Below are 72,089 nucleotides of genomic sequence, written 5' to 3' on the forward strand. Positions count from 1 at the left end.
AATTCTAGAGTGCAGCACAGGGCTGTTTATAGGCCTGCATATAAGAGCAGCCTGAGAAACCATCCCTTCGCTCCACTTTCTGGTGTATTTGCACCCAGAGACACTGCATCAGTCTGGGTGCAGACACACAGAGCTGATTTTTGCAAAGAAATGCATAAGCATTAATTTTTAAACCAAAATTCTCTCTGTGGGGTCATTTATCAACACTGGGCAAATTTGCCCATGGGCAGTAAACCATGGCTAATAACTGATTGGTTGCTATAGGTAACTGCCCAAATTTGCCCAGTGTTGATAAATGAGCCCCACAGGGGCTGCACCTAGCACATCGCAGTGTCTCTAGAGCGGAGCGGAGTGGAGGGGCTGTTTCTTGATTTGGAGTCAAATTCCATGGCCAAAGACAAAAATCCACCCTGTGTGTTCAGCGAATTACAATGTTGACCATGCCACATAATATTTCTATATTATGTGGCATGGACAAACATTGTAATTCACTGAACACACAGGGTGGATTTTTGTCTCTTGAACATGAACAGTTTCTTTGCCAGTCATTTTGCACTGGCAGAGTAGCAGCTGATTGACTCCTGTCACTGCTTCTCTGCCAGTGCAAAATGACTGGCAAAGAAACTGTTCATGTGAAATTAGCCTTAGCTTACCCAAACAAAAAAGTCACCCTCTGCCTATGAAGATCCGCACTCTCAGGTCTTATAAAATCGTAAGTTTGTTTATTTATTAAAAGAGGACCAATGTTTCGGCCTGCTCCAAGGCCTTTCTCAAGGTGCCAAGTTTACAATGAAAATGCCATAAATACACTGTTTGAACAGAGATGACGACTCCTCATCGTCACCACTAAGTGACCACTCCCCTCCAGGCATTATACATTGAGTCCATCGAAGCATACACTGCCCTCATCACATATATACATGTTACGCTAATAAATAACAAACTTGCAAAAAATAGTGGGAGCACTTACCAGGTACTAGGATTCACCTGTGCATGTCACAAAACCGAAGATCCCAACGGTTGCTTCCAAAGAAAGAGTGAGTTTGTAGGTGCAGCACCAAGGAATCCAGGAGGTAGAAAAATTAAAAATATAAACCTTTATTCAAGCATTTTAAAATGGTAGTAGGAAAAAGCATGCCCCACACTAAACAATGGGCTGTTCACTCAACGCGTTTCATGGCTCTCGCCACTTCCTCAGGATCCTGATCTAAACATTTCATCTAAACAACTGATAAGAACCAGATACGATGTAGCCTTATTTTCACTTAGTTACCATTCCTTATTTTATCTATAGCCACTATTCACTATTTTACAAACTTGCTACAGTATCGAAGGGCTTGAGCTTTAAGTACAAATCGCCCTGGAGATTTATCCCTCACGGTCATTGTGTTGTATTAATCGATTCAATGATCACGTTCACCCTTAATATATATCATAGGGACCTTTCAGATGTACAGTAAATAAGCTACTACCTCCACGTGAAGCCTCTGCATCTATTTGCACTCATTACTGTCACTCATTACTATTTATCTCTCATAAATAATCTTCTATTTATTTAGTCCTCCATTTGAAAATCAATTGCCATTTTAAGAAGAAAAAACACCCTAGTTAATTGCCACATCCCTACTACCTCTATGCTACCTCTATGCTACCTCACACGCAACTTACTATCAGTGTGTTTCAGTTGATCATCCCCCCAATTACGTTCTACAGTTAAGCACCTGGACTTGTACTGCCTATAGTAAAATTAATTAAGCACCACCGTGTCAATAATGTGAATACTTGTCAAAATATAAATAAATAAATCCTTTTAGCAAATCCCCGATTAAACCCAGCAATCATGTATGCACAGTTTGCCTCAAGTGAACCACATATTTAAACTTAATTCTAAAAGTTTCATATAGATGCCCAGTAAAAAGTGTTGACACGCTAGGTATTAGCATTAACGTATTAAAGTATTACTAATATCTAGTTACAACCCTTAATTTTAACATTAACGTGTTGATGGTAAACCAAAATACCTCCCTATAAGAACATCATTTTAGTGAAAAGGAAAACCTAAAGAAAAAAAAGGAATGAAAAAGAAAAATAGAAGCGCAGAAGCATTGATGCATTCGCTGCTCGACTGTATCTACATCTATGTCCGGATGGAGGAACCTACTCTGCAAGTGTGGGGAGCTTTGGGCCTGCACCTACCCGTAAGGGGTATTTGCAAACCCCATGCTCAACTATTGCTGCCTGCGAGCACTTAGCACTAAATGAGACTGTGGTACATGTGCGTCTATGTTTGAATGAGATCCTTAAATTGTGGATGTGAAGTACCCCTAATACCTCATTGGGAAGTGTGGCTAGGCGAGACATTGTCAACCAGACACGTGTGTCTCTATTCTCCATTGAGATTTATTATATTTATGTGTGGGAAGTTGGGAACCCTCCTCCCACACTCATCCGTTATTATTTCCTGACTGGGATCGACTTACTTTGACGTGTAAGGAACCCCCATTCAGCTGTGACTTTTTCCTTCACTGAGATTTAATAACTTTGATGCAGAAAACCCTCTTTTTTTTGGAATTATCAACGCGTCTGGGGTTAGACAATATATCACCATTTACTTTGAACTAAGTGAGACATTGGGATTGTTCCTTTTGGTATACACACACATAATTCCTTTTTTTTTTTTCTTTAGGTTTTCGTTTTCACTAAAATGATGTTCATAGTAACATAGTAACATAGTAAGTAAGGTTGAAAAAAGACACACGTCCATCAAGTTCAACCTTTTTTTTTTTATTATATCTGCCTTACTGCCAGAGGAAGGCAAAAAACCCATCTGAAGCCTCACCAATTTGCCTCAGAGGGGGAAAAAATTCCTTCCTGACTCCAAAATGGCAATCGGGCTAGTCCCTGGATCAACTTGTACTATGAGCTATCTCCCATAACCTTGTATTCCCTCACTTGCTAAAAAGCCATCCAAACCCTTCTTAAAGCTATCTAATGTATCAGCCTGTACAACTGATTCAGGGAGAGAATTCAACATCTTTACAGCTCTCACTGTAAAAAAACCCTTGCGGATATTTAGGCGGAACCTCTTTTCTTCTAATCGGAATGGGTGACCTTGTGTCAGCTGGAAAGACCTACTGGTAAATAAAGCATTAGAGAGATTATGATATGATCCCCTTAAATATTTATACATAGTTATCACATCACCCCTTAATATACAGGGAATAGTATTTTGGTATACCATCAACACGTTAAAAATGAAGAGTGGTAACTAGGTATTAGCATTAAAGTATTAAAGTATTACTAATATCTAGAGTATAAACACTTTTCACTGGGCATTTATTTATATTTTGACAAGTATTCACATTATTGACACTGAGGTGCTTAATTAATTTTACTATGGGCAGTACAAGTCCAGGTGCTTAACTGTAGAATGTAATGGGGGGGGGATGATCAAGTGAGACACACTTATTGTAAGTTACATGTGAGGTAGCATAGGGGTAGTAGGGATGTGGCAATAACAGGTGTCTGATTAACTTGGGTGTTTTTTTCTTAAAATGGCAATTGATTTTCAAATGGAGGACTAAATAAAGGCCTCTCTTTGCAAGAGCGCCTTATTGTTATCACCCCCTCTTGCTCTGGCAGGTATCTGCTCGATCGGCATGCATCTAAACGCTGCTGGGCTATGCTTTGCCTCTGCCCAGTTTCTGCTGGGCAATGTCTTGTTTTTTACCTCTTGCTTTGTCTTCCCTCTCTGGGTCTAGTGCAGCCCTGATGCTTGCTCTATGCATGCCTATTCACAGCTAGTGGCCCCACACTGGGCAGAGGCAAAGCATAGAGCAAGAGGGGGTGATAACAATAAGGTGCTCTTGGATACACGAGCTGGGCTGTGTGACACCTAAAGGCCTTAATGGACAATTAGTACTCAGTTGTTTTCTTACCTTAGTAGGCCTCTCCCGTTACCAGAGTTCCAGAGCTTGGAGCCTAAAATCCTTTGGGGGAAAGAAAGAGGAAAGGACTGGCAGAGGCTGTGAAGCCCAAATACTTCAAAGTGCAAGAGGGTGAGTTTCCCTTGATGGTGAGCGACCAGAGGGGGGAAACCCTGAATGTTTTGCAGTGTATTTGCTGAACTGTACCCTGCATGTTCTACAGTGAAGTTGAACTGTAACCTGAACAATTTTATGTTGCCTTTTTGTTGGGAATGTCCAGTGCTTAATAAAACTGTGTTTTGTCCTAAACCTTGGTGTCCCTGTCTCTAAGCTCCAAAATCCTACACTACCTGCCTACCAAACGCTAATTCCCCCAAAAAGTGCATGTGCAGGCCAGTGGCATGTCACATATTGGTGCTCAGATGCGGGCAGAGCTTTAAAGAGACATACACCTGTTTAAAAGCCTGGTAAGCATTACCCTTAAGAACCTGTGCTAATATGGCAACGGGTGCTGTAAATCCCTGTGCTTCAGCTGTTCAGCAGGAGGCTGTGTGTGCTGTGTTAAAGCAACAGGAGCAGAAATATGGTGACGGGTGGAGGCAGTTCCACTGTGACTGGGAGAAAGTCAGAGTGCCAAGAGTAGGAAAAAAGACACATTTTTTCTGCGTACCACAAAGCAAATTTTTCCAGCAGACTTCCTTAAAGGTGCAGCGACCTGTGGGTTTGCAACTGATGGCCAAGGAAGTGAGAGCAACTTAGCGAGTGCCAAAGGAGACCCCTACATCTGGATCCAAGCCAGGAAACCAGTCCCTAGGAGGAGGTGCCCCGAGGTTGGAGCCCGGGCCGGTGGCACTAGTGCCATACCCTGGAGAGAGGCTATGCTGATTTCCAAGTCCAGTCTGGCATATTTGGCCAGAGTTCATCCCCAGCGGTTCCACACCGGATGCCCTACAAGAATGGTGAGACTGTTCTTAAAGGGGTGGTTGAAAGGGAACGGCAGGCTGGGGGGGATAAAAGACTGGGACTGTGGGAGGAAAGGCAAGGTCCTGGGACTTAAAGTGTTAAGTGTGCAGCCAGAATGCACTGGGACTGTTGAAAAGTCTGTGGAGTTTAAAGTGAATGGGATTTCACTGTGGGTCACACTGGACATTAAATCCACGGAGTCGGTGGTGTTACATAATCTGTTACTGTTTGTTCTAGCAGGGCAGGAGGTCCCTGGTATGCAAGAGAACTTTAAACAGACGGTGTATTTAAGTTTTGGAACCACCAAAGGGTCAGTTGTCCACTCACTTGTAGTTGCCAGTGAGGGGGAGGAGGAAATTGTTCTGTGAACAGACTTTCCCATATTTTGGGAGTTGTGGGGAAACAACAAACCACTGAATGTTGGCCAATCAAACCAGGTGGTGAATAATGTCAGTGATATGCAAAATGTTGTGTGTAATTTTGCTTGACAAATGTCCTGATATGAATCTTCCGTGTGACTGTGGGGTGTGAGGTAACACCCATAGTAAAAAGGGGACCCCCAATGTAAATGTTCCCCTACAGAAGATGAATAAGGTAATTCACAGTGGGGGAACACCTGAAAGCAGATCAGGCGTCTCTGCAAGAAAGTGAGTTGAGAGAAAAATGTGTTGGTGCTTTTTTACATGAGGGTTTAAAGCAAAGGGAGAAAATGTATCTGAATGTTGGTAATTCAGCTGGGGAATGTCTTAAAGGTGAGGTGAAGCCGAAGCCCTCCACCATGTATGACTTGACTGAGGGTCTGTACAAATCTGAGGTTGTGAGTAAAACAAAACCTGTAAAATGCACCCATTGTTTGGTCCCAGGTCATACTGCTGACACTTGCACCTTTAAACAGTCTGTGGATATGTTTACCAAAATAATGGAGACATGTAAAGAGTAAAGTGCTGGTGTGTGTTCAAGTTTATACAGGTAGAGACCCCCAGCCCACTAAACCCAACCCCCTCTTTGTTGCCCTGCAGTAACTTATCTCCTGAAGGTGTTAAAGGGGATGAGCCTGCATGTTCCCTGCATGTTCTACAGTGATGTTGAACTGTAACCTGAACATTTTTCTGTTGCCTTTTTGTTGGGAATGTCCAGTGCTTAATAAAGCTGTGTTTTGTCCTAAACCTTGTTGTCTCTAAGCTCCAAAATCCTACGCTACCTGCCTACCAAACTCTAATTCCCCCAAAAAGTGCATGTGCAGGCCAGTGGCATGTCACATATATATATATATATATATATATATATATATATATATATATATATATATATATATATATATATATATATGTGTGTGTGTGTGTGCTGAATAAGCTAAAAAAGACACTTTCAGTTACAAAGTTTGCACAAAGCATGCATAAGCTGATGCACCCCGCCAAGGCAGTGTCCATGCGTCAGTCCTATCCTAAGTGAAAAAAAGAAAGTGTTACCTTTGGGGGAGACAGATCATACCTGCTTTTCTCTTTATTTAGCATGATCTCTTCCAAAGACACCATTAGGCAGCCAGGGTTGGGAGAGCGAGCATTTAAGGAGAGAGCCACCTCCCCAAAAAATATAGTTTTTTAAAACAAAATAGCTGAAATGCCGCTCCTCACCTTTCTTATTGGGTGCACGTGGACAAGGCTTGACCTACATACTAAACAAGCTAGCCCCAGCACTCTCAACATATAACCCCATAAAAAAATATATCAGTCATTTAGACCAATTCGGCATCTTATCTGCCCGTGTATGGGGGCTTCCGACGGGTCTTCCCGATTGATATTTGTCCTCAATATTGATCGGGAAGGTTTGATTTTCCCCCCGACCCATCCGATCGTTTGGCCATAAGGCAGATTTCAAAATTGAATATAAAAAAATCTGTTTGCTCTTTTGAGAAATGGATTTCAGTGCAGAATTCTGCTGGAGCAGCACTATTAACTGATTCGTTTTGAAATTTTTTTTCCCATGACAGTATCCCTTTAAGTGGGAAACATATACTGGCTTTCTGATTGTTGGGATTACCTGTGAGAGGAGTGGGGGATGGTTTAGAGCTCAAGTGATCTCAAGTTACATTTTCAGACAAGCATGGGAGGCGTCTCGGCAATGGAGTTCCTGTCATTTCAAGTACACAGAGGCCCAAACAGCCCACTAAATAATAACTGTCTTTGGGAAATTACAGCAGCCCCTCTGGCATTTGTCAGAACTCATAGATTGCCATTCAAGGCCTGCTAGGTGACATCTGCTGTAGCTCCCACTTACCTGCGCTCCTCATTGTGCAGCTCCGAGTCCCTCTGTGACTGAAGCCTTGGTGCAGTTCTGCTTAGTGGGGTCGCCGGCAGCGGCTACAGGAACAGCCCGGGCAGAACGTTCGGCGGGGTCGGCGGCGCTGCACAATGAGGAGCGCAGGTAAGTGGGAGCTACAGCCAAGGGGAAGCGGGTTAAAGCTTGGCTCCTAGGAGTTAATTCTCAGTGTGAGCGGAGGCAGGGGACGGAGCTCTTTACACATACTGTTCTTTGCCGGTATTGCTCCCATCCCAGCAGCTCCACGTATCTTTCACTGACAGCAACGAGCAGGCAACTTAGCTCAGTCTGGGGACTTTGGCAGCCGGTTTTGTATTTCTCTCTGCGGGGACCCTCAATGCGACTTATTATCCTAGAAGAAGCAGACAATCAAATACACACGCTAGGATTGTTTGCCGTTCTCCGCATTGTATGAAGCGATGGGAAGGATTTCACACGCAGACAAGTATTTTACACTGGACTGTCTGCTTCTTAGAGCTCCGTCCCTGCCTCCGCTCACACCGACTCCTAAATCACTACCCACTCTGTGCCCCGCAGCTGCTGGTGAGGAGAGCGAAGGAGGGAAGTCGATCCATGGGGGAGAAGAGACACAGCTGTTGCTGGACGCCGGGAGGAGGAAGATGCTTGTCAGTGAATATCCAGGAAGGAGAAATCGATTGCTGCAGTGTGGATGGTCGCCTTTTCGCCGTTTCTGAAGAGGACAGGAAGTGGATTTTCTGTAAGTTATTTCTTAATAAAGGCTTTGCTTTTTAAAAGCTTTATTTGTCTTGGTGTTTATTTTTCGTTGTGCACTAACGAATTTTTAAACATTTTTTTTTGATGTTACTGGTCCTTTAACAGATGCAGTGGAGTGTATTAAACATTTTATGATACAGTAGTTGAGGAAAAATGATGGGTGAAATATTTTGCCATGAAAAAATGTTCATATACAGTAAATAAAGTCATGCAGTTTGGGAAAAGTCACGTGCAAGAATGCCCATTGAGCTTCACCCACTGTATTGAGAATTTTCTGTAAAAAAGCTGCCATGTGTCCCTATTGAGGAATTAAACACCAACAGTGACACCCGTAATTATTAAAATGTGAGCACCAGCATTTCCACATACACACTGTAGTTGGCCATGTATTAGCAGCTCGTTAAGTTTCTCTTTGTTGATTCATTTACGTGTGAATTAAGTTTTTCCAGGTATCGTGGTAATTTTCTCCTTCATATGTATTAGATATTTAGTTGATGCTGCAGCTGTTTAGTACATCACAGATGAGGGATAGTAATTAGGGCATAGTAATGGGGAAAATGAAGTTCAGGGGTGGATGGAGGAGGCATTGGGTTTATTTATATATTTTTTTAATTTCTTTCCATCAGTTGATTAAAAAACATTATATTTCCATTCCTCAACACTCTGCAGATCTTCTTTTCCTAGCCATGTACACATATAACCCTGTGTTCACACTTCTATTTAAATGATTTTTCTTAACATATGAAGAGCTCCCCTTTCTCCAGCTTAGATTGAGATTGTGCCACTATCTTTCCCATAGTCACCCATGGCCAGCATTCACCGAATGGGGTTAACATCCCCGTGGGCCAGCGGACAGGACCTCCCTCAATAATAAAAGGCTGCACCTCCCATACTCCATTAGTCCCTCCCTCATTTTTTAGCTTGGTGAATTCCCATTCGGTGAATGCTGGTCATGGGTGACTATGGGAAAACAGGAAATTGTTTATACATAACGTAATTTCTGTTTCTGTTTCTGTTTCCAAGTTGAAACAAAAATCCTGTAGTTGACTTGCGATCTTTTACATCTCCTGCGGTCTGTGTCTACATAACCAGTTAACTTTCCTATGTGTACTGCTGGCAATTTCAACTTCTTATTGATAGTCCCTTTCAGGTATTTTATGATGTGCTTTACCACATTCCAATGACGATGTGATGGAGCTAAAACCTTTCTACAAAGTATGCCTACTGCTGCTGCAATGTCTGGTCTTGTCACTGTCGCTATGAACAACAATTTTCCAATAACCTTTCTAAATTGGTGGTTGTCTGTCAACAAGCAACTGTCGGGCTAATTGTGTGAATATTTAATGAAATTATATAAAATTATTTAAAAGAATTTAAGGCTCCTTATAAGTACTAAACAGGAGGAGTCTTAAATAATATATGCCCAACTCTGAATTCGATATCGAGCTTTCCCAATCAATTGGTACAAAGGGTGAAAAATCAGGACAACTATTTAACAAAATAATTAATTTATTTATATATAATAATAACAAATCAAATTATCACTTCTTTTAAAATCCACCAAATACTTCTTGATATAAACACAAGATAAAATTTATCAACAGATATTAATTGATAAGACCAAAATCATTAATATGGCGAGCATCCACAAGACAATATACACTCTTATTAATAATAAGGTATTGGAATCAAAGGAGGAATATGTGACTGATTCTGATTTGCTAAGGAATTCTGTCCTTAAATTTTCCTATTTCCTCATTAAATCGTTAACTTGGATATCATATATATATATATATATTAATGAAAAATAAAATGGACCCAAATTAAACAGATTATTCCCAGTTTGCAATTCTGGGAAAGTCAATGTTTAGGGTATGACTATAATACACATAGAAATAATAAATATCCAAGCATACAACTTAATCGAGAAAAAGTATAACAAAAATTTATATTTACCAGATGTAGAGTTTTCACTGGCCTGTGATGTCACCCTGATCTCACTTTCTAGATCTTTAAAATCCACTGGTCCTTTTCTTTTTAGTTGAAGAATGAGTCTTCTTATAGTTGAGAGTCTCCAAGTAGTTTTTAGATTTCTTTCCTTCTCTTTCTTTCAGATGTAGAGTTTTTCTTCTTCAGTCAGCCCTCCTTTTCTTATCCTCCTTCCTTTTTTAGTTTCTTCTTTTATTTCCCTAGTATCCCCCAGTGTCTCCTAATTTATCCCTCTTTTCTGTCTAAAACTCAACCCCTGGGATTAATTAACTAACCAATTGGAATTGAAGGGTAGTCTCCAAAAGTTAAACTATCACCATTTAATCTAAATATTGTGTAAAATGTCAATCATTGACCCCTGGGCATGATGTCCTACACTACCTGTAGATGGCACTATTGCCTCAAACATCATGACCTAAAAATATCTAAAAAATACATAATAGCCTTTGAACTCCTTAATCTGGTGTTAAACATTACTGTTGACATTGTCTGAGACTGAAACAATACTTTATGATTCCTTAATACCTTCAGTACACATACAATATACTTGTGAATACACTAGCCATTCAAAATTGGTTTGTCTTTGATTAATTATTACCCTCTCAAACAGGTGTGCTCTATACTGTGGATAGTTTGTAAAATCCTTCAAGGTGTTCTCATCTTATTCACACAGACACCAAGGATTATACAACCTTTGAGATTTGCTTTAAGCATAAAGGTTATACACCTGTGTTAGGAGTCTGATAAAACATCCTTTTCAGAAAAGAAGTTTCTTACCAACTAAACATTAATTTATATAAAACAAAATATAACATGCATTACTCAACACTATATGATTAATCAAATATGCATAATATCAATCATGAATATGTATTCTATTGAGTAAAATAATCATACGTTATCATTAATAAACCTGAATATTCCTATAGTTAATAATCATCTTATTTGAAAATCCGACAAATCCCCCTCGTTTTTCTGAAATGTTTCCTATAATATGAACATTTCAGGAAAACTACTAAGGGTTTTCAAACTCTTCCTTCATCATACTCATTATGTAAACTTGATCGGCGAGATTTAAGCCATAGTTTGTCTAGAGTCTTTTTGATGATCTTCATCCAACGAATTGCCAAGATGGTGATTACAGTTAACCACCCTACTATAATTATGATCAAGATACTCCATATGTAGTTTTCCACCCATGACCAAACAGAAGGAAACAGTATTTCGTCATCGGTTGATGAAAATTGTGGAGTATCCATGGTAATATTATGTTTTTTTTATAACCATACGGATGGTATGGCTGGGCTTATTGTCCAACAAAAATTTTAAATCTGGACTTATGGCAATCTCCTGATTTTGGAATGCATCAATGCTTTCCACCTCTCCTTCAATATTTTAAGGGAGGTGGAATTGGCGATTCTTACTCCGGTTGCAAATACAGTTACAACTATCTCAAAGATTATAGCAGCAACAATGGCAGAAATTAACCGCTTTGGTCTTTGGTTTTGAAGGAAAAAAAATATAACTCTCTGGTTAAAGTTTTCCGGGTTTGCTCCAGGATTTGAATAATCCGCTTTTGTGAATATTCAATATGCAGCTGGTACCAGGTTTGAATCTCCGGTGATCGGATATTGGATACGTTGATTTGTCTTTCGATGATACAATGTGGATCTAGGCTCATATAAATCTTTTGGGATAAGATCCTCTTGTTGGTCATGATGAATCCTGCCGTATCCTGTAGCATGATCCCGGATGATGGACCTGGCATCACAATCCGCTCAGCGTGTAATTCTTTCCCTAAGATCAGGACTGCATATAAGATAGCGATCATCTGGGATGCCATCTTTGCGCCTATAGAAAATCAAAAGAAATCATTAGTTTCGGCTGTCATATATAGCATGTTTCGACCTCATCATAAATTCTTAGGATTGGTATGAGTTTCCTATAACAGAGCAAGTTTCAGTTCACAGGTAAGATAAAGGATAGTTGGAAAGTAGAGAGAGCAGACATAGGCATATCATGATATAATTATCTATATACAATATTAATCTCTACTTCCATCTTTATCCGGAATTTCCAGATTCCTTACTACTTAGCTCTCGACTTGCTCTATTTTCCGAAGTTGTGAGCTAGGATGACAAACACGTAATTGGTTAATGTGCATCCATTTTTCAACAAAATCATCCCCCTTAGGAATTTTAACTTTATAAACCACAGGAGATAATTTATCAGTGATTATATATGGACCTTTCCAGGAAGGTAGGAATTTCCTTTCCTTTACTTGATCCCTGGCAAAGTTATAAAGATAAACTTTGTCATCCACCTGATATTCCCTTTGAGTAGTTTTTAGATCATAGTACGTTTTCGTACTTACTGCAGCTTTCTCAATATTTCTTTGAGCAAATGCAAAAGCATGCTGTAGATGCTTGTGTAAATTTTCTATATATTGATGTGCAGTCATTGTATTCATCAAATTGTGATCTGTGGTCCTGTAAAGTAGATGTTGAGGTAACACCATTTTTCTACCCGTAATCATCTCAAATGGAGAAAGTTTTGTTGCTGCACTTGGAGTGGCTCTAATAGCCATGAGAACCAGTGGCAACATGACATCCCAGTCTTTACCAGATTCCTTGACAAACTTTTTCAAAATGTTTACTATGGACTGATTGTAACGCTCTACTCCACCACTAGAAGCTGGTCTGTAAGCTATGTGTAGCTTCCTTTTGACTCCTAGAATTTCCCACATCTTGGTCATCACTTCACTGGTGAAGTGACTTCCACGGTCGGATTCAATACGCTGGGGAAGACCAAATCTGGAAAATATATGGTTAATGAGCAGTGATGCGCATACACTAGAACTGCATGTTTTACATGGCAGACATTCTATCCATTTTGTAAACAAACAAGTTACAGTCAGCATGTATCGGTTTCCTTTTGAGGAAGACAGATAAAATGCATCTTGCCATCACATTTGGACTCTGGTCATCTTTATCCAGGTCATAAACCCATTCCTGTGAGAAGGAAAATTTAATCATCTGAGGATCTGTAATCTGCTTTAGAAGTCCTAGACTTATGTAGCTGGTCTCAGATTTGAGATCCAACTTGGCATATTACACCCGGGCAATATTATTTACCTGTACGGGAACCAGCATAGAATCGTTGGTCTTTTCAATTTTAACCAGTGATTGTGTATGTCTGGTTATGCCTGCAACTTCCTTATTTCCCCCTTTTAGAGAAATTGTTAACACATCATCCTCCAGGATTATCTTTTCTATTTTGTCCTTTTGGATATTAATGATGTGGAAGGAAGTATTAACACTTTCTTCAGGTTTACCGTTTTTCAGGATTGATATATTTGGTATTTGACTGTTCCGGAAATGGATTTCAACAGAATTAGGCCTTTCTTCAATCATGTGGCAACTATGTTGTGGCGTGCATTGTGGGAGTGCTCAAAAGCAATTGGGGTTTTTACCTGAGTCCATATTGCTTCATTAATAAAGTCAATTATGGATCTTAATCTTTTGAGCAGATCAATTCCAATGATCAGCCGATCATATGGAAGATCTACAATTAATGTTGGATGTCTAAGGATCTTTTTGCCAATCTTGTATGTCAGCCAGGATGTGCCTTTCACCTGTAAACTGTCACCGCCCACACTTATCAAAGAGCCATCAAATGCCGTTAATCTCAGTTTCTTTTTTTGATGACCCCAAGATCTGTTGGAAGTGGCTAAAAGATAAGATAGTGACCTGAGACCCGGTATCCAATAAACCTTGGATTGGTCCGACACATCCATCTTGGAGACAGGTATCTATAAAGTATCGGCCGTCTAACTGTAAGAGATTACAGAGAAAATTGGAGTGATTTGCCATCTGTTGTTTTAAAGAATGATCCTTCTGCAGCGTCAGGATATTTGGATTTATCTCCTCCTGGTTCCGCCTGCAGGTCATCTGGGTTCCCATGGATTCCACCACTGGGACGAACTGAACAGAGGGTATTTCACACACGGGCTGTAGTGATATTGGATCACGAGAATTGACCTTATTTGGCTGCAAGATAAATGAAACATTAGACTTCCCTTTGACCCCGATTGGGTCGGTGTAATGCAAAATATGATTGTTGTCCATATTTGGTATTGCCGTATCCATTTCTGTACAGGGACCTGACCCTGTTTCTTTTAATTGGCGGAACTGGGTCCCGCCTTCACATCTAAAAAATCCTCAGACTGTTTTGGTGCAGAAACTTGAGACAATTTACTTACAATGTCAGTTAACTTGGAAACCTGGTCTGCAAGTTGATCAAATCTGCTAGGTTTACGTGGGTTTTGATTCTGGGGACCATTTTGGTTCCCTGTGGGTGATTTACCCCTGGGTGAATTTGGTGATTCCTGCCCTTTTACCCATTATTGCCTGGGCCTATTGTCCCAACGTCTATACCCCTGGGGACGCCTATACTCTTGGTAACCCCTATAATTCTGTCTACCCTGGTACCCTCGGTAATCCCAGTTGAAACGAGGACGATAGTCCTGGCTTCCAGAACCTGAGCTGTTCCCGTCTGATCCCTTAGGATTTTGAGGTTTGTTTTGTATGGGATTTGGCTGTCTTCGGTTCTGCTGATTAGACCCATTGGCTGAAGGTACTTTCTTTGGCTGTGACTCAAAATCAGGTTTTACTTTAGATTCATTGACATCGTGTTCTGGGAATCTTTTAGTTTTCCTTTCATTTACATTTGGGCCCTCACTGATGTTAAACAGTAAGGTTGCTGATGTTACCAGCTTTTCTAGGGGACTTTCAATATCCAGATCATGGGCAAGACTTAATTTGATCTGGGCTGGTAAAGCGTCATAAAACAACTGTTTAAAATCTATAGATTCCCAATCAGGGTCTCTGTAGGCCAGACCATAGGCATTTTTGAGCACAGAGAGAAAGTCTCGGGGGCTTTGGTTAGGCCGACATGTAATTCTATAAATTTCTCTCTTTGCGGCAGTGGTATTTCGGTATGGCCCAAATTCTAATTTAACTTCATGTAAGACTGACTGCCATTTAGTGATTCCTCTCTCTCTAAAGGAGGAAAAGTAATGACGGTATCTGTCATCAAAGGCCCATGGAAGAAACCTTATTCTGTCTGCTTCAGACAAATCCAAAGAGTCCATAGTAGACTCATACATTTCTAAATGGGTCGCTATTTGGGCAGAACCTTTCTTAGAAAATTTTGGCACAGCAGTATTCAGGAATTTAATTATGCTGGCAGAATTTTGTTTTTCACCTGGATATTGGGGATTTTTACCTTTTGAACCCCTTTTATGGGTGTTTTTCCCCCTTCTTGGGACAGGACTGGAATCCCGCTTCCTCTCATCACTCTCAGACCCACTTGTATTAAGATTGGAAGCATAATTTTTATAGAATACATTGGACACAAGGGACTTAGGCGCTCATTCCTCTCTGGGGATGAGTCTTGACAGGAGTCTATAGGGGTCCTGGTTCTGTGATTGCCCAATAAGGTGGTCACAGCTTGGCAAGCTTCAGCCAACCGGCCCAAAACACCTTGTGCCTCTGAATCAAAATTATCAATTGGTTTGGCACTAGGAACATATGGTGCCCAATTTTTATATTGGGGAGTGATTACTGGAGGATCAGGAAATCTCTCCACACCATATACAGGGTACACCTGACTGTTGAATTTTAAACAACTGTTGCCGTAATTCTTCAAAATCCTCTCTGAGCTTACGGTATGCTATGCGACTATGTTCAGCATCAGTTTCTAAGTCCCTAATAAAGGCTTCCTTGTTAGAGATATCTATCTCTAATTGGTTTCTGTCAGATTCCATATGTTGGATATTTGATTCTATCTCATGTAATTGAGACCTCAATTTTTCTATATCTTCTTTTCTAGCTTTTGATAGAGTATCTACTTCCATTAATGCATATAAAACGGTTGGTAGGGCACACATTAATTTTTTCTCTTTGTCTGAACTGCTAGAGGCTAAGTTCATACATGTTAAATATCGTTCAACCATGCTGTCTGTTGCCCAGATATCATTAAGGTCTGCCCTAGCATTTCTCTTCAAATCATTAATCCAACTATCCATCCCTTGATCAAATTTTAACCGTGTATATATGAATTGAACAACATTGTGGATCATTTGCTCTGGGGTGTTTCCACTCTCACTGCTTGCAACACTCATGGTCTCAATCAATTAATAAAAAAAAATAACTACCTTGACAGAAGTATTGGAATGGTTTTTCACTGTTTGTACCAATATGAGAAAATAATCTCTATCTCAGCAGTGCCTCCAAATTATGTCGGGCTAATTGTGCGAATATTTAATGAAATTATATAAAATTATTTAAAAGAATTTAAGGCTCCTTATAAGTACTAAACAGGAGGAGTCTTAAATAATATATGCCCAACTCTGAATTCGATATCGAGCTTTCCCAATCAATTGGTACAAAGGGTGAAAAATCAGGACAACTATTTAACAAAATAATTAATTTATTTATATATAATAATAACAAATCAAATTATCACTTCTTTTAAAATCCACCAAATACTTCTTGATATAAACACAAGATAAAATTTATCAACAGATATTAATTGATAAGACCAAAATCATTAATATGGCGAGCATCCACAAGACAATATACACTCTTATTAATAATAAGGTATTGGAATCAAAGGAGGAATATGTGACTGATTCTGATTTGCTAAGGAATTCTGTCCTTAAATTTTCCTATTTCCTCATTAAATCGTTAACTTGGATATCATATATATATATATATTAATGAAAAATAAAATGGACCCAAATTAAACAGATTATTCCCAGTTTGCAATTCTGGGAAAGTCAATGTTTAGGGTATGACTATAATACACATTTCCTCATTAAATCGTTAACTTGGATATCATATATATATATATATATTAATGAAAAATAAAATGGACCCAAATTAAACAGATTATTCCCAGTTTGCAATTCTGGGAAAGTCAATGTTTAGGGTATGACTATAATACACATAGAAATAATAAATATCCAAGCATACAACTTAATCGAGAAAAAGTATAACAAAAATTTATATTTACCAGATGTAGAGTTTTCACTGGCCTGTGATGTCACCCTGATCTCACTTTCTAGATCTTTAAAATCCACTGGTCCTTTTCTTTTTAGTTGAAGAATGAGTCTTCTTATAGTTGAGAGTCTCCAAGTAGTTTTTAGATTTCTTTCCTTCTCTTTCTTTCAGATGTAGAGTTTTTCTTCTTCAGTCAGCCCTCCTTTTCTTATCCTCCTTCCTTTTTTAGTTTCTTCTTTTATTTCCCTAGTATCCCCCAGTGTCTCCTAATTTATCCCTCTTTTCTGTCTAAAACTCAACCCCTGGGATTAATTAACTAACCAATTGGAATTGAAGGGTAGTCTCCAAAAGTTAAACTATCACCATTTAATCTAAATATTGTGTAAAATGTCAATCATTGACCCCTGGGCATGATGTCCTACACTACCTGTAGATGGCACTATTGCCTAAAAACATCATGACCTAAAAATATCTAAAAAATACATAATAGCCTTTGAACTCCTTAATCTGGTGTTAAACATTACTGTTGACATTGTCTGAGACTGAAACAATACTTTATGATTCCTTAATACCTTCAGTACACATACAATATACTTGTGAATACACTAGCCATTCAAAATTGGTTTGTCTTTGATTAATTATTACCCTCTCAAACAGGTGTGCTCTATACTGTGGATAGTTTGTAAAATCCTTCAAGGTGTTCTCATTTTATTCACACAGACACCAAGGATTATACAACCTTTGAGATTTGCTTTAAGCATAAAGGTTATACACCTGTGTTAGGAGTCTGATAAAACATCCTTTTCAGAACAGAAGTTTCTTACCAACTAAACATTAATTTATATAAAACAAAATATAACATTCATTACTCAACACTATATGATTAATCAAATATGCATAATATCAATCATGAATATGTATTCTATTGAGTAAAATAATCATACATTATCATTAATAAACCTGAATATTCCTATAGTTAATAATCATCTTATTTGAAAATCCGACAAATCCCCCTCGTTTTTCTGAAATGTTTCCTATAATATGAACATTTCAGGAAAACTACTAAGGGTTTTCAAACTCTTCCTTCATCATACTTATTATGTAAACTTGATCGGCGAGATTTAAGCCATAGTTTGTCTAGAGTCTTTTTGATGATCTTCATCCAACAAATTGCCAAGATGGTGATTACAGTTAACCACCCTACTATAATTATGATCAAGATACTCCATATGTAGTTTTCCACCCATGACCAAACAGAAGGAAACAGTATTTCGTCATCGGTTGATGAAAATTGTGGAGTATCCATGGTAATATTATGTTTTTTTTATAACCATATGGATGGTATGGCTGGGCTTATTGTCCAACAAAAATTTTAAATCTGGACTTATGGCAATCTTCTGATTTTGGAATGCATCAATGCTTTCCACCTCTCCTTCAATATTTTAAGGGAGGTGGAATTGGCGATTCTTACTCCGGTTGCAAATACAGTTACAACTATCTCAAAGATTATAGCAGCAACAATGGCAGAAATTAACCGCTTTGGTCTTTGGTTTTGAAGGAAAAAAAATATAACTCTCTGGTTAAAGTTTTCCGGGTTTGCTCCAGGATTTGAGTAATCCGCTTTTGTGAATATTCAATATGCAGCTGGTACCAGGTTTGAATCTCCGGTGATCGGATATTGGATACGTTGATTTGTCTTTCGATGATACAATGTGGATCTAGGCTCATATAAATCTTTTGGGATAAGATCCTCTTGTTGGTCATGATGAATCCTGCCGTATCCTGTAGCATGATCCCGGATGATGGACCTGTCATCACAATCCGCTCAGCGTGTAATTCTTTCCCTAAGATCAGGACTGCATATAAGATAGCGATCATCTGGGATGGCATCTTTGCGCCTATAGAAAATCAAAAGAAATCATTAGTTTCGGCTGTCATATATAGCATGTTTCGACCTCATCATAAATTCTTAGGATTGGTATGAGTTTCCTATAACAGAGCAAGTTTCAGTTCACAGGTAAGATAAAGGATAGTTGGAAAGTAGAGAGAGCAGACATAGGCATATCATGATATAATTATCTATATACAATATTAATCTCTACTTCCATCTTTATCCGGAATTTCCAGATTCCTTACTACTTAGCTCTCGACTTGCTCTATTTTCCGAAGTTGTGAGCTAGGATGACAAACACGTAATTGGTTAATGTGCATCCATTTTTCAACAAAATCATCCCCCTTAGGAATTTTAACTTTATAAACCACAGGAGATAATTTATCAGTGATTATATATGGACCTTTCCAGGAAGGTAGGAATTTCCTTTCCTTTACTTGATCCCTGGCAAAGTTATAAAGATAAACTTTGTCATCCACCTGATATTCCCTTTGAGTAGTTTTTAGATCATAGTACGTTTTCGTACTTACTGCAGCTTTCTCAATATTTCTTTGAGCAAATGCAAAAGCATGCTGTAGATGCTTGTGTAAATTTTCTATATATTGATGTGCAGTCATTGTATTCATCAAATTGTGATCTGTGGTCCTGTAAAGTAGATGTTGAGGTAACACCATTTTTCTACCCGTAATCATCTCAAATGGAGAAAGTTTTGTTGCTGCACTTGGAGTGGCTCTAATAGCCATGAGAACCAGTGGCAACATGACATCCCAGTCTTTACCAGATTCCTTGACAAACTTTTTCAAAATGTTTACTATGGACTGATTGTAACGCTCTACTCCACCACTAGAAGCTGGTCTGTAAGCTATGTGTAGCTTCCTTTTGACTCCTAGAATTTCCCACATCTTGGTCATCACTTCACTGGTGAAGTGACTTCCACGGTCGGATTCAATACGCTGGGGAAGACCAAATCTGGAAAATATATGGTTAATGAGCAGTGATGCGCATACACTAGAACTGCATGTTTTACATGGCAGACATTCTATCCATTTTGTAAACAAACAAGTTACAGTCAGCATGTATCGGTTTCCTTTTGAGGAAGACAGATAAAATGCATCTTGCCATCACATTTGGACTCTGGTCATCTTTATCCAGGTCATAAACCCATTCCTGTGAGAAGGAAAATTTAATCATCTGAGGATCTGTAATCTGCTTTAGAAGTCCTAGACTTATGTAGCTGGTCTCAGATTTGAGATCCAACTTGGCATATTACACCCGGGCAATATTATTTACCTGTACGGGAACCAGCATAGAATCGTTGGTCTTTTCAATTTTAACCAGTGATTGTGTATGTCTGGTTATGCCTGCAACTTCCTTATTTCCCCCTTTTAGAGAAATTGTTAACACATCATCCTCCAGGATTATCTTTTCTATTTTGTCCTTTTGGATATTAATGATGTGGAAGGAAGTATTAACACTTTCTTCAGGTTTACCGTTTTTCAGGATTGATATATTTGGTATTTGACTGTTCCGGAAATGGATTTCAACAGAATTAGGCCTTTCTTCAATCATGTGGCAACTATGTTGTGGCGTGCATTGTGGGAGTGCTCAAAAGCAATTGGGGTTTTTACCTGAGTCCATATTGCTTCATTAATAAAGTCAATTATGGATCTTAATCTTTTGAGCAGATCAATTCCAATGATCAGCCGATCATATGGAAGATCTACAATTAATGTTGGATGTCTAAGGATCTTTTTGCCAATCTTGTATGTCAGCCAGGATGTGCCTTTCACCTGTAAACTGTCACCGCCCACACTTATCAAAGAGCCATCAAATGCCGTTAATCTCAGTTTCTTTTTTTTATGACCCCAAGATCTGTTGGAAGTGGCTAAAAGATAAGATAGTGACCTGAGACCCGGTATCCAATAAACCTTGGATTGGTCCGACACATCCATCTTGGAGACAGGTATCTATAAAGTATCGGCCGTCTAACTTTAAGAGATTACAGAGAAAATTGGAGTGATTTGCCATCTGTTGTTTTAAAGAATGATCCTTCTGCAGCGTCAGGATATTTGGATTTATCTCCTCCTGGTTCCGCCTGCAGGTCATCTGGGTTCCCATGGATTCCACCACTGGGACGAACTGAACAGAGGGTATTTCACACACGGGCTGTAGTGATATTGGATCACGAGAATTGACCTTATTTGGCTGCAAGATAAATGAAACATTAGACTTCCCTTTGACCCCGATTGGGTCGGTGTAATGCAAAATATGATTGTTGTCCATATTTGGTATTGCCGTATTCATTTCTGTACAGGGACCTGACCCTGTTTCTTTTAATTGGCGGAACTGGGTCCCGCCTTCACATCTAAAAAATCCTCAGACTGTTTTGGTGCAGAAACTTGAGACAATTTACTTACAATGTCAGTTAACTTGGAAACCTGGTCTGCAAGTTGATCAAATCTGCTAGGTTTACGTGGGTTTTGATTCTGGGGACCATTTTGGTTCCCTGTGGGTGATTTACCCCTGGGTGAATTTGGTGATTCCTGCCCTTTTACCCATTATTGCCTGGGCCTATTGTCCCAACGTCTATACCCCTGGGGACGCCTATACTCTTGGTAACCCCTATAATTCTGTCTACCCTGGTACCCTCGGTAATCCCGGTTGAAACGAGGACGATAGTCCTGGCTTCCAGAACCTGAGCTGTTCCCGTCTGATCCCTTAGGATTTTGAGGTTTGTTTTGTATGGGATTTGGCTGTCTTCGGTTCTGCTGATTAGACCCATTGGCTGAAGGTACTTTCTTTGGCTGTGACTCAAAATCAGGTTTTACTTTAGATTCATTGACATCGTGTTCTGGGAATCTTTTAGTTTTCCTTTCATTTACATTTGGGCCCTCACTGATGTTAAACAGTAAGGTTGCTGATGTTACCAGCTTTTCTAGGGGACTTTCAATATCCAGATCATGGGCAAGACTTAATTTGATCTGGGCTGGTAAAGCGTCATAAAACAACTGTTTAAAATCTATAGATTCCCAATCAGGGTCTCTGTAGGCCAGACCATAGGCATTTTTGAGCACAGAGAGAAAGTCTCGGGGCTTTGGTTAGGCCGACATGTAATTCTATAAATTTCTCTCTTTGCGGCAGTGGTATTTCGGTATGGCCCAAATTCTAATTTAACTTCATGTAAGACTGACTGCCATTTAGTGATTCCTCTCTCTCTAAAGGAGGAAAAGTAATGACGGTATCTGTCATCAAAGGCCCATGGAAGAAACCTTATTCTGTCTGCTTCAGACAAATCCAAAGAGTCCATAGTAGACTCATACATTTCTAAATGGGTCGCTATTTGGGCAGAACCTTTCTTAGAAAATTTTGGCACAGCAGTATTCAGGAATTTAATTATGCTGGCAGAATTTTGTTTTTCACCTGGATATTGGGGATATTTACCTTTTGAACCCCTTTTATGGGTGTTTTTCCCCCTTCTTGGGACAGGACTGGAATCCCGCTTCCTCTCATCACTCTCAGACCCACTTGTATTAAGATTGGAAGCATAATTTTTATAGAATACATTGGACACAAGGGACTTACAGCGCTCATTCCTCTCTGGGGATGAGTCTTGACAGGAGTCTATAGGGGTCCTGGTTCTGTGATTGCCCAATAAGGTGGTCACAGCTTGGCAAGCTTCAGCCAACCGGCCCAAAACACCTTGTGCCTCTGAATCAAAATTATCAATTGGTTTGGCTCTAGGAACATATGGTGCCCAATTTTTATATTGGGGAGTGATTACTGGAGGATCAGGAAATCTCTCCACACCATATACAGGGTACACCTGACTGTTGATTTTTAAACAACTGTTGCCGTAATTCTTCAAAATCCTCTCTGAGCTTACGGTATGCTATGCGACTATGTTCAGCATCAGTTTCTAAGTCCCTAATAAAGGCTTCCTTGTTAGAGATATCTATCTCTAATTGGTTTCTGTCAGATTCCATATGTTGGATATTTGATTCTATCTCATGTAATTGAGACCTCAATTTTTCTATATCTTCTTTTCTAGCTTTTGATAGAGTATCTACTTCCATTAATGCATATAAAACGGGCGGTAGGGCACACATTAATTTTTTCTCTTTGTCTGAACTGCTAGAGGCTAAGTTCATACATGTTAAATATCGTTCAACCATGCCGTCTGTTGCCCAGATATCATTAAGGTCTGCCCTAAAATTTCTCTTCAAATCATTAATCCAACTAATCATCCCTTGATCAAATTTTAACCGTTTATATATGAATTGAACAACATTGTGGATCATTTGCTCTGGGGTGTTTCCACTCTCACTGCTTGCAACACTCATGGTCTCAATCAATTAATAAAAAAAAATAACTAGCTTGACAGAAGTATTGGAATGGTTTTTCACTGTTTGTACCAATATGAGAAAATAATCTCGATCTCAGCAGTGCCTCCAAATTATGTCGGGCTAATTGTGCGAATATTTAATGAAATTATATAAAATTATTTAAAAGAATTTAAGGCTCCTTATAAGTACTAAACAGGAGGAGTCTTAAATAATATATGCCCAACTCTGAATTCGATATCGAGCTTTCCCAATCAATTGGTACAAAGGGTGAAAAATCAGGACAACTATTTAACAAAATAATTAATTTATTTATATATAATAATAACAAATCAAATTATCACTTCTTTTAAAATCCACCAAATACTTCTTGATATAAACACAAGATAAAATTTATCAACAGATATTAATTGATAAGACCAAAATCATTAATATGGCGAGCATCCACAAGACAATATACACTCTTATTAATAATAAGGTATTGGAATCAAAGGAAGAATATGTGACTGATTCTGATTTGCTAAGGAATTCTGTCCTTAAATTTTCCTATTTCCTCATTAAATCGTTAACTTGGATATCATATATATATATATATATTAATGAAAAATAAAATGGACCCAAATTAAACAGATTATTCCCAGTTTGCAATTCTGGGAAAGTCAATGTTTAGGGTATGACTATAATACACATAGAAATAATAAATATCCAAGCATACAACTTAATCGAGAAAAAGTATAACAAAAATTTATATTTACCAGATGTAGAGTTTTCACTGGCCTGTGATGTCACCCTGATCTCACTTTCTAGATCTTTAAAATCCACTGGTCCTTTTCTTTTTAGTTGAAGAATGAGTCTTCTTATAGTTGAGAGTCTCCAAGTAGTTTTTAGATTTCTTTCCTTCTCTTTCTTTCAGATGTAGAGTTTTTCTTCTTCAGTCAGCCCTCCTTTTCTTATCCTCCTTCCTTTTTTAGTTTCTTCTTTTATTTCCCTAGTATCCCAGTGTCTCCTAATTTATCCCTCTTTTCTGTCTAAAACTCAACCCCTGGGATTAATTAACTAACCAATTGGAATTGAAGGGTAGTCTCCAAAAATTAAACTATCACCATTTAATCTAAATATTTTGTAAAATGTCAATCATTGACCCCTGGGCATAATGTCCTACACTACCTGTAGATGGCACTATTGCCTCAAACATCATGACCTAAAAATATCTAAAAAATACATAATAGCCTTTGAACTCCTTAATCTGGTGTTAAACATTACTGTTGTCTGAGACTGAAACAATACTTTATGATTCCTTAATACCTTCAGTACACATACAATATACTTGTGAATACACTAGCCATTCAAAATTGGTTTGTCTTTGATTAATTATTACCCTCTCAAACAGGTGTGCTCTATACTGTGGATAGTTTGTAAAATCCTTCAAGGTGTTCTCATCTTATTCACACAGACACCAAGGATTATACAACCTTTGAGATTTGCTTTAAGCATAAAGGTTATACACCTGTGTTAGGAGTCTGATAAAACATCCTTTTCAGAACAGAAGTTTCTTACCAACTAAACATTAATTTATATAAAACAAAATATAACATGCATTACTCAACACTATATGATTAATCAAATATGCATAATATCAATCATGAATATGTATTCTATTGAGTAAAATAATCATACGTTATCATTAATAAACCTGAATATTCCTATAGTTAATAATCATCTTATTTGAAAATCCGACACAACTCTCGCCTTTCAGATATTCAACTTCCATAGGCGTTTATACTTTCTTTGCTTCCTCCATTCCACAAAAGGGTTATCAATTCTTGAATTTTATTTTTCTGAAACTTCCATTCTCATCTCTCTCAATTTGTATTCCAAGGTAATGTGTGACATTTTCCAAATCGTCATTTCAAAGTTTGCCTTTATTCTTTGAACAATATCATTACTGTACCCTTCTTGCTCATAACAGACTAGCACATCATCCACATAGATCGATACATATATCCATCTGTTGGTTTCTTTCTTACTGTAAAAACATGGATCTGCCTTGCTTCTGGCTTCTTGACTTGCCCTGCTCTGACTTGTTTTATGTAGTGGTAACCTTGTTGCCTTTGCTTTGATACAGCAGATGCATTATTACATGATGAGATATCCATATCAGAAGTCATATTTTTGTTTTAACAGTTCATGTATTGCATCTGGATGTCTGTGACCCAGTCTGGGACTGCAAACTATAAAAGTTACAGATTTAGTGGATAAACATGAAGATATCCATAGAATAAGACGTGATTTATTTACTGATGATATGGGCTTGGTTTGCATCTTGGACAGGGTGAGGCATGAAATTAATTAAATGACTGAATCATTTTTCATCCATTATACAAAAGATAGTTAAAGGACCAGTAACATCAAATTTTTTTTACAAAAAACAGAAAAAAAATACTAACAAATTTTTTGAAAAAAAAATTAGATGTTACTGGTCCTTTAATTATACCAGTGTTGAATTAACTGCTCTAACTTGATGAAATGGTGCTAATGAGAGTTTATTTTGCAAAATAAAGGGGCAAATTCCCTAAGCAGCGCAAATTCGCTAGCGACCTGCTAAAAGTGCCCAGGCCCCAGCCAGCAGGACCGACAGGTCTCTTCAGCACAACTGCTCCCTTCTAACATGCACAGTAAGTCCTCTCTGCCCAACCGATCGTTTCTAATGAAGTGACTGACATATCACCCCAGCGCCGCAGCCTACTGCGCATGCATGCCAGCGCAGAAGGCACCAAGTAAGTCACACTCCAGGGTGGGGGAGCGTGTAAAAATAATGAAAAAAAACCCCAATCTTTTTTCCCTAAGAAGTGCACCCCACCCAGTGATTGCGCCCTAGACGGTTGCCTACCCCTTGGCCCGACCCTGATGAGGAAAGAATGGAACTGTGTGCTTCTTCCACACCATGAGTTGTAAAATGGAGTCGTGGCTCCCACAAGGCATTGCACTAGGTCACATGGTGAAAGTACGGTAACCAGATTCATTTGTTGTAACTGGCCTTATGAAGGTGCTGAATATACATGAAATGGCCTTGTGTAATTACAGCAAGCATCCAGCAGAGGGAGCCCATAGTATGTGAGTCGGGAAATCTCATAGCATGGTAGAAGCTTATGCTGGAGACATGACAACTGCACTTCGACTGGTCTGAGGTGGCGAAGGCAAGTCTGGCGCAAGAGGTAACATTCAATAAAATCCCCATTTTAGTGAATTTGCGGAGTTGAAAATTCGCCTGGCGTTAGAGTGCCAAGCAACGCTAGCATCTATCTCCTGCACTAGCAAAGTAACACCTGTGCCCGTTAGGGAATCGGCGTAGTTACAAAATGACATCACGCTGGCGAATTTTCGCTAGCATTAGACATTTTGCCCTTTAGGGAATCTGCCCCAAAATGTTTTTAGATTATTGCTAAGGTCAAAATTATTTATTATTTTATGTGTGTGTTTAGTATTTTATACTATTCTGAAACTGATTAAATGTATCAAGGCTAGTACCACAAATTTGCTGTGAAAATCGCTGGCGAAAATTTGCCGGCGTCACAATTTTCTATATGCCGGCGACGATAAACTGACCCATTTTGCGAATTTTCATCAGTTTTGCGACTTTCACTGGAAATTCACGATATTCATGGCGAAACGAAACAAATTCGTCCATCACTAGTGATTCTCAGAGCAGAAGATAGAGAGAATAGAGCAACACCTTAAAGATGGTGTTTAGAGCTTTAGCAATTCAAGGAATGTGGCACTGTAAGGTGATTTTCACCCTATATAGTGTGCTAACTGATAAGATGCACTCAATAATGATGTATATAGTATTCTAGCTGCTAAAATGTATATACTTCTTATATTCTGTGTGGGGTAAACATATATAAAGCTTCTTTTGGGGGGAGGATCTTTGACTTTTGCCGTCCAGGCTGCTGAGCCATTTTATGGAGGGGTCCCTCAGTAAAGCTGGCCATAGACGCAAAGATCTGATCGTACGAATCGAGGATTCGTACGACTTTCGAACCTTGTGTGGAGAGTCCCGACATTTTTCGTCCGGCGGCGATCAGTCGTTTGGTCGATCGGACAGGTTAGAAAATTTCTGTCAGCTGCCAATAATATCTCTGCGTGTATTGCCGATCGTACAATTTTCAGTGGGAGACTGTCACTAGCTTTGGTTGGAGATAGATATCGTACGATTGCTGTCAGAGGCAGAACATTGCTGATCTGTTCTTTAACTAATCTGACTGGTAAGACTTTGATCTGAATGGTTAGTGGCGGGTCGGGAGATGGGAAAGTCCGATCGTACGATGATTTGTACGATCGGATCTTTGCATCTATGGCCAGCTTAACTGTGCTAAGTATCAATAAATCTCTTATGTTTGTTTTACTTGTGTGTGTGTGTGTGTGTGTGTGTGTGTGTCAGTTTACTCACTCTACAGATGGAACGAGAGTCCTTCGCAATACTATATATATATATATATATATATATATATATATATATATATATATACCAATGTTTTTCAGACCAGCACTCCCTTTTAAAACAAATAATCTTTTATTGTTGGATAATGATGCAACAATAAAAGATTATTTGTTTTACATAAAAGGGAGTGCTGGTCTGAAAAACATTGGCGTATACAAGATTTACCGTGCACCCCTGCCTCTATTAACCCTTTCCCTGCCAGCCATTTTGTCCTAGATGCGAACATCTACAGTTTTTAGATATTTTGTACTCTTTCACTTTAAGGGCCTTTCCTGGGGCGGTCTTTTAGTTTACTCAGGAAAACAATATATTGTTTTTTTCAGGACAACCTGAACTTTAAAAATATGCAAGAATTTTGGTGTATTTCTACTTCTGTAAAAAAATATAGGCTTCTAAGTGTCCAATAAAATGAAAAAAATCATGTTTCACAAAGAACAATCACATATATCAGAAACATTATTTACTTTATGTATGAGAACACAGCTGATTTGGAAAGGTCTATGTCTCCTGAACGCGGCAATACCAAATATATATAGTTTTATGGAGATTTCTCACTTGTATAGATCAAAATCTACAAGCAGTACACTACCAAATTTCCAAAGCACCGCTCCCCAAACGGCATACTTCTGATTTCAAGGCCAAACATTCCACTAACAGTAGGTTTACCCTAGAAAACTACCCATTATTAGAAAGAACAGATTCTGGTGAATCAAAAATGGGTAAACATATCATTGTACTCCAAACTACCAAGTTGCAATTGTTTCCTAAAGTTATAATGTTTTATAGAAATTGGTGAATTTTTTGAAAAATGACCTCAAAGCTTCCAATCTACAGAATCATATCTCCCACACATCATTAGGTATCAATGTAAAACACCCCAAATATGAAAGCCTGGGATCCACTGAACAGTTTGATGCCCAATATGTATAGGTGTACCCAAGCATGTGGCATATAGGGGCCCTAAAATGTAGACACCTCATTTGAGCTATCAGTTCTGTAATTCCAGATACTGCAAAATCAACACATTTGCATCGTTTTAGGGTGGGGTAAAAGTAAAAAAGATAAGTTCACCCCAGAAAACCATATATTTTCGGAAAGTACACATTCCCAAGAATCTAAATTAGGTATGCATGTCTTTGTACTCCAAAGTACAATGCCGCAAACCATTCCTAAATTTGGTGATTTTGGTGATATTTCCAAAAATCACCTCAAAATTTCTACCCTGCAGCATTGTATTACCCACATACTTTTAGGTATCAAGAGATATCACCCCAAATATGAAAGCCTAGGGTCCTCTGAACAGTTTGATGCCCAATATGTATAGGTGTACCCAAGCACGTGGCATACAGGGCCCCAAAAGGAAGACCCCCATATGGTCTGTCATTTCAGGTACAGCAAAATCAACACATTTACATCATTTTGGGGGGGTCAAAAGTAGAAAAAGGTATGTTCACCCCAGAAAACCATATATTTTTGGAAAGTACACATTCCCACAAATCTAAATTGGGTATGCATGTCTTTGTACTCAAAAGTACCAAGCCACAAACCATTCCTAAATTTGGTGATTTTGGCGACATTTCCAAAAATCACCTCAAAATTTCTACCCTGCAGCATCGTATTACCCACATACTTTTAGGTATCAAGAGAAATCACCCCAAATATGAAAGCCTAGGGTCCTCTGAACAGTTTGATGCCCAATATGTATAGGTGTACCCAAGCACGTGGCATACAGGGGCCCCAAAAGGAAGACCCCCATATGGTCTGTCATTTCAGATACTGCAAAATCAACACATTTACATCGTTTTGGGGGGGTCAAAAGTAGAAAAAAGTAGGTTCACCCCAGAAACCATATATTTTCGGAAAGTACACGTTCCCACAAATCTAAATTGGGTATGCATGCGTTTTTACTACAAAGTACCAAGCCGCAAACCATTCCTAAATTTGGTTATTTTGGTGACATTTCCAAAAATCACCTCAAAATTTCTACCCTGCAGCATGGTATTACCCACATACTTTTAGGTATCAAGCAAAATCACCCCAAATATGAAAGCCTAGGGTCCTCTGAACAGTTTGATGCCCAAAATGTATAGGTGTACCCAAGCACGTGGCATATAGGGGTCCCAAAAGGAAGACCCCCATATGGTCTGTCATTTCAGATACTGCAAAATCAACACATTTACATCGTTTTGAGGGGGGCAAATGTAGGAAAAATTAAGTTCACTCCAGAAAACCATATATTTTCAGAAAGTACACATTCCCACGAATCTAAATTGGGTATGCATGTATTTGTACTACAAAGTACGAAGCCACAAACCATTCCTAAATTTGGTGATTTTGGTGACATTTCCAAAAATCACCTCAAAATTTCTATCCTGCAGCATCGTATTACCCACATACTTTTAGGTATCAAGAGAAATCACCCCAAATATGAAAGCCTAGGGTCCTCTGAACAGTTTGATGCACAATATGTATAGGTGTACCCAAGCACGTGGCATATAGAGGCCCCAAAAGGAAGACCCCCATATGGTCTTTCATTTTAGGTACTGCAAAATCAACACATTTACATCATTTTGGGGGGGGGGGGGCAAAGGCAGAAAAAAGTAATTTCACCCCAGAAAACCATATATTTTCAGAAATAACATATTCCCACGAATCTAAATTGGGTATGCATGTCTTTGTACTCCAAAGTACCAAGCCGCAAACCTTTCCTAAATTTGGCGATAAAAGCAACGGTTTTTACATTTCTGAAAATCGTCTAAAAATATTGCAATTGGCCGCATTTATCACCCAACTTCTTACATACAATTGTAAAACACCATAAATACTGATGCCAAGGGTCTACTGAACAGTTTTATGCCCAATATGCATTGATATCCCAAGGCAGCTGGCATGTGCGGACCCCAAATGTTCTCTACTGCCGATTCGCCTTCTGTAAACATAGACCCTTGACTTCATATTATGTGCCTCAAGACCCTCCTAACAGCAAAGACCCCCCAAAACCATATGTTTTTGGAAAGTACACATTCTGACGAAAACAACCAAGATAAAGAAGTCTTTCTACAGCAAAGTACCAAACTTCAAAACTTTTCTAAACACAGAGATTTTTACATTTCTGAAAATCGCCTAAAAATGTTGCAGTTTGCCACATTTATCGCACACAATGTTTTACGTACAAAGAAAAATCACCCCAAATATGGACATCAGAGGTCTACTGAATAGTTTGATGCCCAATATGCATAGATTTACCAAAGTATATGGTGTGTACGGCTCCAAATGAAAAATGTGCATATGAATTTTCACGCTGCTGAAAAGAGAACCCCAACTGTGCGTTATGTGCCATAAGACCCCCAAACTGTAAAAAGACCCCAGAAAACCATATATTTTTGGAAAGCATATATTCTGACGGAACAATCTAAGTAAAATAATATACCAAAGCACCAAACAGCAAAACTATACTAAAGATACATAAGGAACAATAATGCAGGGATAAAATTGCAATAAAACCACAAAAATAACTGCACCAACAGCGTAATTAGTGGCCGGAATCGATTATCCAATAGTCACGCTGCTGAAATAAACAGTTTTTAGGGGTAAAAAAAACACAAATTGGTGAAATGAAAAAGTAAAAAAAATAAAATGTGTATACATGTGTGTACACTTCCAAGAATTGTGTGACAGTGTATAAGTGTGTATAAGTGTGTATATAAGTCCATATAAGTGTATATAAATGCATATAAGTGCATATAAGTGTAAAATGAAAAATTCAAAAAAACTTTTTTTTTTGTTTTTTGTTACTAAAATATGTGTATGTGTATGTATGTGTGTATAATGTAGGTAAGTGTATGTAAGTGTGTAAAATAAAGGCCACTTACCGTTTTTGGCTGATCTGAGAGCTGGAGAAGTTGTTAGAGAAGATGTCTGCAGATTCACAGCAAGCAGGAAGTGTGTGGTCGTCTCTGGAACACGAGGTAAGCAGGAGGAAGCAGTGCAGCAAGGCAGACACGCGATTTGCTGTGTCTGCCTCTTTTAGGTCGGCCCTGCGACAATCCTGTCGCAGGACCGACATGACAGCCCCCCAGCCTCGTTGCCCAGGGGGCTGTCAATGCTGCTAAACCTCTGCAGAGGCGGCCGCTGATGCAGAGTACAGCATGTTAAACTGCAAGAACGTACAATGTACGTGCTTGGCAGTTAAAGCCCTTGCCTGCCAGAACGTACGGTGTACGTGCTTGGCAGGCAAAGGGTTAAGATTGACCTTGGAGTGCGGATACTCATCTGGAAGAGATATATATATATATATATATATATCTATATATATCTATATATATATATATATATATATATATATATATATATATATACATACATATACCCATATATATATAATCCGATATACGAACGCACTCACAGCTATTTTCAGTAGTTCAATGAGAAAAAGTTTTATTCCACACTCACATCTACACTGGGTCGTCATCAGGATAGTGTACAAAAATGAGACACACCTCTTTAAACCCAAATGACCCAATCAGTGCTGTGTGTTGTGGCAGAGTGAGGGAATTTGTAGGCAAAAGAAGCAAGGTTTCTTCCAGCAGCTCTAGGGTTAATCCTGTCAGGCAAGCAGGTGCATGGGTTACCAATTAACCTAGCTGCTGAGTGTTAAAAGTTTTGTGTTTTTTCAGTGAGCAGAGTGAGAGCCTCCAGACAGGAGTAGGATCTTATTTTGTGTTTTATTTTGTTGTGTAAGCCTTGAAAAGGGACAGTCTGTACTTCCATAGACAAACTGCCATTAAAGGCTAAGCTGCACATTCTGTTGCATTACCCACTGTGTGGTTCCTTCACTGCCAATCAGTCACACGTGGTGTCAGAAGTGGGATACATTGCACTGTGCCGACTTTGGGAACCAAGATGGAGGTAAAGCGCTCCTGCATGGGGTTTCAGTGCAGCAGGAAAATAATGCTCAGTCTGCTGAGGCTAACCAGCTGTTGCTTGTCCAGATGGGTGCTATTGTGGAATCGCAAAAGGAAGACAGAGTACTCCTCGCTCGTGTGGCACAGAGTCTCTCTGATGGTGGCAGTGGTAACCTTTTTTTTTCTCAAAATGAATCAGTTAATAGTGCTGCTCCAGGAGAATTCTGCACTGAAATCTGTTTCTCAAAAGAGCAAACAGATTTTTTATATTCAATTTTGAAATCTGACATGGGGCTAGACATATTGTCAATTCCCCAGCTGCCCCAAGTCATGTGACTTGTGCTCTGACAAACTTCAATCACTCTTTACTGCTGTACTGCAAGTTGGAGTGATATCGCCCCCCCCCCAGCAGCCAAACAAAAGAACAATGGGAAGGTACACTCAATAGTAAAAACCCCATGTCCCACTGAGACACATTCAGTTACATTGAAAAGGAAAAACAGCAGCCTGCCAGAAAACATTTCTCTCCTAAAGCACAAGTCACATAACCAGGGGCAGCTGGGAAATTGACAAAATGTCTAGCCCCATGTCAAGTTTCAAAATTGAATATAAAAAAATCTGTTTGCTCTTTTGAGAAATGGATTTCAGTAGCACTGCTAACTGATGCGTTTTGAAAAAAAACATGATTTCCGATGACAGGATCCCTTTAAGAGTGGAACGGCAAGTGGAGCCTCAAGTGAAAATACTTTTGCTAAAAAGAGAGTACCATTGAGTAAAAACCCAATTGTGGGCTTTGCATATAGGGAACAGGGTCATATTAAAGTGAACTGCCCACGGTTCCAAGAACTTATGGAATGTGGGTTCAATACTATTGACAATTTTTGTGGCTTTAATTGTTTATTGGGAGAATATGGGGAAGGTGGGGTTTTCCGTACACAAGTGATGTTAAATGGGAAAACAACAGTAGCTCCGGTAGACTCAGGTAGTGATGTTACTTTAGTGTCGGCTAAGCTGGTAAATACTACGGGTCCCCACGCAGAAAAAAATTGACATAAAGTGCGTTCCTGGCTTCTTGGCACAATATTCTTCTGTCCCTATATCATTTGGCTACTCTGGTCAGACTTTCCAGACTAGAACAGCAGTGGTGCCAAATTTGCCTTGCCCCTAGTGCTGGGACGCAACTACCCTAATTTTGCCTCTGTGCTACAGGCACAATTAAAGTTTCCCCAGTCACTCCTGATCTTTATTCAGTAAAAACAGGTCCAAATGTTTAAGGAGGATTGGTAAACACGGGTCAGAATGCATTGCTAAGTAAGTCTGATGTATCTAATGTTGGGGTGTCTATGCTAAATCCTTCTCATGATTTATTACCAGATGTTACCAGAAATTTTGACGAAAACCTAGAACAAAAGTTAAATAATGGTGATGTGGATCTGAATGTGTTACAGTCTGACTCTGGAACACAGGCAGGACTCACGGCTAATCCTGCCAAGGGTGAGCCAGACCTATCTGAGGCAAAGTGGAGAGGGAATGCTTGACAATAAAGTGGGCTACAGAAGCCTTAAAATACTATTTGCTGGGTAGGTCTTTTACGTTGGTTACTGACCATGATCCATTACAGTGGATGCATAATAATAAGTCAAGGCAACATGCTGGGTTTCCTCACTCAGGGCAGCCATAAGGGGGGGACAGGGGGAGAGTTGTAGGGGGCCCCCCGAGGGTAAGGGGGGCCCGGCCATGCCACACTTACTTGATTAACCATTCCCCCCATCTGACTTCGGGAAGGCATGGATGTTTAAGGGGCCCTGGCCACCAATTTTCTCATAATGTGTGGGGGGGGCTGGCTACCAATTTTTTTCTTATGTGGGGTCCTAGCCACCAATATTTTTTAATGGGGGGGGCCTGGCCACAAATGTTGGTTTTGGGGGGGGGCCCTGACCATCAATATTTTTTTATTTTTATTAACATGTGGGAACCCTAGTCACCAATATTTTTTTACTGTGTGGTAGGGGGTGGACCTGTGGGGAGGGCGGACCTGTAGGTGGGGCTTGCGGTGGGTGCAGCCCAGGGGGCCCAGGAAATTTTGTTGTATGGGGCCCTGCGATTTCTGATGGCGGTCCTGTCCTCACTACAACCATTTAAATTCTATGTAAAGCACAGAACAAGCTTACTGCATGCTGTTGTTGAAGCCCTATTCACAGTCCACAGTAATGTGGCAAGAATCGCTCCACAGTACAATGTTACACCGGGAAGAGGGATGTGTGGCAGAGTGAGGGAATTTGTAGGCAAAAGAAGCAAGGGTTAATCCTGTCAGGCAAGCAGGTGCATGGGCTACCAATTAACCTAGCTGCTGGGTGTTAAAAGTTTGTGTTTTTTTCAGCGAGCAGAGGACTTCTATCTTTTCAAAAGAAAAAAATTACTCCCATTTTGCAAGTGTCTTAAACTTTTAACATTTGTGATTTTTTTACATTAGCTCTGGTCAACTGGTAATGGTATCTACTACTACTACTCTGTATTGCTGTTTAACCAAAAAGTACCATCTGTACTTTATATATCTACTAGTAGCAGGCCTGGACTGGCAATCTGCCTCTTCAGGCATTTGCCCGCGGGGCCGCTCGATATTTTGTTTAAGTGGGCCGCTTCTCACCTGAAATAAGTGGTGATTGCCTCTGAAGTTTTTTCAGTACATCCGACGGGCTCTAGGACCGCTCCTCTGCCCTATCTCCCATCCTGGCTCTGCCCCTCCCACTCCTCTCCTCGGCTCTCACGCTGCTGCTGCTGCCTGCTGTGTGAATGTCCCAGCTCAGCATGGAGTACACTGTTGTACACAGTGAGGTAATCAAGGGCCCTGCATTGTGGTGGGGGCAGTCCAGTCCTGTAGGGGGGGGGCAGTCCAGTCCTGAAGGGGGGAGCAGGCCTGTCCTGTATGGGGGCAGTCCAGTCCTGTAGGGGGGCAGTCCAGTCCTGAAGGGGGGGCAGTCCAGGCCAGTCCTGAAAGGGGGGCAGTCCAGTCCTGTAGGGGGGGCAGTCCGGTCCTGTAGGGGGGCAGGCCGGTCCTGTAGGGGGGGCAGGCCGGTCCTGTAGGGGGGGCAGGCCGGTCCTGTAGGGGGGGCAGGCCGGTCCTGTAGGGGGGGCAGGCCGGTCCTGTAGGGGGGCAGTCCAGTCCTGAAGGGGGAGCAGGCCAGTCCAATGCCCAAGACCACCTCCGCATTGCAGAGTCACCAGGTGGCTTCTTTACACCACTGCTCAGTGCCCTTCTAGCGGCTCACACGACACCTATAATCTTCTAGCTCAGCCCAGGATACAAACAGTGCGCAGGAAAACTGGGGCTTCACTTATTATATATAATGGACCCCACTGTGTGCTGCCTGGCCCACTCCCCCTGGGGACTTTAAGAAAGAATCTGTTCTATTTAAAAAATTTTAATATGTTTTCTTATTTATGGAGACACAATTTTCTAAATTCCATGCTAACCGTTATTTATTTAATGTACTATACTGTGTTTACTGTATCTTTATATTGTTTATATTAAAAGATTTTCATGTAACCCTACCCCACCTTTCTTTCAGAGCTGGCAGTGTGTCTAGCTTCTTAGTTTCCAAAGGCCAGAATGGAGCACATGTGGCTTCACTCATTATATATATATATATATATATATATATATATATATATATATATATATATATATATAATGTACCACACTGTCTGCTGCCTGCCCCACTCCTGTTGCCTCCTATCCCATCAAATTGTTCCTCATGGCCCCTGGCACTCTATGCACCTGCCGCTTGGAGGTAGGGGTAACATGCTGCTTAGCTCAGGCTTTTACTAACTGCACAGCAAGGCCCTCTTTCCGGCTGATCCTACTGGGGACTGTCCCCTTCACCCAAGACACAAGCCAAGTAACTCCCTGAAGCAGAAGCAATGGCCAGGATGGAGTGTGAGCAACAAGCTATGTGGGGCCTAGGTGAGGGATTAATAGCTACTGGTATGATGTTCCCCTGGGCACATGAGAGTCAGCTGGGGTGGAATGTGCCACACTGAGTTCGGGGAGAGTTACTGGAGGTGAAAAGGCCAAGGAGAAAGGCCCTGACAGAAGCCTGCAGTTTTCTCTGCTAGACTTTCCCATGACTTACTTAGTCTTACTTTATTATTTGTGGTTTTTGAGTTATTTAGCTTTTTATTCAGCAGCTCTTCAATTTACATTTTAAGCAATCTGGTAACTAGGGTCCAGATTCCCCTAGCAACCATGCATTGATTTGAATAAGAGACTGGAATATGTTTAGGTGAGAGTCTGAATAGAAGGATCAGCAATAAAAAGTAGCAATAACAATACGTTTGTAGCTTTACAGAGTATTTGTTTTATTAGAAGGGGTCAGCGAAAACTGTAAAAAATCAGAAGAAAAAGACAAATAATATAAATTTATAAAAAATAAATAATGAAAAACAATTTAAAAAGTTGCTTAGAATTAATCATTCTATAACATAATGAAAGTTACCTTAAAGGTGAACCACCCCTTTAATAGCAATGGAAATAATGGCTCCTCCTGGATAAAGTCTCAGTTTAATTTTGTGTTTTGTGAGGCAGGTCTTTTGAGACATTTCATTTAATTCCATTAATTAAAAATTACACTATAGTGCTAATGTTGCTTTACTGTAATATAAGGATATTAGAAGTCACTGAGGGGTTGTTCTGTGACCATAGAAAGGCACAAGGCTGCAGAATCTTTTTCATATTTTACATTAATTACACTTAAGTGAGAAACCAGCTCTATATGCACATATTTTTTTGCAGTTTGACCCCAATATATGAGTGGATGTGTACAAGATCATCACAAGTTTACATGTAGGCTGCTTAGATTTTTTTGCCCGGGCTGCTTTTTACTCCCAGTCCGGCCCTGACTAGTAGATTACTAACACAATTACAATTAATAAATCTGAACAGATAGTATCTGGGTGCTTTGTATCTCAGATAAAAATAAATAAACCATATATTTATGTGAATGAACCTTATATTTACATCATGTAATTGTAATAATTCTGAAATACTATGTAATGTTAATTACTCAGATTAAGAATAGTCATCGTTGTGTTACTAGAATCCAAACAATTTCAAATACCATCTGAGTATAAGTTTAGTTAAATGAAAAATGAACTCCAAATATAGAGCTATAAACTTTTTTAATGTACAAAATAGCACAATGGTGCTAGGCCACCAGATAACTATAACCTATAATAAAATTATAGTGGAGGAGGAGCATTGTCCCTCTGCAGAACCTGGACCATTTCTCTGACCTTCAGAAGCTCCTGCCTGAAGGCATTCACATGGTGAACCAGGGTGATCAGGAGCTCAGTGTGGTCATAAAAGGCATTACCAGTCTTGAGTGCCCACACCGAGCGCCTGGTCAGGTGGTGGTGCTGCCAGTAAGGTGGGAGCACTGGTGCTGCCTGGTCAGGTGGTGGTGCTGCCTGGTCAGGTGGGGGCACTGCTGCTGGTGCTGCCTGGTCAGGTGGGGGCACTGCTGCTGGTGTTGCCTGGTCAGGTGGTGGTGCAGCATCATCAGGATTGTCGTCCTGGATCCACTCAGCTGGCAATGAATGAATTTCAGTTTGAGTAACACAGCAATTGCATTTGTACAGTATGAATTATACAGGTTAAGGTGTCATGTTGTAACTACAGGAAAATTAACATCTATGAGGATGGCATTGGCAGGTATGGGGCGGGCAACACCATTAATATAGTTTTTTTTGCAGCAGATAATCTACATTTGATTTACTTGTTTTCTGCAGTTATATGACAGTTTACTGTTACTGATGTTACACTATTCACCTAAACACACTTTGGCTCAAAAATAACAAAATAAATAGGACTCAAGTGGCTTTATTGTAGTTAAGAAGGGAAACCTTTTTATTCCATTTAAATAAATCTACCTTTATGTGAAGTAAAATTATTAGCCTTGCCACAGGCTTAAACAAACACACATTTGCTCCAAAATAAATAGGAATCAAGTGCAGGGCCGGATTTACATAGCCCCTTGGCCCAACTGCCATTTGTCACCCTTGTCCCCTCCCCTTTATTCGGGCAAATTTTCATCATCTGGACCGGAGCAATGGGGATTGAAATTATTGTATCTCCAGCGCATCCCCTGTATTTTTGAACCAATGTGGGTGTGGTTGGGCAGCACGCTGCCCTCCCTAAAATCCTGCCGCACTAGGCCAGGCCCTTGGTGGCCTTTCAAAAAATCCGGGCCTGATTAAGTGGCTTTATTGTAGTTAAGTAGGGAAACCTATTTATTCCGTTTAAATAAATCTACATTTATGTGAAGTGAAATTATTATTAGCCTTGCCAAAGGCCTAAACAAACATACATTTGCTCCAAAATACCAAAATAAACAGGAATCATGTGGCTTTATTGTAGTTAAGAAGGGAAACCCATGTATTTTATTATATCTATTATAATCTGTTTCAACTGTCAGTTAAGAAGGGAAACCCATGTATTCTGTTATATCTATTATAATCTGTTTAAATAATATCCATTTGACAGCTCATTTACTTGTTATCTAACTGCAATTATGACACAGTCAAAGTCAACTGTTCCAATCCTAAATAAAGTATTCACTTAAATACATGTAAAATAGCAAAACATAAGATGTTTTCTTTTTAAATAACTCTACCTTCCACCTCCATGCACAGTTCTTCCACCAACTCGGTGTGGTGCCTCTTTAGAATGCTCCAGATTCTCTGGAGCACTCGCAGAGTTAGGCGCACCCCAAACTGCCTGCGTAGCCTGCACCTCAGCCTCTACATGACACTCTGGCCTGGATGCCTATTGTCCAGGGAGGGATATTGTCTTAACCCTCCCGGTGCAGGTACCTGATGAGGTACCTCAACTGCTCCTCATTCATCATCCCAGGTCCTGCCATGTTTACAAGTATTGCACTCCTACAAGTGTAAGGGCAGGGCATTGGCTATTTATATTTGTGACGCCCATTTTTGATGCGCGCAGGGCCGCCATGAGAAATCACGGGGCCCCGTACAACAACATTTTCAGGGCCCCGCCCACCACTGCCCCAAAGCCCCACCCCAAATGCGCCCACTCCACACTACAGTTAAAAGACCACATAGACATCAGTGCTAAAAAAGGTAACCCCCACACACACACATTATAAAAAGCTATTGATTGTCAGGCCCCCTTATAAGTTTAAAAAAACATTGGCGCTAGGGCCCCCCATAAATTTTTTTTTTTAAATTGGTGACAGGGCCCCCATTACAAGTAAAAAAGAAATTAATGGCCTGCCCCCCCCCCAAAGGTTATGAAAAGCCATTGGTGATCTGGACTCCCCCTGCACGTAAAAAAAGAAATTGATAGCCTAGCCCCCCCCCCCACAAGTTATAAAAAAAGCCATTGGTGATCAGGGGCCCTCCTGCAAGTAAAAATAAAATTGGCTAGATATCCCCAAATTTTTTAAAAAAATACTTGCCAGGGCTTTGTGTGTAAGGGGGGGCCCGACCATGCTCACTTATTTGATTTCAGCTCAGCGTGCTGCCAGTAGGACACTGCAGCTCTGTGCACGGAAGCTTTTCTCCAATTAAGTCCCGGTAAAGCTGTACAGGGATTGGACAAGGGGATCCAATCCCAATGCAGATTTACCAGGACTTATTCTTAATGGACGAATGAGGGTACAGGAAATCTTAATTGGGAAAAGCTTCCGTGCACAGAGCTGCAGTGTCCTACTGGCAGCACGCTGAGCTGAAATCAAGTAAGTGAGCATGGTCGGGCCCCCCTTAGACAAAAAATCCTGCAGGCCCGGGACAACTGGCCCTCCTGTGACCCCCTGATGGCGGCCCTGCGTGTGTGTCACGTGTATGACGCTCGCGTGTCGACTATGACGCGAGGGCGCCAAATTTGACGAATTAGCTTTAGGATTTACTACTCAAATACATTATGGTTTTCTTATTTTAGTAAAAGTGTGATTACATTATCCAACCATGCTGCAGTATTCCAAGTAACATTATTAGAATTAAAAGAGGTAGGCCTCAACCTGAAGAAATCTACAATGCGGCAGTACTGGAAGCAAAATTATTTTTAGGAGCCTTGACAGACCCCCAACCAGAAGAAATTAGACAACCTTATGGCAGTAGTAGCATCAATGTAGAATTAAAATTACACTTAGAAGAGGTAGGCCTCAACCAGAAACAATTAAACAGAAAATGCTGCATTATTGGAAGCCACATGATTTTTAGGAGCCTTGGCAAATCCCATCCAGAAGAAATTAGACAACTATGCGACACATAATTTGATAAATCTGCTATTGAATTGAATGTCCCTAAAATGCATCATATTTTTTTAGTTGCACATTTCACATAATGCAACCCTTCAATACAAGTATAATATAACACAACACTAGCATTAGTTGTAGAGTTTGAAGAGATTGTTAAATTGTTATTTGTATGATGACTAAGGCAGCAGGACTTTTGGCAACAGTCGTTTCAGGGGTAATAGTGTGACTACATTTGCTAACCAAGCAGCAGCATTGAAATCAATTTTATTATAACCAGAAGAATTAAATGAGGCAGGCCCAAACAGAAGATATTTGCCAAATAATAAGGCAATAGTAGCAACAGCAGCAGCAGTAGTATTGGAATAAACTGCATTAGAACTAGAAAAATTAAATGAGGCAGGCCTCAAAAAAAAGACATTTGCCAAATAATGAGGCAATAGTAGCAGCAGCAGCAGCAGCAGCAGCAGTGTTGGAATCAACTGTATTAGAACCAGAAGAATAAAATGAGGCAGGCTTCAAACAGAAGACATTTGCCAAGTGATGAGGCAGTCGTAGCAACAGCAGCAGCAGTAGTATTGGAATCAATTGTATTAGAACCAGAAGAATTAAATGAGGTAGACCTCAACCATAAGAAATTAGCTGACTAATTGGCAATATTAGAAGCAACATTTTTAGAAGCCATGTTAGGCCTCAACCAGAAGAAATTAGCGGACTAATCGGCAATATTAAAAGCAACATTTTTAGAAGCCATGTTAGGCCTCAACCAGAAGAAATTAGCCGACTAATCGGCAATATTAGAAGCAACATTTTTAGAAGCCATGTTAGGCCTCAACCAGACGAAATTAGCCAAATAAGCGGCAATATTAGAAGCAACATTTTTAGAAGCCATGTTAGGCCTCAACCAGAAGAAATTAGCCAAATAAGCGGCAATATTAGAAGCAACATTTTTAGAAGCCATGTTAGGCCTCAACAAGAAGAAATTAGCCAACTAAGCGGCAATATTAGAAACAACATTTTTAGAAGCCATGTAAGCCTCAACAAGAAGAAATTAGCCAACAACGCAGCAGTATTCGAAGAAACATTTTTAGAATTCATGTTAGGCCTCAACTACAAAAAAGTTGTCGACAATGCAGCAGTAGTATCTGCGATAGCAGAAGGAGCTTTGACAGGACACTGGTAGGGAGGCAAGCCTCCACCTCCAGAGCAGGCCTGGACTGGAAATCAAAATAGGCCCTGTCATTCCAAGTACACAGAGGCCCAAACAGCCCCTACCAGCCCACTATATGGTAATTTTCTATGAAACCATACAGCAGCCCCTCTGGCATTTGCCAGAACCTGCAGATTGCCAGTCAGGGCCTGCTCCAGAGCATACTGTGCCAGTTCTGGCCACTGGTAAAGCCCCGATACCCAAAAATGCATGGGGTCATCATCAGGGTGAATGGCATCCTGCACGCTGACTGACCCCATGTAGTCAGCCACCATATGCTCCACCCACTGCTGGTGGCTTTGGGTGCTGACTGGGCCTGCTGCTGCCCGTTGAGGCTCTTCCACACACCCATGAGATCTCAGTGCACCCTGCCGCCGACAGCATGATCCAGCATCAGGGACACATTCTCCACCACCTGCTGGTGGAGGGCAGGGACGGCCTTCCTGGCAAAATAATGGCGGCTGGGGATCCGCCAGTTAGGGGCAGCGCAAGCCATCAGAAGGAGGCTGCTTCAACTAGCTGATAGGGCAGCAGCTGCACTGCCAGAAGTTTTGCCAGGCAGGCATTGAGCCTCTGCACTTTGGGGGTGGCTGGGGGAGTGAGGCGTCTTGCAGGTGAGGAACTGGGGGAGGGAAACCTGGCAGGACAGGGGCCGCAGTGAGGAGGAGGAGGCTGCAGAAGAGGCTGAGCTACACAGTGGCTGCCTCCGACTGTGAGCCCCAGAATCCTCTTCCCTTGCTGCAGGGTCTGTGGAGCTAGCACCTCTTCCCTGAGGAATGAGAGGAGGTGGACAGGCCACCGGTGCCCTGCCACTTTGGTGCTGCTCCCACGTCATCCTGTGATGACGTTTCATGTGGGAACTTAAAGGGATACTGTCATGGGGAAAAAAAATTTTTTCAAAATGAATCAGTTAATAGTGCTGCTCCAGCAGCTGGGCAATTGACAAAATGTCTAGCCCCATGTCAGATTTCAAAATTGAATATAAAAAAATCTGTTTGCTCTTTTGAGAAATGGATTTCAGTGCAGAATTCTGCTGGAGTAGCACTATTAACTGATGTGTTTTGAAAAAAAAACAGGTTTTCTGATGACAGGATCCCTTTAAAGGACCAGTAACATCAAATTTTTTTTTACAAAATTCGTTAGTATACATGAAAAAATAAACACCAAGTCAAATAAAACTTTAAAATAGCAAAGCCTTTACTAAGAAATAACTTACCGAAACTGCACTTCCTGTCCTCTACAGAAAAGGCGACACGGCGACCATCCATTGTGCGGCGCTGGATTTCTCCTCCTTGGCTCTGTCTCATGTTGTATTGACAGCATGTGAAGCGGCTGATGCATCAGGGAGCGTGGTTTCCATGTGTGCGGATTGCTGGCTCATCGGCGCGTCTGTAGAGTACCTGCGGCAGGGGAGCTTTTCAGAGTGGAGCTGGGCCTCATCGAGGATGTTTGCAGTTGCAGGCAGCAGGCCGATCGGAGTTCCCAGTCACTGGCACGTAGCCACTCTTGTCATGCGCTGCTTTCCATGCTAGAGAGCGCTTGTCACCAACCCGAATTCCCCCAGCACCACCTACAGTATCTTAGCTACAAGCACCGGCGCAATCCTTCTCCAGCTGCCGACCCAGCCAAAGCCCCGGGGTCACATCCCAGAGTTACAGCAGAAGCAGGAGCGGCGCTGTCAGGTTGAGCGCTAAGGAGAGAGCGCAAAGTCAGAAAGAAGTGAGTGGGCAAAGGCGAGCTACTTTCCAGCCTGGGAGGATCACTTTCTCTCGCTTCCTCTCTGATCGGCCTGTGAATGTGAAGCGGCTGATGCATCAGGGAGCGTGGTTTCCATGTGTGTGGATTGCTGGCTCATCGGCGCGTCTGTAGAGTACCTGCGGCGGTGGAGCTGGGCCTCATCGTGGATGTTTGTAGTTGCAGGCAGCAGGCCGACCAGAGAGGAAGTGAGAGAAAGTGATCCTCCCAGGCTGGAAAGCTCCCCTGCCGCAGGTACTCTACAGACGCGCCGATGAGCCAGCAATCCGCACACATGGAAACCACGCTCCCTGATGCATCAGCCGCTTCACATGCTGTCAATACAACATGAGACAGAGCCAAGGAGGAGAAATCCAGCGCCGCACAATGGATGGTCGCCGTGTCGCCTTTTCTGTAGAGGACAGGAAGTGCAGTTTCGGTAAGTTATTTCTTAATAAAGGCTTTGCTATTTTAAAGTTTTGTTTGACTTGGTGTTTATTTTTTCATGTATACTAACGAATTTTGTAAAAAAAAAATTTGATGTTACTGGTCCTTTAAAGCCGATGTTCCCATATGTGACCCTGCCTGCCCCCTTCGAACCTTCTGCCAGCAGAGCTGGCACACTGCTACAGTCTGGTCCTCTGCCTTGTAGGGTAGGATGCCCATGCGAGCACCATGGCCTCTTCCTCGCCCATCCTTCTTCCCACCACCACTACCACCCTCTCCATGGGTATATTGATACCCAAATCAATATACACAGGGTCCCATCCACAGTATATAAAGTGCAATATATAAAGTGCCATATGTAGCCACCATCATATCATATACTCATAAAGTGCCATATAGTGGATAAATATTAAATTTACATCAACATAAATCTCATAAAACACACTTCCATAAAATCATTAAAATCAATTGTTATCCAATTTACTCAGATCTTCAGCATATAAAGTCCATGTGGTCAAATTCCAGTTGCATATATCCTGAGGGGCATTATATCCACTATAAGCAATTAGAGAAAACACGATACATTTCATTCAACCGCTTAGATGAAATATCCAAGGTCCGAATCCATTTGGCCTCCTTCTGTAACAAGACCAATTGTGCTGTAATCTTAAGCACACAGCACTGATTGGGGCATTTGGGTTTAAAGAGGTGTGTCTCACTTTTGTACACTGTCCTGATGATGACCCCGTGTGGATTGAAATGCGTAGATGTGAGTATGGAATAAAACTACTGAAAATAGAGTACTTTCGTATATTGGATTGTATTGCTATTGGTGAGCCCCCTAGTCTTGATATTTGGAGTGGAGATTGCCGATGGAACTGTATATACACATACACTGTATATACAGTCATATGAAAAAGTTTGGGAACCCCTCATCTGTGCAAAGATTTGGATACCCTTGTAATTTTGCTAATTTGAATGCATGTAACTGCTCAATACCATGGGCCCTTTTGACAGGCCCTTTAGAGACTAGCATACTATTATATATTTTTTCTATGAAACTGTTTTAGACCAGTCCCTATTTCTGATTTTCACAGATTTGCTTTCATCTGGTTTGGTACCTATGGATTGGAGAAAAGATGATGCCATTCCAATATTTTAAAAGGGATTACGATCTCAGCCTGGCAATTATAGGCCAGTAAATTTGACATATGTGGTGGGCAAATTATTTGAAGGTTTGCTAAGGGATCACATTCAAAGTGAATGGCATTATGAGCAGCAATCAGCATGAAGGATAGGTCATGTCAGACAAATTTGACTGCTTTTTATGATGAGGTAAGTAACATAGTAACACTGTAAATTAATTTGAAAAAAGTCACAAGTTCAACTTTTTAACTTATTTTAACCTGCCTAACTGCCAGTTGATCCAAAGGAAGGCAAGTAAGATGGTGGACAGTGGGGGGCAGTAGATGTGATCTATTTGGATTTTGATACCGTGCCCCACAAATGTGATCTATTTGGATTTTGATAAAGCATTTGATACTGTGCCTCACAAATGACTGCTTTATAAACTAAGGTCTGTTGGGCTTAATGAAGTTGTTTGAACATGGATAGGAAACTGGCTACAGGATAGGGTACAGAGGGTGGTTGTTAATGGTACATTCTCTGGTTGGAGTAAGGTTCTTAGTGGGGTCCCTCAGGGCTCGGTATTGGGTCCACTTTTATTTAACTTGTTCATTAATGACTATTGGGAGGGTATTGTAAGTAATGTTTCAGTGTTTGCAGATGACACAAAACTATCCAGCCCAGGCCCAGACTGGCATTCTGTCTCTTCCGGCAAATGCCATAGGGGCCGCTCTATATCTTATTCAAGGAGGCTGCTCCTCACCTGGAACACAGCGTTGATTGCGCAGAAGCTCTTTCAATGCAGCCTATGGGCTCTAGGACCGCTCCGCCATCCAATCTCCCACATGGCTCTGCCCCTCCCACTCCTCTCTGGTCTCAGCTGCTGCTGCAGTGCATTGTGAGAGTCCCATCAGCTCAGCATGGAGTACACATTGGTGTAATTAAGGCCCCGCCGTATTTATATTTCTTATCTGAAGAGCAACCAGTGTCTGGATTTAAAGCTAGGCATAGAATCATTATCTCCATTGTACAGGGAGTTCAATTGGGGAAATCAGAGCATAATAATAAAAGCCACATAAATTCCATCTGGGGATCCAGCCAAAGATTCTATTGGGAGATGCAACCAAGAATTTGATAAACAGTGGTACATCGTGTTAAATCAATGCTTATTTAACCTCATATTTGTAACACCTATTTGGGCTGCGCAGCACACAAATAGTTAAACTGTCCAGCTAGCAGTAGAAGCATGGGTTACACTGCGACTCACACAACAGGGTCAGGGCCTTCGCCATGTGGAAGTGTTCCCTCTATGGTGTAGTGCAACTACATCCCCCAGGCTACTGTGCACACAACAAAAGATGGGCGCCAGGAGGTTCTTGCAGTAAAACAGAAACGGTTTATTAACTATGCACGAGACAAATGACCACAGGTTTAGTACTCACGCAGGAGCTGAGGCAATAGCACATTTCTCACACAGAGCTGCAGGCATTAGGCATTTCTCACAGAGGAAAGATCTCCATTAGGCATTTGCAGTATTCACACACATTCCCTCCTCACTGAGGTCCCTGACTGGAGGCAACACACAGAGCCTCTGGGAAGCTACTCCCTTTCTGCAAATCCTTGTTAGAGCTTCAGCTGCTCTTTCTCTCTCACCTCTCTGCCTTTCTCTCCTAGAGAGACTATGACAAGTCTGCCCTAGTGTAACTATTCCTCATTCACGGGGTTTCCTGGTCCCCGACTTCTTCTCCAAAGCACATGGGCCTAGCTATACCCAGGCTCCCCTGGGCACACCCAGCTGGATCACCATCCACAGGCCAAAGAGGAAGTGGCCACTCCCTACACACACTATATAGCAGTGTAGCAGGGGAGTGTCATTCTCTCCTGGCAGATCACTCTAAGAAAAAGGTGGGGGCCTTAAAGCTGCAGGGTAGATTAACCCATAGGGGCCCCTACATATTGTTTGTTATTAAGGAAATAAAATGGCAGTTGCATCAAGTTAATAAAACAATTCTGTGCCTGTACAGATAATATTGATTTATTGGTAGTCAATTCAAAGCTGGATGTGATTGAGAAAATTCCTGCTAGTATGCAAATGCCATCTGTTGGTTAAATCTATGGGAACAAAAAGTCTTGTCAGTATATCAAGGAAAGAGCAGCATACGGATTAGGGGAATGTCACTTGTGGGATAAGGAACCCTCTACCGTCCTAGGAAAGGCCAGAAGGAGGTTACCCCTGAAATTGATCCTCTTCCAGGAGAAAAGCCCAATGATCTAACATTGATCACAGATAGATTATGAGAAAAAACTTTTGACTGTCCTGGGCCAGAGAAAAAAATAAAATATGTGAAATAACAGCAAAGGAGCAGGTTTTAGTTAAGAAGTGGGGGGGAGCTAATAGATGCTGCTTAGCTCAGGCTTTTTACAACTGCACAGCGAGGCCCCCGTTTCTGCGGATCACCCAGGACACATCCTGGCCTTCCAGGTAGCAACGGCCAGGATGGAGTTTTTTTTTTACAGGATTATGGAAGTCAAGATAGCTCATAGTACAAGTTGATCCAGGGACTAGTCAGATTTGTTGATTTTGGAGTCCGGAAGGATTTTTTCCCCCCTCTGAGGCAAATTGGAGAGGATTCAGATGGGGGTTTCTGCCTTCCTCTGGACCAACTAGCAGTTAGGCAGGTTAAAAAAAGTTAAAAGGTTGAACTTGATGGACATGTGTCTTTTTTTCAACCTTACTATGTTACTCTGTATATCAGTGATGTTCAAAACTGTCCATTCTGTGGCCACGTGTCATTTATTTGTTAGATAAGGAGTTTATATTTTTTTTGTGGCATTGTTTCTGTTTCAGATCTACAGTTTAAAGGAGATGGGTTTTGACAGAAAAGGCTTCTTTTACTTAGTGCTGGAACTAGGGGTTCTTTTACTCAGGGCTGGAACTAGGGTTAGGCACACAATATCCTGTTTAAAATTTTTTTCATGAAATTGTTTTCTAACATAAATCATTAGGACTATAGTGGTATTTCATGAGTTCCCAGTGGGCTGTGTCCAAAGAATCACACACTAATGGCATTTTAATGTCTTTCCAGAAATGGTGCAATTTATTATTATTATTATTATTGCATTTATTAATGGTACATTCTCTACATTGGGTAGGGTTCTAAGTGAGCTCCTGCAAGGTTCTGTACCAGGCCATTTTATTTAACTTGTTCATAAATGACGTATGGTAGGAGGGTTTTTTCCTCTGCCGCTAGAATATGCCATACAGTTTTGGTCTCCAGTGCTCAAACAGGATATTATTGAATTAGGGAGGGTACAGAGAAGGGCAACTAAGCTGGTAAAAGGTATATCTCAATCCTTGGGGATTGCACCATTCTGGCAAGGCATTAAAATGCCATTATAACCACAACGTAAGTCCAGTTAGTAAAAACACACAGGGGGCTGATGCATTTTAACGTATCAGGTGCAGCTGAATGTGGTGCAAATCCATGTATGGCGGCATTTATGCTGGAATTGTATGGAGGAAATTACCGCACACTGCACATGAATGTAAATGACCCCTAGTGTGATATTTCAGCATATGATTTGCTCTAGTAAAATCAGCAATTTGTTCAAGAGTTTAAATACTTGTGTTTTGCTGTTTAAAAACACATGGACAAATATGCACAGCTGTTACAATATGCAAATGTGTTTGAAAATATGATCACCAAATATATTTAAGTGCCTTAATAAACTACCACAGTGACGAATATGAACTTGCGCTGGATGAAGAGGAATCAAGCAACAAACAAAGGCATTCTGTGAAAAAACACAGACAGAAAACACCACCATCTGTCTGATGATGAAGGTGAAAGGAGAATAAAAAAATCTAAGGTATTGTGGGTTATTACATGGTTTCATTATATAGGGTCAGACTACTGTTACATAATTTTATATCAAATTTTTAATTTACAGTTACTGTATATTGACAGCTTTTATTGCATTTTTCTCTATTGATTTTCTTTACAATTCGTATCAGTCAAGGTTTACGCAAAATTTATGTGAACAAGATGCCAGGGTCAGATGGAATACACCCTCAGGTACTGAGAAAGCTTAGTTCAGATTTAGTCAGGCCTCTATTTCTGATTTTCTCTGTCTCTGTCTTCTCTGGTATGATACCTATGGATTGTTGAAAAGCTGATATTCCTATACCGAATATTATCTCAGCCTGGCAGTTGAGTTTGACATTTGTTATTGAAAGCTTGTTAAGGGTTCACATTCAAAATTATGTTCTGGAGGATCACATTATGAACAGAAATCAGCATGGATTTATAAAGGATAGGTCATGTTAGAAAAATTACATTGCTTTTAAAGCAATACTGACAGATTCCTATAAAAATCATAGGAACGTGTCAGTATCAAGTAAATGCTGCATCCGGAATAGTTCCCCGCAAAGCCACCCCCAGCCCCTGCAAACCTGCATTCACCCGACCCTCTGACACTGCTAAATGATCTTCTGAACAGTTTCAGTGATGCTCGGCTGGGGGTGGCGCAATCCCTCCATAGGCTGATTATGAATGAAAATAGGAATTCAGCCTATGGAAGGATTACTCCGCCCCAGCCCAGCGTCACTGAAGCAACCCGGAAGATCTGTTAGTGGTGTCAGCTAGTCTGCTGCACACAGGTTCATGGGGCCGGGGGCAGTTTTGCGGGGAACTGTTCCTTGTGCAGCATTTACTTGATACTGACACTTCCTATGATTTTTATAGGAACGTCTCAGTATCAGGTTAGTAAGTAGTTGGACAGTGGGGTTGCAGTATTGTTATCTCTTTGGATTTTGCCAAAGCATTTGATAAAGTGCCCCAGAAACAGCTGCTTTCTAGTACAGAGGGTTGTTATTAATGGTACATTCTCTACATTGAGTAGGGTTCTAAGTGAGCTCCTGCAAGGTTCTGTACCAGGCCATTTTATTTAACTTGTTCATAAATGACGTATGGTAGGAGGGTTTTTTCCTCTGCCGCTAGAATATGCCATACATTTTTGGTCTCCAGTGCTCAAACAGGATATTATTGAATTAGAGAGGGTACAGAGAAGGGCAACTAAGCTGGTAAAAGGTATATCTCAATTATGAGATAAGACTGGCCAGGTTGGGGTTGATTACATTGGTGCTTAAGGGGTTTTTTTAGAGTGAGAACTGTGAATCTGTGGAATTCTTTCCCTTAATCAGTCATACTGGCTGATACATTAGATAGCTTTAAGAAGGGGTCGGATGGCTATTTAGCAAGTAAGGGAATAAATAGTTATGGAAAATAGCTCATAGTACAAGTTGATCCAGGGACTGGTCCAATTGCCATCTTGGAGTCAGGAAGGCATTTTCCCTCTCTGAGGCCATTGGAGAGGCTTCAGAAGGAATTTTTTTTGCCTTCGTCTAGATCAGCTAGTAGTTTGGCAGGTTATATATAGACAGGGTTGAACTTAATGGGCATGTTTAAAAAATTCTGTCAGATTGTTGAGGACCAAACCAAAAATCATGCAATACTGGATCTAGTGATCTCTTAACAACCCAGAATGTATAGCAAATGTGCAAGTACTAGAACTCTGGGTAATATTGACCATAATGTTATCTCATTTCATGTTTGTTGCAAATATACATTGGGTCAACAAAGACTCTGAAATTCAGCAAAGCACATTTTAGCTCTGAAAGAATAGTGAATGGATTGTGATGTTAAATTCTCTGTTTAAATCACAGAACAGAAATGGATGTCATTTTAAATGATATTAAATATGCTTATTTTAAAGAATAGAATACTACAAAAATTACTTACTTTGCAAAAAACAAGTAATATATCAATAGCAAACAGGTTGAAACTGTTGCTACATTAAAAAATAGGTGTATGTGTTCTCACCGGTGACTTACATTATTGCCAGTGGGAAAGGAAAGCCCTGGAGCTATAAGCGAAGGGGCTGCCTGACAAGGGATCTGAATGACCAGCAGCCAGATTATACTGGTCTAGGTCAGAGATGTGCAGAATCACATGTAGCTGTGTTTAGGTGACAAGGAATGAGTTAAAGCAGGAGATGGCCAGGCCCAGGGGTGGAGTAAGCGAGGGATGTGATGTCAGGGGAAGAAGCAGTTTACTTCCTTATCGTCTGAGCAGGTACAAACATGAGGCAGAGCTCTCTCTGCAATATAATGTTATTAGCTGCAGTATATACACATTAACTCCTCATTAAACTGCTGGCTTTGGGGGTAGAACTATTTGGGCAGCTGCTTGTTAGTTTCTTGCTGGTTTACATCAGATAATCTCACTAGTCACTGAGGCAGCATGGAAGTCAGCCTGGGCCCCACAGGCACCCTCTGTATTAAATAGAAATCCAGCCTGTGACACTGAGCTGCTGCTACTGCAACTCATTAGAGTATACAGAGAGGTGTAGTTGGACTATACAGAGAGGACGGTGGGCAGTATTTCTATTGATATTGTTACTTGATTCAGGAGCCTGTCTTTAGAGTCTCACCTCTAATTTTACTGGGCTTTATTGACTTACATATGTTATATACATGATTGAGCCTGTAGGCTAGTTATATATTTATTTGTACAACATTCCAGCTGTCCTGTCATACCCTATAGAGGCTGAACACTGTCACTCATGCTTGTTGCATAGGGCAAGGTAGTTCTAAGGTGTTAAGACAGTTCCCCCTGTGAGACTGTCATGGAACATGTGACAGAGCTCTTTCTTTTACATAAAGTTATTAGCTGCAGTATATACACATTCACTCCTCACTATACTGCTAGCTTTTGGGGGGGGGGGGTTAGTCTCTTACTGTTTATTTGCTGTTTTACAGCAGTCAATCACACTGTAGTCACTCAGGCAGCATGGAAGTCACCTTGGGGCCCAAAAGGGGTACTGTCTGTATTATATAGAACTCCTGGCTGCGACACTGACCTGCTGCTATGGCAACTATTTAAAGGAAAACTTTACCCCCAAAATGAATACTTAAGCAACAGTTTATATCAAATTGAATGACATATTAAAGAATCGTACCAAACTGGAATATATATTTACATAAATATTGCCCTTTTACATCTCTTGCCTTGAACCACCATTTCGTGACTCTATCTGTGCTGCCTCAGAGATCACCTGACCAGAAATACTACAACACTAACTGTAACAGGAAGAAGTGAGGAAGCAAAAGGCAGAACTCTGTCTGTTAATTGGCTCATGTGACCTTACATGTGGTTTGTATGTGTGCACAGTGAATCATACGATCTCAGGGGGCGGCCCTTATTTTTTAAAATGGCAATTTTCTATTTATGATTACCCAATGGCACATACTACTAAAAAAGTACATTATTATGATAATGGTTCATTTACATGAAGCAGGGTTTTACACATGAGCTGTTTTACTCAGTATCTTTTAATAGAGACCTACATTGTTTGGGGGGTATAGTTTTCCTTTAAAGGATACAGAGAGCTGTAGTTGTAATATATAGAGATGGTGGTGAGGTTTAGTTAGGAATAGGAAAAACTGGAATACAATAATTCTACTGGGTGTTGCTTTCAGAAATCTGCATATTGTATGGTATTTCTATAGATAAACTTACTTGAGTCAGCAGCCTATTATCAGATTCTGACTTATGTTACTGGCCTTTATTGAGTTACTGATTTCAGCTCCTGCTCAGAGGACAATCCGCTGCTACTGCAGATGGAACCTACATATAGTAATCCTCTGATACCGGGGGTAAGTATGAAGCAGCCACCAGGACCCGATGTAGATTACTGTATTTAAGGGTGTGTGCATATACAGTATATGTAGTTATAGCAGACAACTCCAACATACAATAGGTCTTGCAGTGCCTGTAGCTTGCAAATGGTCCACAGTTTGTCCAAAACCGTAAATTCGCCATTTTGGCTGAAGATGCTGGGGAGGAAAACTCCGAACTGGCGTGTATGGAGCAGGCTGACTCTCGGAGCACCCCGAGAGGCAGTGGCTCTAATACGGGTGGTGGGGGGAGTGCAAGGAAGGAAAGGCAGGTTCTAGTTATAGGGGATTCAATTATTAGAAAGGTGGATAGGGTAATCTGTCGCGGATGTGGTGTAACGAGTGGACAGATTATTGGGAGGGGCTGGGGAAGACCCAGCGGTCTTGGTACACATAGGTACCAATGACAAAGTTAGAGGAGGTGGTGAAGTCCTCAAAAATGATTTTAAAAAACTAGGTGCAAAGCTGAGGGCGAGGACTTCCAAGGTAATTTTCTCAGAGATATTACCTGAGCCACGAGCAACACTAAGGAGACAGCGGGAGCGTAGGGAGATTAATGCGTCACTGAAAGATTGGTGTAGGGAGGAGGGTTTTGGGTTTTTGGAGAACTGGGCTGATTTCTCAGTCGGCTACAGGCTCTTTGCTAGGGATGGGCTGCACCTCAATGATGATGGGGCAGCTGTTTTGGGAGAGAAGATGGCTAGACGGTTGGAGGAGATTTTAAACTAGGTGTGGGGAGGGAGGGTTCAGTAAAAGATTCAGTGGAAGACAGGTTAGATGAGATAGTGGGCAAAGAAAGGGAAAATGGGGCAGGAGATTTGGCTGGGGGTACTGTTAAGGATAGGGAGGACCACATGTCATATGTTCAATATGGTACCAGTATTAAATGTATGTTTACAAATGCAAGAAGTCTGACTGGTAAAATGGGAGAGCTGGAGCTGCTGGTGTTGGAAGGAAAATATGATGTGATTGGTGTGGCTGAAAAATGGCTGAATGAGTCGCATGACTGGGCAGTAAATATCAGTGGCTATACTTTGTTTCTGAGGGACAGAGGCAATAGAAAAGGAGGTGGGGTATGTCTGTATGTTAGGCAGGATTTAAAAGCTCATATAAAGGAGGAGGTTATGTTAGAAAATGAGGGGGCAGAAGTTGTATGGGTGGAGTTCTTCACCAATTGTAAAGAATCCAGCAAATTAATTGTAGGCGTATGCTATAGACCCCCTAATGTAAGTGAGGAGGAAGAGACAAAGCTCCTAATGCAAATAGAAAAGGCTGCTAGTTTAGGTAAAGTAATGATAATTGGGGATTTTAATTACCCAGATATTGACTGGAGCAACAGTACTGCTAGATCAGTTAATGGGAACAAGTTTATAAACTTAGGGCTAGTCCACACGGGGAGATAGCGACGCGTTTGCGGTCGCGGCGACAAAGCGATGCGCTTTTCAACAGTCGCCTGAAAAAGCCTTTCAGGCGACTGTTGAAAAGCGCATCGCCTCGTGTGGTTAGCACAGGCGTTTTTACATAGGCGCCCATACAAAACTGTCGCCTGCGCCGGTCGCGGCGACTGTCGCGGCGCTTTGTCGCCGCGACCGCAAACGCGTCGCTATCTCCCCGTGTGGACTAGCCCTTATTGCACGACAATTTTTTAGCACAGGTTGTTGAGGAGCCTACCAGAAAAAATGCTATTCTTGATTTAGTGATCTCAAATGACCCAGAACTTATAGCAAATGAGCAAGTCATTGAACCCCTGGGTAATAGTTACCATAATGTCTGGTGCAAAAAACAAAAATATACTGGGGCAACAAAAACCATGAATTTTGGAAAAGCTAATTTTAGTGCCTTGAGGGCTGCCCTACAGAGCATTGATTGGAGCAATCAGTTTTCAGCTAAAAACACAGAACAGAAATGGTTGTCCTTTAAAATGATATTAAATCATTACTGTTCTCAATTTTTTCCCTTAAGCACTAAACGTAGAAGCTCTAAGAATCATCCTGTGTGGCTTAATACAGAAGTAAAGAAGTTAATGGGAAAGAAGAGAAAGGCATTTTAAAACTACAAATCTGTAGGGACAGAAGCTGCATTTAATGAATATAAACACTGTAATAAATGTTGTAAATCAGCAATCCGGAAGGCTAAGAAAAGAAATGAAGAGTTAATTGCAGTGGAGGTGAAAACTAACCCTAAAAAGTTTTTTAAATATATTAATAGTAAAAAGATGCAGATTGAGAGTGTTGCTCCATTAAATAATGGTACCAGTATGGTTGTATACAGAAAAGGCAAATGTGTAAAATCAGTTCTTTTCTTCAATGTATACAATAGAGGAGTCTGGGTTCACAGGCTCACTTTGAGCTGAACCATTCGTGCAGTTATAATCTAGTCAGGATATGATTCAAAAAGCTTTAATACAAATTTATATAGACAAGGCTCCAAGGCTCCAGGGCCTGATGGCATACACCCCCGGGTTCTAAGAGAGCTTAGTTCAGTTTTAGACCAGCCCCTATTTCTGATTTTCTCAGATTCACTGTCATCTGGTATGGTGCCTATGGATTGGAGAAAAGCTGATGTTATTCCAATATTTAAAAAGGTATTACGATCTCAGCCTGGCAATTATAGGCCAGTAAGCTTGACATCTGTGGTGGGCAAATTATTTGAAGGCTTGTTAAGGGATCACATTCAAAATTTTGTCCTAATGAATGGCATTATGAGCAACAATCAGCATCCCTTTATGAAGGATAGGTCATGTCAGATGAATTTTATTGCATTTTATGATGCGGTAAGTAAGATTCTGGACAGTGGGGGGGCAGTAGATGTGATCTATTTGGATTTTGCCAAAGCATTTGATACTGTGCCCCACAAACGACTGCTTTCTAAACTAAGGTCTGTTGGGCTTAATGAAGTCGTTTGCATGTGGATAGGAAACTGGCTACAGGATCGGGTACAGAGGGTGGTTGTTAATGGGACATTCTCTACTTGGAGTAAGGTTCTTAGTGGGGTCCCCCAGGGCTCAGTATTGGGTCCACTTTTATTTAACTTGTTCGTTAATGACTTAGGGGAGGGTATTGTAAGTAATGTATGAGTGTTTGCTGATGACACAAAATTATCCAGCCCAATTAATTCCATCCAGGATGTGGCATCCTTGCAACATGATCTTGACAAACTGGCAATCTGGGCAGCTAAGTGGCAAATGAGATTCAATGTTGATAAATGTAAGGTCATGCACCTGGGATGTAAAAATATCCAAGCCACTTATACCCTAAATGGGACTGCACTAGGCAAATCCATTATGGAAAAGGACCTTGGAGCCCTTGTAGATGATAAACTTGGCTGTAGCAAGCAATGCCAGTCGGCAGCATCAAGGGCAAATAAGGTCTTGAGCTGTATTAAAAAGGGGCATAGAGTCAAAGGAGGAGGGGGTCATTCTTCCACTGTATAGTGCACTTGTAAGGCCCCATCTAGAATATGCCGTACAGTTTTGGTCTCCATCACTCAAACAGGACATTATTGTATTAGAGAGGGTACAGAGAAGGGCAACTAAGCTGGTAAAAGGTATTGAAAATCTTAGCTATGAGGAAAGACTGGCCAAATTGGGGATGTTCACGCTGGAGAAGAGGCGCTTAAGGGGTGATATGATAACTATGTATAAATATATAAGGGGATCATATGATAATCTCTCTAATGCTTTATTTACAAGTAGGTCTTTCCAGCTGACACGGGGTCACCCATACCAATTAGAAGAAAAGAGGTTCCGCCTAAATATTCGGAAGTGGTTTTTTACAGTGAGAGCTGTGAAGATGTGGAATTCTCTCCCTGAATCAGTTGTACAGGCTGATACATTAGATAGCTTTAAGAAGGGGTTGGATTGCTTTTTAGCAAGTGAGGGAATACAGGGTTATGGGAAATAGCTCATAGTACAAGTTGATCCAGGGACTAGTCCGATTGCCATTTTGGAGTCAGGAAGGAATTTTTCCCCCTCTGAGGCAAATTGAAGAGGCTTCAGATGGGTTTTTTTTTTTGCCTTCCTCTGGATCAACTGGCAGGTAGTTAATAAAAAGAAAAAAAAAAGGTTGAACTCGATGGACATGTGTTTTTTTCAACCTTACTTACTATGTTACTACATAACAGTTGGGGGTTAGAGGCAATTTCACTGTATCGGGGCAAGTATATAGAATTAGCCACCAATATTATATCATATGAGCCTGCTATTGCAGCTTCCTTTTGCGAGCTGCGGGGAGAGGTGGATATACTGTACTTAACTCCCCAGCTAGCCTTTGATGTGGAAATTTTTCATATTTCGCCATATGGCCGCCACCGATGCGGGATAAGCGTCTTTACGACCGACATTTGCACAGTCACCTGATTATTCCAATTCCCATCCGATTTGTGTTCATCAGACATGACTGCAGCATGCCGGGTGTGGCGCCATTTGGGATTGAGGAATACGGACCACTGAACAAAGGTGTACTTTTACAAGATCAGTACAAGCCATGCTAAGATCACTGTGTCTGTGTGTATGTATATTACCGGGGGAAGTGCCTTTTTCCCTGGTGTCTTTTGTATACCTAGGGAAGTCTACCTATAGCATAACATGCTCATTGATTGGATATATTGTAAGACCACCTTTTGTCTTGGTGTATAATAAACCACTGGCCATTGTAGAGGAAGGCAGAATACTGGACCCCAGCTGAGAACGACTGCTGTGACGTTATTTCCGGGGGATTGCGCAACATCACCACACGATACATCAAGGTTTCCGGATCGATTGTCCATTAAGACGAAAGATCATTTTTATACTATATCAGATGTCGAGCCCAGGCAGGTGGTCCAATTTTTCCCTTAATTTCAGCAGAATTAAAAGGGGCCATATCTTATTTCGGGCAGCAAAAAGGCGGCATTGAGGTAAGACCGTTTTGTTTTGATACTCTCATATTTGAGAAAGTTTTTGCTGTCTGCAATTTGATTTGTGGTCTCTAGGCTGCTGGAATCAGGTAAAAATCTACCAAAAGAACCTTTTGGGTGTATGTGTGGTGTTTTTCGGTATTAACTGCCCAGGTACTGGTTGGGGCATATCTGCATAACTGCTGTGGGGTTTTATTCATTTATTTATTTTTTTAACCATAAGGGACTGTTATTGCACCCTGCTGGAGGATCTGTGAGTGATTCAGACCAGTAGAGGGAGTTTCTGTGTATGCCGGGTGGTTGTAGGATAATCTTGTAGCAGGCAGATATGGCCAACAGTATCTAGAGGGTATTTAGAATCATTGTTTTTTTTTCATTTGTGTTCGTTTTCTGTCTGTCTACTAAGTGGTGTTTGTTTTAAAATTGCGACTCTATAAGTTTCATCCTTGAGAAAATCTTTTGTTTGGGAGGATTGTATTGCTTTTATTATTACAAGTTTCAATATTGGAGGTTGGGTAACAATCCGACCAATCTGAATTACAAACCAAGTTTCTAGCCCTTGCTGAGCGCTGAACAGGGGGAGCCTACGCCATTTTGAAATAGCACATGTGCCAGTGGCCATTTTGTCTTTAAGCACATGTGCCAGCGGCCATTTTGTCTTTGTTTTTTGAAAAGGTATATTGGGCTATTGGTGGGAGACACATCCCCTGCATATAACCCTAACAGTTGTTCTAGTGTATATAATAGATTTTCATCTTTACATTTCATAACAGCAAAGTTCTCTTTGAACTTTTTGGAACATTTTTTACATTTTTGTTATACCTCTCCACTGTTCCCTGCAGTCTATTGACTGCTACTTCCTCCAGGATAGGGGGTTTTCCTAAGGAAGAGACCATCACATGGTGTTGTAATTGTAATTGTCCTTTTGTGTGAGTGAAGGAAGAGTGTTGTATGGTTTACAACATAAGGCTATTTGTTAACTAGCTGTTTCCCTTTTTATACTCTTTGTTTTCCTGCTCTTTCTCTCTATATTTTCCTCTCTTTATCCTTCCTTCCGTCCTTTATTCTCCCCATCTCTCTCACTTTTCTCCATTTCTCTCTTTTAAAACACTTTTGCTTACCCACTCTCTCTCTCTCTGTCTATAACTACCACACTAACTCCTTACCTTGCTTTTGGCTAGCCCTCTTTTCTGTTTTAATCCATTCTCAAACCAACACATTCTCTGTAGGTTCGGTTGAAAGATATCTTTTCAGTCATTGGAAGTCTGGTAGTGTAAGATAGCTGCTGTCTGCTTATGAAAGTTGCTGTTAGGAAGGAAATTCCTGTTAGTTACGACCATAAGGGCTGTGCTGCGAAGTCGGGCTGTATAGGGTGAAAAAACAGTGAACTGGTTATCTTTTTGTGAGGAGAAAAAGTTGGCCAAGCCTACTCGGGTTCATCAATTGTCGCGTGAGCTTTGTTCTCTTTTCTCTTCCCCTCGAGGTCCATCTTAAGGGTGGAAGGTGTCCATGGTTCGTACCGGAATCCCTAGGAAGGTTCAACTATATCTCCCTTGTTCTCACTTCCTGTTGCTCCCTCTCACTTGCTGTCAACACTCCAGGCATTGGGGACTTTTATCCTGCAGTCAGGGCGCTGTTTTGAGTCAATTTAGCACGAGGGATAAGGAAGGTGTCCGTGGTTCGTACCTGTCCAGATCCCTCGGCCGCTGATCCTTCTCTCTGAGTGGGCTATGGTGGATAATGTCCGTGGTTCGTATTTGAAGCCCTAGAGCTACTCAGAGGACAAACAGGTAAGGATCGACGGCGGTCTGCGCGGTGCACGTAGACACTGTAGGTGGACGCATCTACTTGGAAAAAGCTCGAGACTCGAGTATGGGTGTAGGGAAATCTAGGGAACAGAAGGGTACCACTTCTGAGTTCAGGACGGCTCAGTAGCACATGAAATCCACATATGGAGGAGGGACTGTTAATGACACAAATGGTCTTCAGGTTTAGAATGGTCCATCCCTAAGGAGGGGACATTTGAGGTCTGGATCTGGGAAAAGTTCGTCCGTGAGTTCCACTCCAGACTCCAAACACATGGGTCTTTAGAGAAGGCCAATTTGTGGTTACAGGAATCTACCAAGCTTCAACAGCAGGGCATTCAAAAGTCTCAGATGGTAAGGTCAAACATAATCATGTACTCCTGTCCAGCCAGAACTGCAGAAAGCAATAATGAGAAGGACGAGACAGAGCTGCAAACAGGTTTAAATTTGCTAGCAATACAGGTCATCTCAACAGCCTCTGCTCATCTGTCTCCATCACCATCGCCACATCCGGAATCCACAAAAGATGCCTCTGACAAAACGGATTACTGCCGCCTTGGAAAATCCGATTTGGTCACCTTATGTGAAGCCAGAGGTATCTCTCTAATAGACAAATCCAAATTAGAATGCATAGAGGCCTTGGAAAGGGGTGATTCCAACAGGGCGCTACGGGTGGGGCAAGGAATTCTGTAAGCAACTGACAGACAAAATGCCCACTATGTATAGTGTTGTGTCCCCATTCCAGTTTATGACAGCGATCCAGGGCCCAGATGAGGACGACTCGGCCTATTGGCGGAGGTTAAAACAAGGGGTAACAGATGCAAGGTTTGAGCCAGGTCCAGATGCCCCAGAGAACACCCAGCCAGTATCACCCATCCATCTAATGTTAAAGGCTAAATTTCTGGATTGGTGCCTTAAGATAGGCTAATGGTTGCACGACCAGAGGCACATTCTATGAGTTTCCACTCCCTTATGGCAACAATCCAGGCCATAGAACTGGACCTGCATACCAGGAAAGAGGCCAAGTCGGCCAAAATCATGGCAGCTCTTGAGCTAATAGCCCAGGACCACCATCCCTATCCTAGGAAAAAGAAACTCACCAAATGTACTAATATAACTTGTTTTAATTGCGATCAAAAAGGACATTTAGCGCTCCACTGTCCAGAAAATGAGGACAAGAAAGAACAAAATTCTCCTAGTCCTTATAAAGTTGTTCCTGACACACATAACCCAAACCCGGGGAAATCTTACCATAGTACGGAGGGCCCGTCGGGAACCTACCATTTCATACCAGACACTGAAACCGTTAAAACCATCGGAGCTGCTACACAGTCCCATAGCTTTGCCCACTAGGGGAAAGGCAAACCGGCGTCGGCCCATGTCAATCTATTTCTTGAGGAATTGCCATATCCTCTGTCCTGCCTCATTGACACTGGCGCAGCTAGGACTGTTCTAAAAACACAAGATCTAACAGGCAGGATTCCACTCTCTGGCAACACAACCCCCACCATTGGGCTTACAGGTCATCCAGTGACTCTTAGGGAGACGAGACCATTGTACTGCAGGTTAGGTCAAAACACCAAAGCAGTCAGATCTCTATTAGTTTCAGATTATTATTGCGTAGCACTGTATACATATTGCGTAGCACTGTAAAGTAAATGTGATTATACAACTACATCACATGAATTACATACATAGAATATATGGATTAACAAACATCACAATCAATACAGGTACAAAAAGGTGAGGAAGGCCCTATGCATAGGCATACAGTCTAAAGGGAAAGGTGTAATACACAAGGTGTGGGAGTGGGTGAGAAATGTGGTATTGTATGTGGTGTTGCGTTTGGTAGTTAAGCAGAGTGAGGGTAGGCTTCTCAAAAGAAGTGCGTTTTCAGAGATTTCTTGAAAGCAGAAAGGTTGGGAGAAAGTCCGACAGACCGTGGGAGAGCGTTCCAGAGGAGGGGTGCAGCCCTTGCAAAGTCTTGAATGCGAGCATGTGAGGAGGTAATGAGAGAAGAGTTGAGTAGTAGGTCAGTAGAGGAGCGTAGTAAGCGAGTGGGTGAGTATATAGAGATGAGTTCAGAGATGTAGGGTGGGGCAGAGTTATGAAGTGCTTTGAAAGTCAGTGTCATTAATTTGAATTTGATTCTGAAAGGTAATGGAAGCCAGTGCAGGGATTGTCAGAATGGCGAGGCAGAGGAGGAGCGGTTGCTGAGGTGTATGAGCCTCGCAGCAGTGTTCATTATGGACTGGAGAGGTGACAGTCTCTGGACTGATGTCCCTATCAACCTATTGGGAGCAGACATTCTGTCAGAGATTCAGGCCAACATCACTTATACCCCAGAGGGTGTTGTGGTAACTAGTGCACTCACAGACAAGTTGCTGTGTGCAGTGGTGGCAGTTCCGTATACTGGAGAACCTGGTACACATTTGTCCCTGGATGTACTAGCTGAGGTAGACCCTAAGGTTTGGGCAGTTGACAAATATGATGTTGGCTTGCTGCCAGTACCTCCAGCCACTATACAGATTGCCCCTGGTTGTCTCCACTGAATTGGATCCAGTCATCAAAGGTTCACCTGGGTGCGTCCGAGCTACCGCCGCCTGTGCTGTGTTATTACAGAAAGTTGGTGACATAGTTTTAGATTCCCCTCTATCCCTTCTCACCCCACACTCTGTCCAAGAGATTCTCAACCAGGTCCAGACCAAACATCTTTCAGCAGCACGTCTGACCAAATATGAAGTGGCTCTCCTCACCCCTACTAACCTCACACTGAGACGATGTACAATCCTCAATCCCGCATCTCTTCTCCCGACCCATTCTGACTCGGAAGAAGAGGGGGGGACAAAGGGATTGTGACTGACTCTAACCCAACCATGACAGAACCAACAGACAATCACAACTGTCTTGAACTCATGGAACTCGAGACAGAAGCAGTTAGCCCTGTCAAGAGAGCTCCCCTTCCGGAAGCAATAGACCTTTTTGTAGATGGTTCCAGGTAGTACACATCAGATGGTAAACCTTACACAGGATACGCTGTAACAACAGTTGACAAAGTAGTAGAAAGAGGCTCTCTTAGCAGCCACATGTCAGCCCAGGAGGCTGAATTACATGCATTGGCCAGAGCCTGTGAAAAACATGAAGGTTTAAGGATCAATGTATACACGGATTCGAGGTATGCTTTTGGTATAGCTCACGATTTTGGCCCAATCTGGAAAGCTAGAGGATTCCTCACTAGCTCGGGAAACCTGTAAAACATGCCGAAATGATCTAAAGGAAGAGTGAATGCTATGAACAATCTATTGAAGTGGCTATCTTAAAGGTCAAAGCTCACACCACAGAGACCACCATGGAAGCCAAGGGCAATGCAATGGCAGATCTGGCTGCTAAAGAAGGAGCCCTTGATCCCCCTCCCCTGTCTCTAATGCTAGCTAAACCCCCTGATGTGTCTCTTGAGGAATTTAAGAAGTTGCAGGCTCAAGTGGAGAATACAGAGAAGCGGAAATGGGCATCGTTGGGGGCAACAGAGGGGGCTGATAAGATCTGTGGTCTAGATGGTAAGTGGTGCTTGCCTAAAGCATTATATCCGATGATGGCCCATGTAACCCACTACCCTAGTCACCAGTCCAAAACCGTCATGTGTGCCCAAGTAGAGGAGTACTAGATAGCGCCAGGATTCTCCACCATAGCCACCAAGCTCACTAGTGCTTGCCTGGTCTGTGCCTTACACAACCCTGAACGACCGGCTATAGCCCCAAGGAAACATTCTCCAAAACCTGAATACCCCTTCCAGAGAATCCAAATAGATTATATCAAAATGCCTAATAGTGTGCCCCAGAAGTATGTTTTGGTCTGTGTGGACATGTTTTCTAGTTGGCCGGAGGCTTGGCCTGTTAAAAATGCTAATGCCGTAACAACGGCTAAAATGATCCTTTCCGAGGTTGTCTGTTGATGGGGAGTACCTGAAGCCATCGAATCTGACCAGGGGACTCATTTTACCCGACAGGTTTTTAAGGAAATTTGTGAGGCCCTTCACATCAACCAGGGTCTCCACACTCCATATCACCCCCAGAGCAGCGGCAAGGTAGAGAGACTAAATGGTACTCTTAAGAACAAGATCTCTAAGATATCCGCTGACACAGGCAAACCTTGGCCTGAGTGTTTGTCTATTGCCCTGTACTCTGTGCATAATGCCCCAAGACGGCCTCACGGGCTGTCCCCTTATGAGATTCTGTTCGGGAGTAGGCCCAAGACGGGATTGTACTTTCCCCAGCAGCTGTCGTCTTTACATACTCAGTTGACGGGGTATGTGCAGTCTCTTCAGCGGGAACTCCAAAAGATACATCATAGAGTTCATGAATCTATTCCTGATCCAGAGTCTATAACCGGTTTGCATTCTATCCAACCTGGTGACTCGGTAGTCATAAAGAAACATCAGCGCCATGGACTAGCGGCGAGATACACCGGGCCGTACCAGGTTCTTTTGACAACATCCACCTCCCTTAAGGTCGAGGAACGTGACGGGTGGATACACGCCAGCCACCTGCAAGAAGCTGCTGGACTATCCAGTGCAATGATCAGGTGCATTTTTTCTATATACCCTTGTTGTTTAATGTATTTTGGATACTGTTATGAGGAGTCACATCCGAATTTACTGTTCAAGATGCATTTACAATTAGCAAAGACGGCAAATAGGTCAAACTGCTGGGTGTGCTCCAAACCCCCTCTGAGCCAGAGCATCCCGGCGATGGCGGCAGTACATGCCCTTTATGACATCAGGGTGGGCAGGAGAAAATTTAGTCCTTCAGGTAGATCAGCGGAACGCCATCTGTCCATAGAATTTAATCAGACATTCTTAGATGGTAATGTCACCTATGGTCTTGATGTCAGCCCCGAGGCTTGTACTAGACTTAGCAGACCCGAGTGGGTATCCGGTCAATTAGGCCAGCCTGGGATTTGTTTTAATATCAGCTCTGGTTTTGGAGCCAAGTCCCTGGGGAGGACCGAATGCCCATCTGGGATAACCATCCAGATCGACCATAGAATCCCTGGCGGTAACAACCTAACCACCAGACATGGGGGGGAGGGTGTGACATTCAGGAGGGTGCAGCAATCCCATTATCCATCCAGTTGTTGCGCAGTGCCTGTAACCGTAACCCCAATGACCTTTGTGTCTAATTAACTGGGCCCTATTACTTTTTGTGCGGCCAGGCTGCCTACAGAGTCGTTCCCCCGAATACTAGAGGGTCATGCTCCTTAGTCAGGTTATTCCCTGCCTCTTACATTGCCGATGGTCACAAGGACCTGATGGTGCAGAGGAGGGTGAGTGTGGGAAGATGGACCAGGAGAGAGCTAGGTTTCCAGCATGGACTGGATGGGGTAAAGAACTTATGAAGCGGCTAAACAATTTTTCCATCATAATGGACGAGATGTTTAATGAGACAGTCGAAGCCATGAGAGAAATTTCTTCTGAACAACGACAGCTGAAGACCCTTATGCTTCAGGAGAAAATGGCTCTCGACTATCTTTTAGCATCAAAGGGGGGTTTCTGTGAGTTCATCGGGGAGGATTGCTGTACCTGGGTGGAAGATACTGGGGACAAGGTTCAGGCCCATCTTGACAAGGTGAAAGCGTTACAGGGACAATTACGCGCTAATGCAGAGGAGGGTTGGAACCCCTTTAAAGGTTTAGGGGGATTCGGTGATATGTTGTTTTCTATTGGATCATGGCTCAAAGAAGTTGGAGTGTATGTCCTGATGCTGCTCTGCTTTCTATTCCTCCTCTATGTGATGGCGAGAATGACATGTTGTTTGGTGAACCAAGTTGCTAAGAGCCGTGCAGCTGTACCCACCATGCTGGAGGACACGAGGATGGTTGTCAGTATGATGGATACTGCAAGTGTTACCTGGTTCCTGCATACAGTAGGCTACAGTGGCCCATGGTGGGACATTGAGATACCTGGGTCGAAGCATACAATCGGGCTTACCCACTATGCTGGAAGGCACATGCGGCTGGTGGCCTGTTACTATGGGTCCTGCATATGTTATGCTATGCTACCCTTGGTGGAATAAGGTAACGTAGTACAGCAGCTAACATATCTAGAGGCCACTTCTACAGTAAAATTAATGCATAGCTGGAAATTTGTTACAATGAGCATCTAACGACCAGAAATACTTTTAGGATTACACTTAGGGTTACTACCACTCTGATAGGAACCCCTAGGTTTGCGTTCATAGGGTACTGGGAAAACTTGGGTTATATGGAGGGGCGAATGAGAGTACATGCAAGCAAGAAATTATTGGCCACCATCCCAGTCATGACAGGGTTATCAGTATTCTTAATGATTAATTGTCACTACAGTGACCATGATATGAAGACTTTAGGCAAAGTGGTTGGGAGACCTTACCCTCTAAGCTGGGCCCTCTAAACTGAGCACTTGCGGCTGGAGGGAGGTCTATGTAGTTGGGAGGGGTTGCATGGGAAAGGGGTTGGTTGGCCTTACCCTCTAATGCTGGACCATCTGAGCTGGACACTTGTGGCTGGGGGGAGGACACTACTTAGTGGAGGGGCTTTTAGGGAAGCAACATGGCAAGGTGGTTTGGTGACATTACCCTCTGAGCTGGGCACATGAAGCTTAGGGCCTCTGGAGCAAATGGGGTAGGTCGACCATCACTCCATTATTAATAAGAAAGTACATTTGGTATCCAGGTGTGATAAAAATACCTTGTCCTGGTGGTCTAGTGGGGGGACGGCAGGGACGCCTGTCGCCCCCTCGAAGGGGACGCCCGTCACGCCGCGCGGCTCCCTAGTGCGCGCGTGCATGCGCACTTCTGATTTAAAGGCGCATGCGCGCTGACGTAATGACGTCAGCGCGAGAGGCGCCAAATTCAAAAAGTATTTAAAGGGCATTCCTACAGTTTGTCATTGCCCGTGATAGGATTTTGTTCCTGGTGCTTTTGAGCTTTTGCTATATTCTGAACCTGTTTGATTCCTGTTTTTGACCCCTGCCTGGCTATTTGACTATTCTGATTTCTGGATTCTGACCCTTGCCTGATTACTGACTACCGCCTCTGATTAACCCTCTGATTGACTCCCTGGTTTGACCCTTGCCTGTCTGATAACGGTTATTCTCTGCCTGCCTCGACCCGGCCTGATCTGACTACTCCTTTGCCTAAACGCCTTGTACTGCAATCTTCTGTCCAAAGACTTTGCTTTACTGTTGTGCCCCTCTGCCTATCCAGAACCCTCATCTTGCACCTCTCGTTTAAGTCCAGGTGGCATCCAAGTAAGCCGAGGGCTCCTCCCGAGGCCCAAAGGCGGTCACACTACTGGTGAAGCACGAGCTGAGACCAGGGTGCCTGGTGTTTGTTCTGGTGTTGGGTGCCGACCGTGACATTATCACGGACCTAAGATGGACGAAGAAGGTCGAGCTGCCACTGCTCCTTCTACCACTGAAGCGCTACTTACCACACTGTTACAGCGCCTGGAAGAACATGAGCAGAGGCAAGATTACCTGATGCAAGGTTTCCACAATTTGACCCGTCGACTGGATGCTTCTGTTCAGTCTCCAGCTCCAGCAGTCACCCCTCCTGTGGCCACTCCTGTGGGTTCTCCTGCTCTGTTGGGTAATGTATCCAAAACCCATGAACCCAAAATTGTGTTTCCTGATAAATTCAATGGGGACAGGTCAAAATTTTTCGTGTTCCAAGAGGCATGTAAATTATACCTCAGCTTTTTCCCCCATTCATTCACTACTGGCGAGGAAAAAGTGAGGTTTGTAATAACCCTATTACAGGGTGATCCCCAAGTTTGGGCTCTCAGATTGCCCCTCTCAGATCCCTTGATTCATTTTTTAAAACCATGGCTGTACTTTATGATGACCCGGATCGTGCATCTTCTGCCGACTCCGCGATTCGTAAATTGCGCCAGGGGAAACGGGATGCGGAGGTGTATTGCACCGAGTTCCGCCGGTGGGCAGTGGAGACTGGGTGGAACGACATGGCGCTTCGTAACCAGTTCCGTATTGGGCTGTCTGATTCTGTCAAAGATAGCTTGGTAAATTACCCTCCAACCTGGATCTCATGTCACTTGCCATCCAGGTAGATAGGAGGCAGAGGGAAAGAAGGGGTGAAAGGGGTTCTCCTATGCATTCTGGGTTTACCAATGTTAAGTATAACTTTTCTAATATGGTATCCAATGTTAAGTCCCCTAACCCTTCAGGAGGAACCTTTGCAATTGGGCATATCCCATCTAACCCCTGAGGAAAAAGCCCGCAGGCGTTCCCTTGGTCTTTGCATTTACTGTGGGGAAAAGGGTCATTTTCTGAATTTATGTCCTAAGAGGCCGGGAAACAAGCCTAAATGGAGAAGGGGAGCTCCATTTGGGTGCAGAAGTTTCCTCTCCCCAGTCTACCTCTAGGATTCTGATACCTGTTAAACTCACCTGGCCTACGGGTTCTGTCAGGGTGTCCGCTTTTGTGGATTCAGGGGCGGAGGGAAATTTTCTGGATGCCACCTTTGCGGCAAAATTTGGTATTCCCTTAATCCCCCTAATTCCTCCTATGAGGATTTTGGCAGTTGATAAAAAACCTTTAGGTTCAGGCCTGGTAACTAAAAAGTCTGTGTCTCTTTCCGTGTGCTCTGATAATCATCACAGTGAGAGGTTAGCCCTTTTTATCATTGAGGGTGCGTCTTCTCCTCTTATTTTGGGGTTACCTTGGCTCCAGACCCATAATCCTCATATTGACTGGGTATCTGGGAAGATTCTGCAATGGGGTTTTAAGTGTGGTGGTTCATGTATTCCTCAGGTGGTGGCAACCACTTCTTTAGAAGGTTTACCTGCAGCATATGTAGAATATGCTGACGTGTTTTCTAAGAAAGCTGTAGAAACCCTTCCTCCACGCAGGCAGTATGATTGCTCTATAGATCTGATTCCTGGGTCTATTCCTCCTCGGGGTAGAACATACCCTCTTTCCTTGCCGGAGGCCCAGGCAATGAAAGAATATATTAAGGACAACCTTGAAAGAGGGTTCATTAGGCCTTCTAGTTCCCCTGCGGGGGCGGGTTTTTTCTTTGTTGGGAAGAAGGATGGTGGTCTACGCCCCTGTATAGATTATAGGGGTCTCAATAAGATCACCATAAAAAAACGCTATCCCCTCCCATTAAAGGACCAGTAACACAATTTATAATTATTTAAAAAAACAAATGTATATACATGACTTACCTACAATATGCTGTTCTTTCCTGCTGTTTGGGTGAGAGGTCGAAGAAATCTCAAACCGGCACTGTCCCACGGCGTCCAAAGGTTCTCCGCCATCTTCTTCCTTGTTCTCCTTCTTCTTCTGTACGTGCGCGCTGCTGTGGCTCTCTTCCGGGACCCGACTTCCTGTTTCGTGACGTCACTTCCGGAAGTGACGTCACATAGCAACTGAGTCTTCAGGAAGGCGTCGGTACTGCGGCTTCATTTCCCAGCTGCATCTCCAAGGGAACGGACACTTCTTTTGGCTGCTCTCTTCACTGCTACAGGAACAGGCTGCTGACAGGAATGCTGGAAAGGATCTCTGCTTCACTTTTGGGTCACTCACTCCTGATCTGAGGTCTGTTATTTTGGTCCTGATCTGAGGTCTGTTATTTTGGTTCCACAGAAAGGGGGGGGGATACCTGGTCTGGGGTCTGATTTTATTATTGGTACATAGCAGGGGGGCCGCCTGGTCTGGGGTCTGGATTTATTATTGGTACATACAGCAGGGGGGGATACCTGGTCTGGGGTCTGATTTTATTATTGGTACATATAGCAGGGGGGCCGCCTGGTCTGGGGTCTGGATTTATTATTGCTGCAATAAAGCAGGGGGGATACCTGGTCTGGGGTCTGATTTTATTATTGGTACATAGCAGGGGGGCCGCCTGGTCTGGGGTCTGGATTTATTATTGCTGCAATAAAGCAGGGGGGGATACCTGGTCTGGGGTCTGATTTTATTATTGGTACATAGCAGGGGGGCCGCCTGGTCTGGGGTCTGGATTTATTATTGGTACATACAGCAGGGGGGGATACCTGGTCTGGGGTCTGATTTTATTATTGGTACATATAGCAGGGGGGCCGCCTGGTCTGGGGTCTGGATTTATTATTGGTACATACAGCAGGGGGGGATACCTGGTCTGGGGTCTGATTTTATTATTGCTGCAATAAAGCAGGGGGGGATACCTGGTCTGGGGTCTGATTTTATTATTGGTACATAGCAGGGGGGCCGTCTGGTCTGGGGTCTGGATTTATTATTGCTGCAATAAAGCAGGGGGGGATACCTGGTCTGGGGTCTGATTTTATTATTGCTGCAATAAAGCAGGGGGGGATACCTGGTCTGGGGTCTGATTTTATCATTGGTACATATAGCAGGGGGGCCGCCTGGTCTGGGGTCTGGATTTATTATTGCTGCAATAAAGCAGGGGGGGATACCTGGTCTGGGGTCTGATTTTTATTATTGCTGCAATAAAGCAGGGGGGGATACCTGGTCTGGGGTCTGATTTTATTATTGGTACATATAGCAGGGGGGTCTGGGGTCTGGATTTATTATTGGTACATACAGCATGGGGGCCGCCTGGTCTGGGCTCTGATTTTATTATTGCTGCAATAAAGCAGGGGGGGATACCTGGTCTGGGGTCTGATTTTATTATTGGTACATATAGCAGGGGGGCCGCCTTTCTGGGCTCTGATTTTATTATTGCTGCAATTGAGCAGGGGGGGATACCTGGTCTGGGGTCTGGATTTATTATTGGTACATATATTTATTATTGGTAATGTCAATAACCTTTTCTGAATACATGTCTATATTGCACTTCCAGAGATTGGATTGCTTCATCTAGATTGCTTCTTCTGGATCACTTCGTCTGGATTGCTTCTTCTGGAACACTTCACTTGGATCGTGTTACTTGGATCATCTTCACAGATCGAATCAGTTGCATCCTTCCAGGTTTTCTTTGACAGTCAACTGGACTTCACTTTCGGGTCCCCTCTGATCTGAGGTCTGACCCCCCCAACACTCTGTGCACTTATAGTAACAGCTGCCCCCCCCCAACGCTCTGTTACTATAAGGGTAAGGCCAGACAAGGAGATTCGGGGAGATTTTGTCGCCTGACGACTTATCGCCACGTCTTTTGCGCGACTATCTCCCCGAACTGCCTCAGCGTTTTTTCCCCTCTGAGGCAACTTTGGGCGACTATTGAAAACGCATCGCCGCGTGTGCATTAGCGCAGGCGATTTTGCGCTGTAGCCTATGGGGAAAAAACGCTGAGGCAGTTCGGGGAGATAGTCGCGCAAAAGACGTGGCGATAAGTCGCCAGGCAACAAAATCTCCCCGAATCTCCTCGTCTGGCCTTACCCTTATAGTAACAGCTGACCCCCCTCACACTCTGTGCACTTATAGTAAATGAACAGTACTTGTGAATTGTAATTGTTGCTAAGCAACGTTTGTAATGTGTTCCATGTACTTTATGAAACCTGTCTTGTAGCGATCTAAGTACCCCATGTTGTAAAAAAAAAACTGTATGATAAAATATACACCCCTATGTTCCCAACTGCATTTTAGGAAACTTGTGTTACAAATACTTGTAAGTGTGTATCTACTGTATGTCCACTGTGTCATGTAGTTTGAATAAAAGAACAAAGAACTAATGTTTGTAATTTTTTTATTGAAAAAAATCATAAAGATTAATAAATACTACAAATTCAAACATCAATGAAAAATAAACAATCACAAAAGGCATCAGTCCAAAGCCATATCAAAAGCATTATAGTCAAATGCCTGTAGAAATCCTCTGTACCGGCCTTTGGGGTCTGGATAAGAGCTGCGGACTTTTTGAACGACACAGGCTGGAATAGGCACCCGTTTCTTGGGCCCTAAGTAGCCATAAATCCAGGCGATGAATGACCGATAGGAAGTCTGTCGTAATTTTCTGTAGAAGAAAGAGAGGATTAGCGATCTGTACAAAAATGTTGCTCTGCACTAGTCATCACACGCCAAGGGGATAGGTCATGTGACATTATTTTATATAGGGCTAACACTGGCAGGACTTTATGGAGCAAACCGTTGTTGGAGCTAAAGTGGATAAAAAAACCATGACCAATTGTGCCATTTACAAAGCAGTTTTGTCTAGAACTGATGTTTTTCAAATAAGGAAGTTCAACTTTGGCTCCCGCACACCCGGTGCACAAAGGAAGAGGATGGGCCGCCTCG

At 41.9% G+C, this 72,089-nt stretch overlaps 2 pseudogenes across 1 annotated transcript; both read right to left on the reverse strand.

The window, feature by feature from the left end:
* Positions 1-9,434: 9,434 nt before the first annotated feature.
* On the reverse strand, positions 9,435-23,456 carry LOC121393685 (annotated as a pseudogene). Its single transcript, XR_005961251.1, has 3 exons — positions 20,793-23,456; positions 17,010-18,894; positions 9,435-13,981 (listed from the first exon to the last, which is right to left on the reverse strand). The product of XR_005961251.1 is annotated as an uncharacterized LOC121393685 (transcript).
* On the reverse strand, positions 10,983-16,344 carry LOC121393686 (annotated as a pseudogene).
* Positions 23,457-72,089: the final 48,633 nt, after the last annotated feature.

This window comes from Xenopus laevis, chromosome 5L (assembly GCF_017654675.1).
Source record: "Xenopus laevis strain J_2021 chromosome 5L, Xenopus_laevis_v10.1, whole genome shotgun sequence".
NCBI lineage: Eukaryota > Metazoa > Chordata > Amphibia > Anura > Pipidae > Xenopus > Xenopus laevis.